At 46.0% G+C, this 72089-nt stretch overlaps 1 protein-coding gene across 1 annotated transcript; it reads right to left on the reverse strand.

Moving 5' to 3' along the window:
• Nucleotides 1–6604: 6604 nt before the first annotated feature.
• Nucleotides 6605–40930, reverse strand: LOC144772631 (gap junction beta-2 protein-like). Its single transcript, XM_078657073.1, has 2 exons — nt 40628–40930; nt 6605–9004 (listed from the first exon to the last, which is right to left on the reverse strand). Exon 2 carries the CDS (start codon nt 8974–8976, stop codon nt 8182–8184), a length of 795 nt encoding a protein of 264 aa, XP_078513199.1. The 5' UTR covers nt 8977–9004; nt 40628–40930; the 3' UTR covers nt 6605–8181.
• Nucleotides 40931–72089: the final 31159 nt, after the last annotated feature.

The raw sequence follows: 72089 nt of genomic DNA on the forward strand, positions 1-72089 counted from the left end.
GAGTCACTAAATTTATAACATCACTGGGCTAACAAGGTACGATTAATTAAAATGATTAATCTTACCTTGTTAGCCCAGTGATGGTGCAACCTGGGACTGTGGAGGTGATGGGCTGAGCATTGTGTGCACCGGAAGAAAGTGAGTCTTTACAGCGGTGTGTGTGTGTCTTGGTGCCACCTGAGACCGCAGGAAGGAGTGCCTGGTGAACGTGCACTCCGAGACGACGTGAAATGATATCATTGTTGTGTGTGTGTGGCTTCGTGCCAGAGGAGACCTGGAGGGTGCTGTGGTGAACGTGCACCTGGAGTAACGTAATCTCAGAGGTGGGGGTACATGTGCCCCGTGGCCACCTGAGACCTTCCTAACAGTCGCAGCCTGGACCGGTAGCCCCGGAAGAGCTGAGCTGCCAGTTCAAGCCGCTGAGGCCCATTGAGAGAGCTCTGCACGGAAGGCCCAGTTCACTGAAGGAGGAGAGTGGGGTTGCGTCCCAGGTAAAGTGGATCACTACATGGGCGGGGTGTGGGCTCGGAGGGACACTCTCTCGACCTCTCGGTCCATCTGGCGAGGAGAGACTTTTCTTCGGCTCAGATTGGGGCCCGTACTGACCAAAGGAGTGGCAGTACTGGGGCCAGAGTGAGAAGCTGTACTTTATGTCATCGTTGATGAGTGTGGGGGCAACTGTTATTGAACAGACTGATTGTCACAATACACATTGCCAATATTGCTGCTAATGAACTGCCGGACTGTCTTATGACACCTGACATTATTTCTGCATAACAAAGTACACGATTGTAGTGCTACGCATTGCATTATTTCTCCATTGCAAACTACAGGACTGTAGTGGCCCGCTTTGCAGTATTCCTTAATTGCAAAGTACGTTTGTAGCAGTGTGCATTGCATTATTTCTTCATTGCAAAGTACGTGATTGGGGTGTGACGCATTGCATTATTCTTTCATTGTGCAGTACATGATTGTAGTGGGACTCATTGCAATATTTCTCCCATTGCAAGGTACCAGGGTGTATCGTTACACATTGTATTATTTCTCCTTTGCCCAGCACAGGATTGTATCATTACGCAGTGCATTATTTTTTGTCCATTGCAACGTGTGTCATTCTCGCATTACGAAAGGCATAGCATTTTGAAAGCGGTGGATGGGATTTGAACCTACTAACCAGCTGAAAGCCAGCCGGAACGAATATTACCCTCGATTATATGTTGGCTTTTGTATCGTGTGCTCTGATCGAATATCTTTTTATATAACGTTTATACTCGTTTTATCAAACTTGCGTGGAGTCCATTTGTGGTGTCACCAGCGGGTTGCTGAGGGTGTGGTTGCACATACTGTACACTGGCGCCTTGGAGATAGGCCTGGCTGCTCGTGCCAAGCTACTAAGGGGGTGAGCAGGGCTATCTCAAACAGTGTCCTTACGTGGCCTAACATTGATTGAGGAGTCCCGGGTCTCGCATTTGGTGACAGTGGTGCGGGACTGGGACTCCGGCTTCAAACACAAATTATTGCTCATAAGACACTCTAAAGGAAGATTAGAAGATACTGCAACCTTTTTTAGGGCCAGCAACACCCTCTCAACCGAGATTTAGCACTGCCATGGGGTGGCTGTTAGTGATATTGTCTGTGTTGGTTACTTGGTAAGTTTGCCCAAGTAAGTATTGCTCAGGTGACCCCAGTTTTTCAGTCACCATGATGACACTGGCACCCATGTCCCTGTAAGCTATTGTATCCATACCATTTATGAGGGTCCTGGGAGCCTGTATGTCCTCATATTAAAAGTCCAGGAAGCCAAAATGGCAAGATCAATGCCACCCTCTGATATCAGGACAGCCTTATACTTTGCGGGCATAATCCTAGAGAAGCTGATAAACTGGGCGGAGTTGAACTCGATAATACCGCTGAACCAGACGGGTTTCTGTAAAATGACCAGCACATCCACAAACATCCTCACAATCTCGCTAATAATGGATGAAGCTAAAGCATCAAAACTACCTTCATACTTATGTTATATCGACTTTAGCGCTGCTTTCGATAACGTGGAAAGGGAGAGACTGTGGGGGAAATTGGCTCAATGGGGTTTACCACAGTCTACTCTAAACATGCTGAAACTTCTGCACACAAATACTTGGGTGCAGGTGAAATTAGGTGGACCCACATCTCCTCGAAAGTTCCAACAACAAAGGGACTGAAACAGGGGTGTGTGCTTGCACCAACCCTGTTTAATTTATATATGGCTGACCTTCCAAAGGCGCTAGAGGCCTTTAACTCACATTCGCCGAGGTTAAGAGGGAAAACATTGTCCAATCTTATGTACGCAGATGATTTAGTTCTGCTTAGTCATACCTACGTTGGTCTCCAGCACCTACTGACAGAAATGCAGAACTACGCCAAAGCAAACAACCTAAAAATAAACTTGAGCAAGACACGGACAATGACAATAAACAACAAAAAGAACCTCCATAGAAATTGGTTCCTTGGCGGCACAAAACTTGATCCAGCTCAGGAATACAAGTAGCTTGGAGTTATACTCGACAAGGAAGGGTCGTTTCGTCACCAGAAAGAGGAAGTGAGAAGAAAAGGTCTGCTGATTGCCCTAACAATGAAAAATCTTGCAAATATACTGATGGGGCCGACGGACTCCCCTTTTGAAAGTAGTCCAGGCTAAACTAATCCCCTCAATTGCTTATGGCAGTGAGGCAATGAGTGGAAGGGATGCTAAGGAGTTGGACATTACGCAGGTCAAAGCCTATATAATTATGTTCAGCCTTCCGTCCTACACGTCACCAGCTCAAATAAGGTTGGAGTTTGGCCACCTAAGGCAAGATCTAGCAAGGTATGGTGCTTATATCATCTGGTTGCACCGGGCCAGAAATACCCCCACAAATACGCTAAACAATCTGTTGTGGCGGGATATCCAGCATAGGGAGCATTTCCAAGCCAGAAGCTATTTTCAACTAGCCCTAGAGTCTACTGAACTCACAGAACTCTGGGATGCGCAGATTGGCTATCACAATTTCAAAAAATGGTCTGGAAAACCTTAAAACAAATCTCTCTGGTGGAGGACAAAGCAAGTTTCTCAAACAGATCACACTCCTGGATGACTGTCATCTCCTATAAATCACTGGCTCCACAACCATTGTTTAGCCAGGGTTACCAGAAGCCAATAAAAATGAATTTTTTGAGGCATGGGATGGGAATCTTTCCCTTTCCTCAGCATTTTCCACCATGGCTAAGGACACTAGCTCAAGAGCCGTGCAGGCTATGTAAAGCCGAACAAAGTGACATTTTACACCTGATTTGTTTATGCAAGGAACTGCAACATGATCTGCAACAGTTTCTCAAAGAACCCCTAAAACAGAAAGGCATCTGCACCGAGACAAGCGGTACTAGCCTGTTTAAACCCAGACAATATACAACTAAATTGCAGATTGGTAAAATTCCTCATGCTAGCTGATGAAAAAATGAATATTTGCAGTAACATTAGTGGGCTGCTCCTGTGTTACAATATTGAAAACAAACAGCACTATCCCTAAATATTAGATGTAAACACATTTAGAATTTGGACCAGTGTGCCTGTGCACTGTCAGTCACCTAGCCAAAGACGGCATGAAAGAGCTGTAACTGGATCATAAATTCAAAGCTGTTCAAAATACTGGCCCTCAAAATACGTTTGGCCCAGGGCCCCCAAAATCCTTAAGATGTCCATGGACACCATGACTTCCGTACACTTCTGTATCTGAGGACATTCTGCCAGGAGGGACTGCCACTTTGCTGAACGGCTTTGCTGTTTGGGCCTGCTGCCTCTTTCCTAGGAGTAAGAAGGACTGGATTTGCATCTCTACTTAAGTGACTCCAAGGGCTTGCTGGCTTGTTCCCTGTTTTTAAGTCTCAGGGACATCAAAGATTTCCTTCAACTTTGCTTCAGCTGCTGGACTCTGCCAACAGTGAGTCCTGCCCAGTCGAGGTGCCAATCCAGCCCTGGTCCTTGAAAGTGGGTTCTTAAGCTTTGTGTCAACAAAACCCACGCATTGTTGACTTTGCGCCAATCAGAACCGAAGTATTCCCTCAAACGTTATTGCAGAGCAGGTTTGAGGACAATCCTGCTTGGCTCAACGATGACACATCGCCTTAATTGTAAGGGGCCGGATGAAAATGTGGGACCAGACACCACACAGAAGGCATTTAGTAGTAGTAAAGTTAGGATTTTGTCTTAAGTTTGACTTAAGACAGACTTAAGACAGACTTAAGACAAACTTAGATCAGACTTAAGACAGACTTAGGACAGAATTAAGACAGACTTAATACAAAATCTTAACTTTACTACTACTAAATGCCTTCTGTGAATACCAAAAGTAGTAAGTTTAGGATTTTGTCTTAAGTTAGTTCTGTGAATAGAGCCCGTAGTGTTTATGTTTCATGCAACATCCATCAGAAAGTTTTTGTTGAACAAAACAGGAACTCACATATGAGAAATGGGAGAAGGGCACAGAGAATATTTGCAGTAACATTAGTGGGCTGCTCCTGTGTTACAATATTGAAAACAAACAGCACTATCCCTAAATATTAGATATAAACACTTTTAGAATTTGGACCAGTGTGCCTGTGCACTGTCAGTCACCAAGCCAAAGACGGCATGAAAGAGCTGTAACTGGATCATAAATTCAAAGCTGTTCAAAATACTGGCCCTCAAAATATGTTTGGCCCAAGCACTATATTGCAATTTAATTTAAAAAAAATCATATTCCAAGTGCTACTTATTGAATTTTTGTAGTTTAGGTCTTGTTTTACTCTTAACAACATTCTTCATCTTGCTAAACTGGTAAGGAATCTTTGTGTAGTGTTTTCGCTGGTTTCTGTAATCAAAGAGTTGTACAATACTTTGCACACTGCCTCTTAAGTTAAGCCTGACTTCTCTGTCCCAAGCTATCAGAGAGTGAGCACAGATTACTTTGTGCTGTTTATCTGTCTTACCCTGCCTATGACTGTGGCCCCTACTTGGATAGGATACATATTTTTGCTAACTAGAGACCCAATCTCTAACATATCTATTGAAAACTTTAAAAAATATATACTTAGGTATCATAAAACAAGAATAAATCACCAATTGTAACCACTGCTTCACAAGCAACCAACCCTTTCACAGAACATAATCTTCAGGCCAGGCATTCGTCCAGCTCCCCAAGGGCAATCTCCGACCAATTGCCCAGAGATCACCAATCCCCTGTGATCAATGATTCACCCAGCTGCACATGGTCTATGGTCAGGCCCTGCGCTCATCCCTTAGGAGCAGTCAACACTCCTTAAGTGCACAGCCTGCACACCCCTCCCCCTTATGTGCCCTTTTTATTAAGACTCAGACACCAAGTCCCCGGGTCCATTTTGTTCAAATGTGGTGGTCAGCCAATCAGAACGCTATAGTTGTTCTTTCTGGGGAACCGAGGTATCGAATTGGCTCATGGAAGAAAAAGCTGCTGTGGACTATTTTTTTAATGTTTGATACTGCAGGTGTCCCGCTGTACCAAACAGTCCAGGGTTAACACCTTCATACCCAACCCCAGCCACTTTTTAAATGCTAATTTCCCAAACATAGTTGAACAGATTTGCACCAAAGGACAAAAAGCACACTTTCTGTGTAAAGTTCTAACTTTGCACTAGACTTGGTGTCATTCCATTCAGCTATTTTTCTGTATTGGAGAGTAAAGTTTTCCTATGAGAATGAAAAATGGTGGAACTATTGGGGCTGCCCCTTTGTCGTATTCCCTGATTAACCTATCAGCGCAAAACTTTCCACAAAGGAACAAGAGGGAGTGACCTTTTTTGGGAATGTTTCATCTACATTTGTCATATGACAGCGAAGTTATTAAGGAAAGTCTTATCTAACTATACCTACACTGTCAAAGTAATACACATATGTCACGTGTCAACAACTTCCTATTTGCTGGATTGTGGGTGTCACTCATTGTTTATCACCACATTTTGATCCATGGGCTCATTGTCATACCAGACAAAAACTATGACGGCCCTGCTAATAATTTTGTGCAGGTGACGGTCTAGCTAACACATTGCTGTTTATGCCCTTCCCTCTGATCAATACTTCAAAAGAGTGGGGAGTGCATAACATCTGCGGGTCCAGAAGAACCATTCATCATATTAAGATGTTTTTGAAATAATGCACTTTTGTACAAATTGGAGTTTGCCCAGAGTAGTTATCAGTGACTGAGATGTATTCAAGTTTTCCACTCGTCACTTTTTTCCCCCTCAAATTTTAATTTCAACACTGCAAGTTTTCTGGCACAATAATTGACACGACTTCACTCCAATTATTTGATTGTATTCCAAAAATAAGTTCAATAACTGCTGTTACTCTCCAAAAACATATTGGACTCACACAGTTCTTTGATGTGATAGTGTCCCTGCTCTGCACTTTGGCGGTTTAACAGTCAATGAGGCCCTGCATCGTGTAAAACACCGTGCTTGCATTGCTATTGTGTATTCTTCTTCCAAGCCAGACAACAAAGAATCCATGTTTATAAATCTTTAATCAATAATGAATCAGCCTTAAAGACACAAAAGAGTTGACACAGAGAAGGCAAGCCTTAAAAAATGATGTTTATTTGAGCTCCTGCATAGGACACTTGAAAACAATTGTCTTAATTAGAATTCACAGCTTCCACCAAGCACCCAGCAACATTGCACGTGGCAGTGAAGATTCCCATACTAGCAGCCATTAGAACAAATCTCTTTTGTAAAGATGATCAAAGGATATCCGAAGAGTGGATTCTGCAGTTTTCAATTCTCTTTCAGTCTCTTGAAGTAGACTTGTGATCCTCATGAACTTTGCATTAATAGTTGTAGCTGTCATGGAGTTATGTTTGCATAGGCAGGTAAACCTATTTGTTTCTTGGGGTTCTTCAGCAAATTGTCCTTCGTGTCCACCAGAACCCACAAGTGAATTGTATTAAGTGTGTGGAGACTTGTAAAATCTGCAACGTCAAGTAAAAAAGAAATATAACACCATATGACCACTTCGATTTCGATAAGTAGGTGGGACAGGTCTGAAAATAAGAGTACATATCCATAAACCAGTGTCCACTACAACTAATTTACTGTACGGGTCAATCTCATACTGTTGTATTTCAACACTTTTCCAAAAAGTTCAGTATGCAGACCTACTTGCGGAAAGGTATCATTTGTACGTCAACAATAAAGTCCCCATAGCACCTCCATATTTAAGCTGTTGAAGCTCTGCTTTGATCAGTGTATCAATGACCTCAACAATGTCACATAAGAACAAGCTGGTTTGGCGCAAGATGTGACCTACCACCTTTCTTACGCTTCTACCTTGTTCCCACAGTACTACCTGTATAAATCCACGGATTTGCAGATGGACATTTGGAGGTGGGGAGACCTCCACAATGCAAGGTTATGAGGGCTGAGCAAAGAAGGGGGAAATGGCAGAAGATTGCATGTCAACATTCTCAAGTTTTAACTATGTTTTTTATTTTTCATAAAAAATAAGCATCTAAACAAAGTGTGTATAGAAACAAAACACTTCTCTTTGCAAAATTGTATAAAAGTAGCAAATCTGGCAGTATGTTCAAAGCAACATCCTATAACTTACCAAATAGACTTGCTATTGGTTATAATACTGATATTCTCTTTTTTTTCTTCTATAAAATTGCATTGTGCTCTATATCAAAGACTATTACATTAAACTGCATAGCATTTTAAATAATAAGACTTTACATAAAAAAAATACTTGCGGGCAGGCAATACACTATTATTGTAATTCCGATCAATACTCGTGTAACAGTCCCAAATTAGAAATTGTTCCTTTTTTTGCCCTCTGAATTAATAAGCAAAAATAAAATGAAAACAATCACTGCAGGCACGTCCCCTGATTTGTTCTGATCATTGAGGATGGAAGATAACTGAGAAAATGCTGTTATTTCGCTTGCGTTTTTCAATGTCTGTAGTTGAATAGATTGCGAATCAGTCATCTTAATCATGTTGTATTTTGCCAAACTAATCATTGGATTAAATAATTGGGCTGATATGTTTTAAAAATTTGAATAATCTTAGAACTCCGTGAGATGAGTTGTCATCCTTCTAGGTGTGGAGGGCAATGGGATGCCATTGTCAAAGTTTCATCTAGTAGAGCACTTAACTTTAGTTCAGTTTGGACACACTGGAGACTGTGTTCTGACAGCTGCCTGAATACAGCTCGTTCATCTCGTTCTGCTCCTTTTCTTTTGGTGTCACTGTCTTGCTCTTGTGGTACTTGGCCACCTTCCTCGATCGCCTGCAGATAGCCTGGACGATCAAGAGGCACAATTCGGCCACGTTGAGCACCATGCAAATGCCAGATACAACCACCATGAAAACGGTGAAGACCGTCTTCTCCGTGGGCCTGGAGATGAAGCAGTCCACCACATTGGGGCACGGCCACGCGTCGCACTTCACCAGACGTGGCATTTGGAACCCAGTGTACATGAAGTAGAACAAGTACATGAAAGCGGACTCGAAGAGAAGCCTGAAGAAGATGCTGGTGGTGTAGGTCCACCACAAACTGCCCACGATACGGATCTTTCTCAGTTTCAATTCTTCGATTTCACCGGGGTCAAGGGCGCCATTCTTTTTCTTCCTCAGTTGCCTCTTCTCTTCATGCCTCTTGTAGGCAACATGCATGGCCACTAGGAGGGCAGGAGTGGCCACTATAATGAGCTGCAGGCTCCACAGCCTGATGTGAGAGATTGGGAAATAGTGGTCGTAGCAGACATTCTTGCACCCCGGCTGCAGGGTGTTGCAAGTAAAATCCGATTGTTCGTCTCCCCAGACTGCTTCTGCGGCCACCACCAGGATCATGATGCGGAAAATGAACAGGACAGACAGCCAGATTTTGCCGATACTCGTGGAGTGGCGGTTCACTCCTCCAATCACCTCGTGCAGCGTCCCCCAATCCATCTTTTCTTTTTTGTCTTGCTTCTAAGATCTAACGAAATAAAATGAAAGCATTAGTTGACATAGCCATCCAACACAGACTGAACACAACACAACTCTCATATCAAGGGCTGCGTGACCTAGTAGCACAAGTTTTTTTTTAAAGCTATAGCGGCTAGTAAAATAGATTAAACGTTTCCTGCAACAGTTGAGGAGATGTTCTTGCAACTTAGTGTATAAGTTTCAACCCCACAGAATAAAATCAACTTTCATCCTTCTGAAGCAAATTATTCCAGTATAAGTGAGTACTACTGTATCTGGTCTACGGGAGACAGTTCTTTATTTATTGAGTTTTTGTGCAGCATGGACTAGACCACACCCAGAGTGACAGAGTCCCTATCAAAAAGATGGTAATGGTTACTTAGACAACATAAAATAACATGGTGCTAAAATGGTACAGTAGATGAAACTTGGAGAAGATGAATGCCACCCAATTTTGGAATTATACAATAGGTCAACTAATGAGAGAACGTTAAATGCTGTAGAAAATGATGATTTCATAAAATTGGAATGAGTAAAGTATGTGATGACACCAGTCAACACAATTTGGTGGTGTACAATAGGACATTGGGGACTCTAAGCATTTAATCTCAAGAGACAATTGTCTTTGACCCTGTAGCAATGTCCTAGCTGGTGGCACCTTCTACTATGTTTGAGGGTGCTCTATACATACCCAGAGGTCATGGCTGCTAGCCTTCTCGTGTAGACTGAGCCAAGCAGTCCCTTATGACTTTATTTGTTCATGAATATCATCCAGATTGATTTTATATAATAATCACATACACCCAAACAAATGTATATCAAGACGTATTGCAGTTACCTTCAGTGAACCTGTCATTAAGGTTAACATTAGATGATTGTAGACATCTTTTTTTGCATCAGTCATGAATGTGAAATGGTGAACATCTGCTAAACATACAGAAACAAGGACAGACCATGTCCTACCGCTTCACCTTCCAATGAGCCTCTCCATCCCCAGCGCGTACCTGAAGGGAATACACACAGGCCCAGATTTACCAACACTTTGCACCAGGTTTGCTTTACGTTTCTGAGGCAAACCTGATGCAAAGTTGTATACTGGGATTTACTAACCAATGCAAATCTGGATTTGCAGTGGATAGTTTCCTAAAGAAACACAAAGTTGCGATACGAGCAGCTTTGCGTTATTTTGCCTCAAGGGGGCATTCCATGGATGGTACATGGGCATTCCCGTGCAGCAACCTATGGTTTTCATGCAAATCCCTATCTAAAAACATTCTTAGGAAGTGATTTGTGCTTAACTCTTACAAGGAGAAATGTTTTCATTTCTTTTATTTTTTTCTACTTTGCGTGCCTGCTGCACTGTACAGCCCACATAGACGGCAGGAAAAGTGTTAAATGATAGTTTTTGTAGTGGAGGGATCCTCTTCCAGTACAAAAACTATTCCATACAGAAGAAACAGACCCGTGGACAAAAGCACAAGGGTGTGTGCATTCAGGCACAGCAGCCTAGAGGGCACCAGTGTAGAGAGTTGAAAACATTGCCATATGTTAGAAGATGTGGTCTGTTCTGCTCTGGTTAGTTGCTGAGCTGCATTGAGTGAAATTGTTATAAATCTTGCCCACAGTTTTCTGCAAGGTTTGAACACTGGACAATGTACCTTCAGAATGTATCATAGGCTCCAGACCTGACAGTGCAATTGGGGAGCAGGTCAAGGCCCAATAGAGGGAAACTGACCCAAACTGACAAGTCGGATTTTCAAATTTTGAAGATGTACTGGCAGCGGGGAACATCCATTACGACGAAACTTTAACAACGCGGTACTGTTACCACGCTACTTTTACAACGCAAGTCGTTACGACTACTTGCGCTGGGGGGCGCTCCAGGATAGTAAATAGTTTTATTTACTATCCAACTCCTTCCCTAGAGTCCACGGGGACTGGAGTTGGAATAGTAAATAAAACTATTTACTATCCAGCTCCCCTCAACGCAAGTCGTTGTAACGACTTTCGTTGTAAAACTAGCGTGGTAACGATACGCGTTGTCAAAGTACGCGTCGTACCGTCATACATCCACTGGCAGCGCACTGGTACTGACTAGCAAAAAACGAGCACTGCAACAGCGCTCCAGCAGGTAGAAGATCTACATAGACAAAGGTCTGCATTGACCATGCTCCACTGCTATGTGAATGTGGAACTGTGCGCTGCCCAAAATCTCAATGCTGGGACTAAGCCTAGTGCTGAGCTGAAGTCTTATTGGCTGTCCTGCTGCTGAAGCTTCCTGTGTGGAAGCCACAGGATGCCCGCGGACTCTTGAAAAGAGGACCGCCATGAAGGTCTCTGCTCAGAAACCGGTGGAGGGCAGCGCAAGGTCCATCTGCAAATGCTGGTGAGCTGCACTGTCTGCAAGCTCCCGTCCTGTGCCAACACTGACTGGGTTTGTTTTGCTTTGTGTGAAAAGACCTAAGAGAAAGATGAGTATAATAAGTGCAATACTGAGGAATTCCGTGCTTTATTTGAGCTGGTGGCTTCCAGTGCTCGTCACTTTATTGTCAACACTTGCACCTATGACAGTCTGCCACTTGGTGGTGCTGTTTATTTTATTTGGAGATGAGCACAACAGTTGATATATATTTCAATATACATTAAAAATTAGAAATACCCGCCATACAAGCCAATCTTTGGGCGCCTGGAATAGTCTTAATTGTCACACTTGTAGGACTGTGATAGTTTTTGTTTTTGTATCGTCATTGTCATTGCTGGCCAGGGCTATGGGTGGTGCGAGCTGAGGAGGCCTCCTAGCGAGGGCCCTGGCACTTAAGCACTGTTGAGCATAATGCTATAACTCATCTGTCAGAGTAAGGGTATGCGGGTAAAGAAGTGTCAGTCAACACCTAGAAGAATTCCAGCTCCACCTGCACTTACTGTGCCTCTTTAAGCGGGTATGTAGTAAACATGGCGGAAAATGTCGCTAGCACAGCCTTTGTGTCATCAACGACTTATGCAAGGAGTATGGAGAGCAGTCGGGTTTGAATTAAGAATAAATGACCCAGAAGACAGCAAGAAGAAACAAGGAAGGGAAGCGTGGTGGGGAAGAGTTTGGATAGGACTGATATGTGAAAGGGAGTGACTTGCTTCAAAACCTTTGGTAGGGGGAGTGAGTATATGATGAGGTGATGGTGGGCACAAGTCAGGGTGCACACGGGTACACGGCATCCACCCACTATTTCTGCTAAGAAGTTGGGCCCCACAGAAATATGCTGAACTTGCCCGGGTGTAAATTTCAGACAGCAGGACATTTTCAGCAGCACCTGCAAATATGCTGCTTTCCATTCCCAACAGCAACGAGGAGACAGCGAGAAAGGTTTTTTTAGTTTCACCTCCAGCTGGGCCAAAGATATCGTCCGAAGTTGAGGGGCCATCAGGCCTCTTTTTGATCAAATAGTCTAACTGGACGTGGTCAGAAACCTCACACTTAAATGCAAATGCAACGGAGGGGAAATAAAAGCACACAGCTTGTTATCACTTCAGAGGTACTAAAGAGAGGCATTCTTTTGACTTTGTTCAGTCCCTATATGTAACTGAATGGACTGTAAGAACTTCAGATGTGTTGGTCTGCACCCGTATTTACACAAATAACAATTTAAACAGCACTATTTTATTTCTTTTACTGTGCTACTCATCCCAATGCAGGTTGTGAGAGCGCATTACATAACATACACGACAATATATCAAGTAAGTGTGTAAATCAATGTACAAGATGTGTTACATAAGATAGTGAGTTTTACAAGTTGCAGGAGTCACATGCCCATATCTCACTGTGCTACATTAGAAGAATTGCAATTTTTGAGCTGCAAGTAACAAAAGGATCTCTGTGTTGAAAGAAGTCAACCACTTAGCTCGCTCTATAAAATAAAAATCTGTCATCTTCATGTTACATGATGTGTTATGCTGGAGACACATTCACCTTCTATACTACTTTGATTCAAATCTGGAACTACACAAAACACAGATCTCTTCAGCAAAAGCGTTAATCTCCAGAGTTATCTTACAATTAATACTACTCCATGAGATGTACCGGGCACACAAAGATCTCTGCAGCACGTGCCTTAACCCCATAAAATATTTAAAAATGCAGACTTTGCAACCAATTAAGCAGAATAGATCTACTACCATGCTTCTCCTTGTTGCCAATTTCTTTGTGGTAGGGTTTTAAAAAAGCATAAATGTATTAGTTGAGGCCCATTTTTTGTGGCACAACCCCGATGCAAAATCTCATTTATTAAATCTTATAGTGCGCTTAAATGTACTCATGATATATACGATAAACATGTGAGAAGTCTTAATATCTGGTCTCACTTCTTATAATGTCACTTCCAGTGGTGCCACGTGCGATGCCATGCATTGTGATGTCATGCACTGCGATGGCATGCGCCATGATATCACTTGCATACTGCCTAACTTAGTTAGTCCCCCCACTTCTCTTTTTTAGGACTTGTACCTTGGATGATGGGAAAGAGGGGAGAGGGACTGCAGTGCCTGGTGCTTAAATCTGTGTCTGGAGGGAACTTCTAGTCTCATGGAGGCACCAGAAAAGTGAAATAGGATTATGTGGAGAAGGAGTTTTGGATGTCAATATATACTGAAGAGATAGGCAGGAAGGTTAGATTGGCTACAGAAATATATCAACAATCTTGCTTATGTTCATGTTCAGTGGTGTCTGCAGAGTGCCACCCGGCCTCTACTATGTATAATGTATCCACTTTTCACTCCGAAGGCCGGGTGTGGTTTGAGGAGGTAAATAAATGGGGTGATGGTCGTTAGAGGCCATTGCCGACGAGAATAGTCTATCTGAGTGGTATTGTGCATGTATGTTACAGCGCACAGCGGCATGCATGTGTTCCTGTCAGTGGGCCCTGCACTACAGTGTCTGCGAACACCAGAAAACAGTGGCGGCCGGCATGACTCGTAGGTGGTGAGGCAGGCACGGGGGTTTGGAGGGGGCTCGCATGAGGGGAATAAAAAAAAAAAAAAGTACTTTCCGCTGGGTGCCGCGTCTCTGCTCCTGCTCTCCTGCCTCCAACTCCAGGAACCGGAAGTAGGCAGCCAGGTTCCCTCCGCTAAGCCAATCACAATGCTGCAATGCAGCCTGCATGGAGAAGGGGAAAATGCGCAGGAGTGGTTTGGGCAGCCCGAGAGGGCCGACCAAACTGTCATTGCGCACTCAGGAGTGGGCAAACCACTCCTCCCCTGCCCTGCTTGGAGAGCAGAGTAGCCCCGCCGTCCTGCCCACCCACAAAGCAGCAGGAAGCATAAAATGATAACGCAAAGTTATTATCATTTTATGTTTCTATTATGTACGCCACACACTGCTTAAAAGCAGTGGGGCGAAGCTCCTCCGCCATAGCGGAGGAGCCGCCCCAGCGCAGAAAACCTGGCGTGAGGGAATAATTCTGTAAATGAACATTGACCCGGCAGATACTGAGCTGCACTTTTACTTAATCGGGGATAATATGTAATTTATTGTAGCAATGGATGTTAGCTCAGCACTTCACAAGCAGCAGAGATACACTCGCCCTCAGGGCCCCAGGCAGTTTCTGCTCAGGTTTCACGCGCCTTTGGCAAACTTCCAGTTGAACTTTCACTTCATGTCGTAGAAGGGGTTCCTCAATCGGCTACTCCTGCTTCGTGGCACAATCCAAGGGAAACTCTTGGGGTCCCCTAAACGTGCTGGAGACTGTTCCATGGCATCACACGGGGGTCTTCCTGTGCTTGTGCATTGTGTGACTCATTCTTTGCTAAAGAACCAGCAGTTATTTGACCATAGCTTCATACAGAAGGCCCTGCAAGCTGAATTACTGACCACCATTATCTGCTCTGTGGATCTCTTGGTGCAGTCCAGGCTTCTGGGTTGTCGTTTGCCAAAGGCTATTTGTCTTGTCTATGCTCCTTTCACTTATGTAAACCTGTTTTTCAGAAAGTTGTACCTGATATTTTCAGCAATGCACGCAACACATCATTTGGTGGCGACTCTAAAACACATCTAATAGTGCATTCATGCCGTGAATAAGAGTTGAAAACGGGCACTTCTACAAAGAGCCACGTGACACCATTTCCCCAGAGGCACAGAGAGATGAAAGGCCAATTCACATTGTTTCTGCACCTAAGAAGAAAGAAATTTTGTGCCAAAATAGTACATTTAATTTATGTTTCGCAGCTCAGATGTACATGGAATATGAGGAACATATAGACCCGATGTATCAAAGACTGTAAAAAGTGGTTTCAGATTGTGCACTGACTTTTTGAGACAAGTTTTTAGGTCTTGGCTAGGCAGCGCATGCGCTGTCTCTTAGAGACATGCTGTATCTACTCTGTGTGTTTTACAAACGCCCATCATTTGTTATCTGTTCTTTTTCCTGCCACTCCAAAATCCTTGCTTTTCAGCTGTGGTTTGCCTGTATTTGTCCCTCCCTCATGTCTTTGGTTCCCTCCCATGGCGACTGGCCCCATAACATGAAGTCGTGCCCTTCAGTCTATTTACGTTTGTTTTGGCGGATTATTTCTCTTTTTTTGGGCTTGTTTTCTGAAGGTTTCTCAGGTCTCTGCATCCCCTCCCACAAAACTTCTTCCCCACTACTCCTCCCAGGTTGCCGCTTACTGCCACCACCATCCCCTCCTAGGTCATCGCTTGTCCGCACCCACCATCCCTCCTAGGTCAGCGCTTGTTTTTATTCTGCACAGCTCCAAATACTCACTGTCTCTCCTAGCGGCTGCAGCTGTATTTTAAATGCAAGTATTGAGTCAGATTTTTTCTGACAACCTGGAGAAAGTTACAATTGCAGTAGGATTTCAGTGTTTAAATTACAGTGCATGCTTTTTTTTAGCGCAATTAAAGTCCCTTCAAACATGGCGGCCTTCCGTATCCAATAGTAGTAGCTAGTTGTGTCCGCCTTCTTGCTCTGTGCCTGCAACTGGTCACATGTGAGGGCATTCACTACGACACCTCTGAGCTCGCAGACTGGCTTGAGATCAGAATGTTAATGTATGGTGGGACTCCCGCTCATCTCCAGCGCAGTGGTTAGCTGAATTTCCTAACATTACACATTGCCTGTGGGTCCTCTTCCCTGTTTTCTGGATTGTCAAGTTGTCGTTGAGGATACTTGTTAGGGTGAAGCAGGTCATTAATTACACCGTAAAGGTGAGGGAGGCAATACGGGAACGTTCGGGACCCAAGTAGCGGGATGAGGGAATTTGCTCAGCATTATACTACCTGTGCATTCCATGCTGCTCCCCACATAACAAGTTGACCTTCATCTATGTTAAAAAAAAAAAACATGGAAACACGTGTGCAGTATGCACTGTCAAGATAGCAAAGACTTGGGCTCAACCGCACCAAAAATTGACAAGCATTTGCAATAGGTCTCGCATTTGCGAGAGTTTGAGCTAATGGCGTTGTAAATGACAATGGCTTTTATTTATGTGTTATGAAAACCTGTAAGGAGTGCGTAAACATGCACTTTGTACTTAATAGACGTTGCTTCTCGTAAGCAAGGACTATAAGTACAAACTGGGTGTTTGCAGGTTTTCAAAACGCTTAAATAAAAGCCAGTCATTTCAAATGCCAATAGCTCAAACTCTCACAAATTGCCAGACCTATTACATTGGAAATGCTTGATAGTTTTGCAATGTGGCAAATGCACCACTAGGTCGCATTGCAAAATATTGAGGTAGAGAATGTTTTGAAATTACCTGCCCAATAAATATTAATTAGGCAGGTCGCTGTTTGTGGCCCCTTGGGGCTGGCAGCAAACACAGGGATGTTGGCCTGCAAGGAACGGCAATGTTTGTTCAGTGTTTGCATACCCAAACAGGATATTTTGTCAAAGCAGCCTCTGTTCACTAAAATAAACTGGTACTTCTTCAAAAAACACATCCCATTCGGGAAGTTATCAGGGGAGAAGGCAATGGTCCCTTGGACTGCTGCCTGATCTCCCCTGGTCACCCCACACAATACCCCAAAGGGAAGTTATCCAAAGAGAACAGCTTCCCCCTTCCGAATTAGTTATCACCTCCTTTGGGGAGTAGGAAACTATTCAATGGGTTACAACCGCAATGGTGGTCGCAAGCCATTGATACATACTATAGACATCGCAATTAGGAGGTATCGCCTCCATGCCTACGATGGTAAACCCATTTTGTACATCAGAAATGCTTTTGACTCACAAAATGGATTCAATGCCACCAAAAATAAATGTTGAGGTTGCAAACCCTGTGATTTTGTGAATTCCAGTGATGAGGACTTCAAAATTACTTGGCGCACGAAGCCCACAATTTGTACCCAGTGTGGCAGATTTTCTAATACCATAGGTTTAGCGTTACATGTGGGAAAGAGGAAGTGTGAAATCTATTGATCGCCTATGGCTCGAAAGTTTGTTCATATTCGCAGACATTTAGTGGGGTCATTTCCACACTGGACACGTGTGAGTTATTGTGCTTCCAGTGTGGAAATGTCAATCTGCATCCTAAGCCAGCATACATCTGGGTATTTACGGCCTCTCTACACATGCAGCAGCATGAGCTAGAATTGCAGTGAGGTCTTGCGATGGCTGTTTCACCTTGGCAGGGGCGTCTTAACAGCATTATAGGCCCCCAGCAAAGCAGTGCACTGGGGCCTGCCTACACAACCACTCACAGGAATAACAATATTTAACAGAAAAATTGTGTTAATTCTGGTCTGCATGGGTTCCCTATGCTCGTGGGGCCCCCGGACAACTGCCCAGCGTGCCCATGCTTAAGAGTGCTCCTTAGAGGTGGACATAAGTGAAAAGCACCAACAATACAGAGGTCAGAGTGAATAGCATAACCTATAGGCGACAAGTAAGAACCCGGATAGAGCTGGTGATTTACCCCGGTGTTATTTCAATACAAATTCCCAAGTCCTTAATAATAGGTATTGAAATTCTTGATTACAAATTCCTTACTATCTCAGTCTTGGTGACATGCGTATAACCCGTGAGTTAAGCAGTTTTCCTCTGGTGACATTTGCACTGTCCAAATAGATATTTGTTTGCACTGATCAAACAGAGCGTTAACAACATATGTACTGACTGAAAAGAAAGTTTTGCACTTCCAAAATGGGCCAGTCACTGGTGCACAGGATGCAACCTGTCATTTGTGGCAAAACTCCAGCCTTTTTCTGACCCCTCCCTTCGGCACTAATACGTTTTAATGTCAGCAGTTTGGCAGATTTCCGTTTGACGTCATGAATATTTAAAAAGAAAAACTTGCAGGGCGTTGGGAATTAATTATTGAGTTAGTCAATGCATAGTTTTGATTTGATGGCAGGATGCCAGGACTGGAAGCTTACAGGTAATTTACGACCAGCTAAATAATGATGCTAATGTAAAAAAAAAAAAAAAAAAGCCTGGACACAGTATGTGCGAACACTTTTTAGGTGTATGTTTGACTTTTTAAGCTGTAGAAGAATATTACACGTCACAAGCAAACATTACAACTAGTAATACTGTGGATAGGTTGATGGCTTTGGAGGAGCGAAATGGTAATGTTACACTTTGTAGCAACAATTCTAACCTCCTTATCATACGGTGATTAACAAATGGGGTTTGGAATTTTATTTATTTCGAAGAGGTGTCATCTAACATCATAAAGAATTGCATTCAGCCAGTCCTAAACTCAGAACATGGCGGTTCTTTCTCTCGTGCTGAAGGTGCAAGTGGACCAGGATGTGGAAGAGATTAAGGATGCTTGACTAAGTTTTATGAATGTGTCCTGTACTTTAATGCAAACACATACATTCTGAAACAACTATGAGTAAATACACCACTTTGTAAAGTATTCTTTTAATGAACACTAGAGGGCGCGCGCGATCTGTTTGGTTGAGAAGCTGAAACTCGTTTCCAGCGCAGCTCGTGTTAGGCTGTCTGACATGCGCGTGACATGTCCCCTTAACCACGTCCCATTCCATGTCACCCCTAACTCCCTGCGACATGCAGAAGGGGGAGGGGGGGCTACTCATCACAGTTATATACGATAGAAAATCAATCTGAAACGCTTGATCGAGCAGTTTAAACAATAGCACGGTTCTATAGCAGGTAGATGCACACTTGAATCAATGGGCTCTCATTGGTAACACAATACCTGAATTTGTTAATGAAAAAAACACAAAATCTGCAACCCACTGGGAAACTCAAGTAGAGACACAGAACAACGTGAAATGCTACACCCTTAGAAACAGAAGTACATTCTAACAGAAAGTCTATACACTGAAGAATCCTAGACACAAGCAACCGAGGGCCAGGCACAAGGGTAGCGGCCATCTTAGAGATCAAAGAAGGACAACACAGTCATACCTGAAAGCAGAGCAAGACTGAATATGTAAATGATGCAATCTGGGACTCACTGAGAGTGAACTATGCTTCCTCGTGCATTGTTCCAAACAGGAGGAAACAAGACAATGATCATAAGGAAAACTTTCATGCAAAGTGGCTAACTTCACTAAGCAGAAAATGAGCAGAAGAGCCACACCCTCCTAAGAAACGACCCAGGAGATGGCATAAAGCAGCAGAATACTCTTCAGCCTGCAGCAGCATGAGAGCTGCAAAGACTTGCATGCAGAACAGCACTGTAGCACCAATGAAGGCGCAAAACGCCAGCCCTACTTTTTAACCAATGAGGCATATCCATGCACCACCACTGGACTGAACTGAAAGGAATGGGTCTCAATGCAATGTCAGGAACACTAACGTCGAACTAGCCCCTCACAGCTTACTTTTAAGTGTCCATTGGTGATCATAACACATTGATACCGAAGCACACCCTAGGTCACAGTCCAACTAGTCACCTATCAGTCCCTTAAAGATTATTCCAAAGTGGAAGATTTTTTTTTTATTTAGTACATTTTTTTTATTGATAAAAAAAATATAATCAGACACGCGTTTCGCCTTTCAACAACTTTTTCAAGGCTTAATAGTATCCATTAAGAACTTGATGTCTGCAGGAAAACTTGATATACCTCTTTTTTGAGGAAGCCGAAAAATGCTGCTTCGTTGAACACTTATTTTAAGAGGCTAGAAATATCCCAGAGCCATAAAGGGACCGTTCCTACTTCTGAAAAGAGCAAGAATTATGTAGTAGCTGCGAAGTACAAAGTGATGCTGCGGTAGTAACCACTTTGATAATTGCCATAAAGCACTGTCTGGTCAGTCGATTAAATTAGAGTGAGTGTGTCAGGAGGGCATTGATAAGCCCTTAGCTGAAGTGTCTGTGTTCAACCCGGAGGTCGAATGAAGTCCCCATAGGGCCTGGAGGTCAAATGAAGCCCCACATAGTGCCTGGAAGTCGAATGAAGGATTGATCAACGTGACCACTTGGACTGTGACCTGGTGTGTGCCTCAGTACCAATGAGTTATAATTCGGTATTGTGAACTAGTGATACACAATGTTATACACCCTATTGGTAGCAGGGTGTATTGATACCATGAAAGCACCGTATTTATTTGTCAGAATTACCTTTCAGTGTATGTTTTGGCACTTTAACTCCAACTGTATTGTCAAGGATGTGAGATTTTATAAACCACTGCTTCCAGGAGGTTTGACATTGAATTTTTTTGTGATCATGTCCCAACTTGAGCAGAGTCACAATTGAACATTGATGAGGTGTGCTGTGCAGCCGATAGCGCCGTCAAACCTTATTTCCTAGCATGCAGTTATTTCCTGCTTCTACAGTCATTCTTATGGTCAAGGTTATTATTTGGAGGCTTCTTATATCAATCAATCAATCAATCAATCATGCCATTTGTATAGCGCACTACTCACCCGGGAGGGTCTCAAGGCACTTGGGGGGAGGGGGATGCTACTGCTCGAACAGCCAGGTCTTGAGTTGTTTCCTGAAGGCGAGATGGTCCTGGGTCAGCCGAAGGTGGATGGGGAGGGAGTTCCAAGTCTTGGCAGCCAGGTAAGAGAAGGATCTTCCTCCGGCGGTGGCTCTTCGGATGCGTGGTACGGCTGCGAGGGCGAGGCTGGTGGACCGTAGCTGGCGGGTGGGCGTGTAGAAGGTCCGGCGGTCATTGAGGTACTTGGGGCCCAGGTCGTGGAGAGACTTGTGTGCGTGGGTGAGGAGCCGGAACATGATCCTCTTGTCGACGGGGAGCCAGTGCAGGTTCCTCAGGTGGCTGGAGATGTGGCTGCGTCGGGGGACATCCAGGATGAGTCGGGCGGAGGCGTTCTGGATGGGCTGGAGTCTTTTCTGTAGCTTGGCTGTGGTTCCGGCGTAGAGGGCGTTTCCGTAGTCCAGTCGGCTGGTGACGAGTGCCTGGGTGACAGTCTTCCTGGTCTCGGTCGGGATTCAGCGGAAGATCTTGCGAAGCATACGCAGGGTGTTGAAGCACGATGAGGAGACGGCGTTGACTTGTCTGGTCATCGAGAGGGAGGGGTCCAGGATGAAGCCCAGGTTGCGTGCGTGGTCGGTTAGCTTGGGTGCGGTGCCCAGGGCTGGGGGCCACCAGGAGTCGTCCCAGGCGGAGGGCGAAGATCCCAGGATGAGGACTTCCGTCTTGTCCGAGTTCAGTTTCAGGCGGCTGTCCTTCATCCACTCGGCGACGTCTTTCATCCCTTCGTGTAGGCAGGTTCTGGTGGTGTCGGGGTCTCTGGTGAGGGAGAGGATCAGCTGGGTGTCGTCGGCGTAAGAGATGATGTTGAGGTTGTGCTGGCGTGCGATGGCTACGAGAGGTTTCATGTAGATGTTGAAGAGGGTGGGGCTGAGTGAAGATCCTTGCGGGACGCCACAGATGACTTCGGTGGCCTCGGAGCGAAACGGGGGGAGGCGGATTCTTTGTGTTCTTCCGGCGAGGAACGAGATGATCCACTCCAGTGCCTTCTCTTGGATACCGATGTTGCTGAGGCGCTGGACTAGGGTGCGGTGGCAGACCGTGTCGAACGCAGCGGAGAGGTCCAGGAGGATGAGGGCCACTGTTTCCCCCTTGTCGAGCAGGGTCCGGATGTCGTCGGTGGCTACGATGAGGGCGGTCTCGGTGCTGTGGTTGGCTCTGAAGCCGGACTGCGAGGGGTCGAGGGATCCGTTCGTCTCGAGGAAGGCGGTCAGCTGTCTGTTGACGATCTTCTCGATGACTTTAGCAGGAAAAGGGAGGAGCGAGATGGGGCGGAAGTTCGAGATCGGTGGGGTCCGCTGTAGGTTTCTTCAGGAGGGCGCTGATCTCGGCGTGCTTCCAGGTGGCGGTGTTGAAGGAGGCGTTGATGATGTTCCGGAGTTGGGGTGCGATGGTGGAGTCGGCCTTGTTGAAGACGTGGTGTGGGCAGGGGTCGGTCGGTGATCCGGAGTGGATGGTGTTCATCGTGCGGGCTGTGTCTTCGGTGGTCACCGTGGTCCAGGCGCGAAGGGTGGCGGTGGGGGGCATTGGTTCGACGGTTGGGTGCGTGGGTGGGGCGCCGAAGCTGTTGTGGATGTCGGCGATCTTGCGGTGGAAGAACGAGGCGAGGGAGTCGCAGAGGTCTTGTGACGGAGTGATGTCGTTGGTGCCGGTGCTGGGGTTGGAGAACTCCTTGACGATAGTGAAGAGCTCTTTGCTGTCGTGGGCGTTGTTGTCCAGTCATTCCTTCAGGGATTTCTTCTTGGTGGTACGGATAAGCTGGTGGTGCTTGCGGGTAGCGTGTTTGAGGGCGGTCATGTTGTCGGTGGTCTGGTCGAGGAGCCAGGCTTTCTCGAGGGTGCGGCAGGTCTTCTTGGAGTCCTTGAGGTCGTCGGTGAACCAGGATGCCTTCTTGCTTCTGGGTCTGCTGGGAGGGTTCTTTAGTGGCGCGAGATCATCGGCGCAGGCGGTCAGCCACTGTGTGAAGTTGCGGGCTGCTTCGTTGGGGTCCGTTGTGTTGGCGGGTGGGCTCTGGCTGAGGGAGGTGGTGAGCTGGTCTGCGGTGATCTTGCTCCAATTCCTGTGAGGTACCTGTTGCGGGTGGTGGTGGGTCGTGGATCTTTTGAAGCATAAGTGGACGCAGCTGTGGTCGGTCCAGTGGAGTCCGGTGGCGTGGCTGAAGGTGATGTACTTGCTGGAAGAGAAGACGGGATCAAGCGTGTGGCCGGCGTAGTGGGTGGGGGTGTTGACTAGTTGCTTGAGTCCGAGGTTGGCGAGGTTTTCCAGCAGGGCGGTGGTGTTGCGGTCCTTGTTGTTCTCCAGGTGGAAGTTGAGGTTCCCGAGGAGGATGTAGTCAGTGGAGGGGAGGGCGTGCGGGCTGATGAAGTCTGTGATGTCTTCGCTGAATTGTGTGCGTGGTCCCGGGGGTCTGTAGACGAGGGTGCCTCTTCTTAGGGTCGGTGTGAATCTGGAAGTGAAGATGTTCGGCTGCGGCGAAGGAGTCGTTGGCGTCTGTTGTGATGCGGATGGTGTTCCTGTGGATGATGGCGATGCCACCTCCGGTCTGGTTGATGCGGTCCCTCCTGATGATCTTGTACCCGTCCGGGATGGCGATGGCAATGTCGGGTGCAGAGGAGGCGTTCATCCAGGTTTCCGTGAGGAAGGCGACGTCCGGTGATGTAGCGTCGAGGAGGTTCCAGAGTTCCACGGCGTGTCTGTGGACGGAGCGGGTGTTGATCAGGATGCACTTGAGGTGGTTGCTGCTGGTGTTTGTCTTGGCGGGTGCGGGGCAGGTTCGGAGGCAGGTGAACTTGCAGGTGCAGCAGGTGAAGGGTCCGTGGGTGCGTCTCGGGGTGGCTCGGCAGCAGGCGTGGGTCCGGCCGGCATTGAGTGCGTTGAGAGTGGCGGCGTCGTAGGTCAGTCAGGTCGTCTTGCCTCGGCGGGGAGGGCCAGGGGTCCTGGCGCTGGGTGCGGGCCAGGCGCGGACGGGCACAGACGGGCTTACCTTTGGCGCACCTTCGGCGCTCAATCGGCGCTCCCGCTGCGCGGTCGCTCTGGGGGCGTCATAAGTAAGGAGCCGGGAGGGAGGAGCAGCTGAGTGGCGGGAGCGGGGCGGCGAATGGAATCACAGGGGGGCGGGGCCGCAGGGAGGCAGCGGCGGGAAAAAGGATGTGGAATTCTACAATAGTTACTTTACACTATTACTTAGTTTGCAGCTATGTGTTCATTTTATTTATAAAACAACAACAAAGTTTAAGGAAAAACATGAACTGGATTTAGGATTTTAGAAATTCTCTCTACTGACTGGGCCATATAAAGGTGATAGATGGAAATGCCTGACTCAGCCTAACACATACCCTGGGCACACATCAAGTCGTTTTTAACTTTCCTATGCCATTATGTCATTACAGACAAGGGCCATACGTATGCACATTTTTCTTGGCCCTGTCCAAAAAGAGGCAATCTAATCTGAGTCACAGAAGTCCAAATATCCAATCCTAACTTTCATTTAAAAAGGTATGCATCATGGAAGTTGTACTCCAGATCCACATAGATGGAACTGAAAGAACAGATAACAGTGGAGTGGAAAAAAAAAAAGGCCACATCGGAGGCCTTGGTAGCACTTAGTGATTTCATTATACTAAATGAGCACCTGCGATAAATTAAACATTGGTATTCTATTGAACATGAAACTCTTTGTGTAAAATGAACAAACCAGTGATACATTAAGATCAAATGTGTCTTATGATGGCACAGTGTGATACAGAACATCTCTTGCCACTACAGTCAAAAGATACACTTGAACATACTGGGTACCCCTCAATCACTTTATGATGAATTTGAACATCTGAGAAATGTAGGATTTATCTGCAAACTAAACTCATATTTCTGTATTCTTCGTTGAACAGTTGATAGTGTTCTATACAAACTGCATTGCTACAGCAGCAGCATCCTGGTAAAGTGAACTCTTCACAGCAGTGCCCTGACAACCAGATGCCACCCCAATAAAGTCCTAGAGTCGCCCACCAGCAGTGCCCTGCCAGTCAGACACTCTTCTCAAGTTTTTTTGCTAGTGAGAGCGACAACCTAGCAGTTTCATGTCAGTTCCAGTTACCTCCTACAAGTGCACTGTAAGTGTTAAGACCCTCCTAGCTGTGCATAGACAGTGCAAGATACTGACCAGCAGGGCTTTACCCTGTACGTTTCATCCCAGCAATGCCTAAGCAGCATATGAGAAAATCTGTAAATTGTTCCTAATTGGGGGTGGCTCACAGGAACAAGGAAATTCTATGGCAGATACAGCAAGCCAGAAAGACCTGTTCTCCGCCAGACATTCAGCTGACTGACAAGGTCTTGCCAATCGACTGGAGCAGACCAACCAAGGAAGAAATACAGCAAGCCACTAAACATCTGAGAAATGGGAAGGCAGCAAGATCTGACAACATTCCTGCAAAGGCACTGTAGGCAGATATTGAATCATCCGTAGACATGCTCCACCCCATGTTTGGAAGGATCTGGGAAGAGGAAAATGGGCCATCAGACTGGAAGGAGGGATATCGTATCAGGGTACCCAAGAAAGGTGACCGAGTAACTGTGCCAACTACAAGGGGATACATCTTCTATCAACTCCAGGCAAGTGTTCAACAGAGTCATCCTAATCAGACTGAAGGTACAGGTCAACGCTCAGTTGAGAGACCAGCAAGCTTGTTTCCACAGAGATAAATCCTGCACACACCAGATTGCAACAATGCACATCGTCATTGAGAAGTCAATGGAATTGAACTCCCCTCTCTATGTCAACTTCATCAACTATCAGAAGGCATTTGACAATGTGGACAGAGAGACTCATTGGAAAATCCTCCACCTCTATGGTGTACCAGATAAACTCCTAAGAATCATCAGGAACTCTTACGAGGGAATGACCTGCAAGATAGTCCATGGAGGACAACTCATGGAAGCCTTCCAAGTAAAGACCAGAGTCCGCCAGGGTTGTTTGTTCTCTTCCTGCTGGTCGTACACTGGATCATGAAGACTTTCACAGCAAGGAGAAAAAAATGGGATCCAGCCGACACCTTGGATGCACTCGACGACCTGGACTTTGAAGATGACCTGGCCCTACTCTCCTTTTCCTATGGTTTTGACTTTCTAAGTAGGAATTGTTATTTTGTTGCACAAGATGCACATTGGGATGGTGCCAGCCTGATTCTATACACCCCCTTGGGAGATGTTGACCAGCAAGCTCGCAGTGCCATAATAAGCACTCCTAATCCTACTAAGGTAAACAAATGGTTTGGGCAACCTTAGAACATGACAACCCTGATTTTCCTAGTAATCCTGTTAACTGATCTAGAACCTTTTTACTCAGTCACTCATGCTCGCTCAGAGAGACACACAAGAAGTACACAAAGTGGTGTTTTCAATATTTATTGAACCATTGTGATTCTTGTATAAGAGATGTGCCCTGCAATAATCAATAGCCAGAAGCAGATAAAAGTGATTAGCAATATCAGAAAAAGGATGAGAAGAAATTATTCCATCATGGTGCTAAAACAGTGTATATATGCTGGCATATAAGTGCAGGGTATACTGTACTCCTACTATGCATCCCTAACCTATTTGCCTATGGTGGGTGTTTTTCCAAGAATCCCCTTTTATTATGATCTAGCCCCCCATTAACCTGAAGGCAATATATGTAGGTTCTCGTTTTGCTCACAAGTTGGGCATCCCTCCTCGCAGAGGGTAAACAGGAATCAGCTGGGCTAAGCCTCCGACACAGCGATGAGCAGGCAATGATAGCAAAGTGCTCCTCCGATTTGTTCACAGGCATGCATATGTATTTATAATGTCATCATCCATGCTTCCTTGTCAAGGCTTCGGGAAAGCTTAAATTTGTTTAATGTCTTGTGATAGTCGAGTCACCTCATGGACGAACAACATTTTCACAATGTGTATTTAGGCCTTGTACGAAATGTTCAAGGTGTCATGAGAGTGTACTTACAAAGTGGATTATTAAGCAAAATAGTTTCAGAGAAACTAATCCTGCACTGTCACACAAGCACATGTGTGTCAAAAGTCATTGTGTAGAAAAGAAGGCAACTTAGGAAACCTCTCCATGTCATATGGCAGGGTTTCTTCCCAGGCCTAACGCAGCCACGTGGCACTCCAATACCCATCTGCAGAGGCAAGAGAATGCCCACAACATGTGGCAGTTACAGCAGCACAACTTGGCCTCAACATCCACAGGGGAAAAACCAAGATCCTGAAGGCTAACATGGCCAGCACAACTGAAGTCACTGTTGCAGGCGATGCACTTGAAGAGGTTGAAGCCTTCACCTACCTGGGCAGTGTCATAGACAAGCAGGGTGGCACAGACACCAATGTTGAGGAAGGAATCGGCAAAGCAAGGGCTGCCTTCATTCAGCTAAAGAAGATCTGGTGCTCCAAAGACCTAACACTGCAAACCCAGATCATGCTTTTTAACACCAATGTAAACGGGATCCTTCTGTATGGAGCAGAAACTTGGAGGACATCAGTGACTACCACCAACAAAGTCCAGACCACCATTAACATTTGTCTGAGGAAAATACTCCAAATCCGCTGGCAAACACCATCAGCAACAATTACCTATGGCAACAGACTTTCCAACACCCTGCTCATGAAGAAATCATGAAAAGACGCTGGGGCTGGATAGGGCACACCCTCTGCAAGTCTGCATCAAACACCACAAGGCAAGCCGTGACTTGGAACACTCAAGGGAAAAGGAAAAGAGGAGGGCAATAAAACACCTGGCAAAAAGGATGACTGCAAAGAGATGGGTTACACCTGGAGTCAGGTTGAAAGGAAAGCCCAGGACAGAGATGGCTGGAGAGTACTTGTTGATGGCTTATTCCCCCAGGAGGGGTAGTAGGTACATGTAATTAAGTCAGTAGGGGTAGCTGTTTCTTCTCTGAGAACTGAGAGGGTATTCCAAAAATGATAGACCATCTCTGAAAACTGTCTACCATATTTCTGCTGATGATGCTAGCAATAGAAGTAAATGGGTTCTTTCCAGCTGAGTGGAGGCACATGAATGTTATGAATGGCGTTCCTAAACTCCACTCACTGTTTTACTGTCAGTGAGTGTGGGTGGTAATGTGACAGGGATCCAGGATTGGACTTTAAGGTTGCCCCATTTTGAGCAATCTGGAGATGATAAATCTGATGTAATAGTTTAACTGGGTAAAATAACATACCCTAGACTGGGAGGGAGCTTACAAGCGTGGTAGTCAGTACAATTGTCCCGGTCTAATCTGGGATGGGTGATAATCTGTAAAGGTCTAAACTTCTGGTGGGAATTGATGACTCAATGCTATAGACCAGCAGGTTTATTTACAATGAATTGCCATAGGGCAGCGCTGCAAGTCATTTTGCTGCTCTACCCTACGCCAATTCAAAAGGACAGAAATGCACTGTATTTACAAGATACAGTGCATTCCTGTCCTGTCCTGTCCTTTCAGCCAGCGCTTGCGCAAAAATTGCAGCCATGCGCCGATGCAGGTAGCCTTCCACCATGGTGCAAGGGTGTCTGTGTTATTGGCATGATTGTTTTTGTGCAGGAAGGGGCACCTTCCTGCTCAAAAACAATCGGAAGAGGCATTTTTCTCATTCTATGTGTGCTGCAGAATGCAGCACACGGGGAAAGAGGAAAAACGAGCAGAAATGTAAACATTTCTCCTCGAGATGCCTACTATGGTGAGGCATATCTTTTTGGCAGTGCCTCAGATTCATGGTATGTTGTAAATCTGGGGCAGCGTATGCCTCCCTCTCACAATGTAAGGTAGAGGAGTGACTTGCTCTGCGTGATCAACACCTTATCTACAAAGCCATGAAAAACCATGCAGGGTGACTTTGCATGGCCTTGTAGATATGGTCCTGCACTTTGCACCACAGTAGCGTCAAAAAAAGTGATGCTCCAGTGGCATAAGGGGCTTGTAAATATGGCCCCAGATTTTTAACCACTCAGCTGTCTCAGCCAAAAACTGGTAGGGAAGAGTTTGTCACTGTCTTCCATTGGAGTTTGATTTCAGAATCTGGCAAGTAATCCGTGCCATTATAAATGTACTTATGTGCTCATTAATAAAAAGGTTTTGTACACCTAAGTTGCAATGAAGTGTGCTAAAATTGAAATGGGAATGTATGCTTTGAAAATTCAGCCATTCCTCAATCGGGGCAGATATTCCGCAATGGAAAGGTTGGAGGAAAAATATGGGAGAAGTTGCTGATGGGGTAGGGGTGCGGAGTGGCTGCTGTGAGATGATGTACACCCACACAATACCAGCTTTGGGAGTATTCACAAACCTTCCAACTATTTTTTCACACCCATTTTACTTGTAAGCCTATAATACTACAAAAGGACGAATGTCCAAAATTCGTGTGGGAAATAACCAATGGTCCACATATTTGACAGGATTTAAGGGAAGGCATTTCACCACCATAAAAATGAATACCCTGTGGAGGAAAATATTTATGGCTCAATTGTACCTGCCCTCCGCCTCAGCCTTGCATCAGTGGTGGAGAATCCTGCAGTGCGAGCCTCCTCCAGCAGTGCCCTCCACTTCAGCCTTGTATGAGCGGTGGAGAATCCTGCAGTGCGAGCCTCCTCCAGAAGTGCCCTCCACGTCAGCCTTGTATGAGCGGTGGAGAATCCTGCAGTGCGAGCCTCCTCCAGCAGTGCCCTCCACTTCAGCCTTGTAAGAGCTGTAGAGAATCCTGCAGTGCGAACCTCCTCCAGCAGTGCCCTCCACTTCAGCCTTGTATGAGCTGTGGAGAATCCTGCAGTGCGAGCCTCCTCCAGCAGTGCCCTCCACTTCAGCCTTGTATGAGCTGTAGAGAATCCTGCAGTGTGAGCCTCCTCCAGAAGTGCCCTCCGTCTCAGCCTTGCATCAGCTGTGGAGAATCCTGCAGTGTGAGCCTCCTCCAGAAGTGCCCTCCGCCTCAGCCTTGCATCAGCTGTGGAGAATCCTGCAGTGTGAGCTTCCTCCAGCAGTGCCCTCCCTCAAGTTCAGCCTTGTATGAGCGGTGGAGAATCCTGCAGTGCGAGCCTCCTCCAGAAGTGCCCTCCACTTCAGCCTTGTATGAGCTGTAGAGAATCCTGCAGTGTGAGCCTCCTCCAGAAGTGCCCTCCACGTCAGCCTTGTATGAGCGGTGGAGAATCCTGCAGTGCGAGCCTCCTCCAGCAGTGCCCTCCACTTCAGCCTTGTATGAGCTGTAGAGAATCCTGCAGTGTGAGCCTCCTCCAGAAGTGCCCTCCACGTCAGCCTTGTATGAGCGGTGGAGAATCCTGCAGTGCGAGCCTCCTCCAGAAGTGCCCTCCGCCTCAGCCTTGCATCAGCGGTGGAGAATCCTGCAGTGTGAGCTTCCTCCAGCAGTGCCCTCCGCCTCAGCCTTGCATCAGCGGTGGAGAATCCTGCAGTGTGAGCCTCCTCCAGCAGTGCCCTCCACTTCAGCCTTGTATCAGCTGTGGAGAATCCTGCAGTGTGAGCTTCCTCCAGCAGTGCCCTCCACTTCAGCCTTGTATGAGCGGTGGAGAATCCTGCAGTGCGAGCCTCCTCCAGCAGTGCCCTCCACTTCAGCCTTGTATGAGCTGTAGAGAATCCTGCAGTGTGAGCCTCCTCCAGAAGTGCCCTCCACGTCAGCCTTGTATGAGCGGTGGAGAATCCTGCAGTGCGAGCCTTCTCCAGCAGTGCCCTCCACTTCAGCCTTGTATGAGCTGTAGAGAATCCTGCAGTGTGAGCCTCCTCCAGAAGTGCCCTCCACGTCAGCCTTGTATGAGCGGTGGAGAATCCTGCAGTGCGAGCCTCCTCCAGCAGTGCCCTCCACTTCAGCCTTGTATGAGCTGTAGAGAATCCTGCAGTGTGAGCCTCCTCCAGAAGTGCCCTCCACGTCAGCCTTGTATGAGCGGTGGAGAATCCTGCAGTGCGAGCCTGCTCCAGAAGTGCCCTCCGCCTCAGCCTTGCATCAGCGGTGGAGAATCCTGCAGTGTGAGCTTCCTCCAGCAGTGCCCTCCACTTCAGCCTTGTATCAGCTGTGGAGAATCCTGCAGTGTGAGCTTCCTCCAGCAGTGCCCTCCCTCCAGTTCAGCCCTGTGTGAGCTGTGGAGAATCCTGCAGTGCCAGCTTCCTCAAGTAGTGCCTTGACTCAGTTATAAAGGCCAGATCAGGGTGACTCAATAGAATAGAACTTTAGCAATGCAAGTTTCCTCCACTAGTGCCCCATCGCTGCAGTGAGACTGCAGTGTGAGATTCCTCAAGTAAGGCACTGCATCAGTTATGAAGACCTCAGCAGAGTGAGTTTCCTCCAGCAGTGCCCTATTACTACAATATGAGTTTGCCAACACCAGTTTTCGGCTGTGGTGTTCCTTCACTGCAGCAGTACTCTGGCAGTGTGAGCTTCCTTCAGTCAGGCCTTGTCCTAGCTATAAAGACTATAGCAAGGCTAGCTCTCCAGCAATGCACTCGCAGTCTAGGAGGACTTCGGCAATGCTAGCTTCTCCAGCAATGCTCTCTCAGTCTAGGAGGACTTCAGCAATGCTAGCTCTCCAGCAATGCACTCTCAGTGTAAGAGGACTTCAGCAATGCTAGCTCTCCAGCAATGCACTCTCAGTCTAGGAGGACTTCGGCACTGCTAGCTTCTCCAGCAATGCTCTCTCAGTCTAGGAGGACTTCGGCAATGCTAGCTTCTCCAGCAAAGCACTCTCAGTCTAGGAGGACTTCGGGAATGCTAGCTCTCCAGCAATGCTTTCGCAGTCTAGGAGGACTTCGGCACTGCTAGCTTCTCCAGCAATGCACTCTCAGTCTTAGAGGACTTCGGCACTGCTAGCTCTCCAGCAATGCACTCTAAGTCTAGGAGGACTTCGGCACTGCTAGCTTCTCCAGCAATGCACTCTCAGTCTAGGAGGACTTCGGCAATGCTAGCTTCTCCAGCAATGCACTCTCAGTCTAGGAGGACTTCGGCAATGCTAGCTTCTCCAGCAATGCACTCTAAGTCTAGGAGGACTTCGGCAATGCTAGCTTCTCCAGCAATGCACTCTCAGTCTAAGAGGACTTCGGCTCTGCTAGCTCTCCAGCAATGCACTCTCAGTCTAGGAGGACTTCGGCACTGCTAGCTTCTCCAGCAATGCACTCTCAGTCTAGGAACTTCAGCACGGCTAGCTCTCCAGCAATGCACTCTAAGTCTAGGAGGACTTCGGCACTGCTAGCTTCTCCAGCAATGCACTCTCAGTCTAGGAGGACTTCGGCAATGCTAGCTTCTCCAGCAATGCACTCTCAGTCTAGGAGGACTTCGGCAATGCTAGCTCTCCAGCAATGCACTCTCAGTCTAGGAGGACTTCGGCAATGCTAGCTTCTCCAGCAATGCACTCTAAGTCTAGGAGGACTTCGGCACTGCTAGCTTCTCCAGCAATGCTCTCTCAGTCTAGGAGGACTTCGGCACTGCTAGCTCTCCAGCAATGCACTCTCAGTCTAGGAGGACTTCGGCAATGCTAGCTCTCCAGCAATGCACTCTCAGTCTAGGACAACTTCGGCAATGCTAGCTGCTCCAGCAATGCACTCTCAGTCTAGGAGGACTTTGGGAATGCTAGATCTCCAGAAAGGCACTCTCAGTCTAGGAGTGCTTCGGCAATGCTAGCTTCTCCAGCAATGCACTCTCAGTCTAGGAGGACTTCGGGAATGCTATATCTCCAGAAATGCACTCTCAGTCTAGGAGTACTTCGGCAATGCTAGCTTCTCCAGCAATGCACTCTCAGTCTAGGAAGACTTCGGGAATGCTACCTCTCCAGCAATGCACTCTCAGTCTAGGAGGACTTCAGCAATGCTAGCTTCTCCAGCAATGCACTCTTAGTCTAGGAGGACATCGGGAATGCTAGATCTCCAGCAATGCACTCTCAGTCTAGGAGGACTTTGGCAATGCTAGCTTCTCCAGCAATGCACTCTCAGTTTAGGAGGACTTCGGGAATGCTAGCTCTCCAGCAATGTACTCTCAGTCTAGGAGGACTTCAGCAATGCTAGCTTCTCCAGCAATGCACTCTCAGTCTAGGAGGACTTCAGGAATGCTAGCTTCTCCAGCAATGCACTCTCAGTCTAGGAGGACTTCAGGAATGCTAGCTCTCCAGCAATGCACTCTCAGTCTAGGAGGACTTCAGGAATGCTAGCTCTCCAGCAATGCACTCTCAGTCTAGGAGGACTTCGGCAATGCTAGCTTCTCCAGCAATGCACTCTTAGTCTAGGAGGACTTCGGGAATGCTAGATCTCCAGCAATGCACTCTCAGTCTAGGAGGACTTCGGCAATGCTAGCTTCTCCAGCAATGCATTCTCAGTCTAGGAAGACTTCGGGAATGCTAGCTCTCCAGCAATGCACTCTCAGTCTAGGAGGACTTTGGCAATGCTAGCTTCTCCAGCAATGCACTCTTAGTCGAGGAGGACTTTGGCACTGCTAGCTTCTCCAGCAATGCACTATCAATCTAGGAGGACTTCAGCAATGCTAGCTTCTCCAGCAGTGCACTCTCAGTCTAGGAGGACTTCAGGAATGCTAGCTTCTCCAGCAATGCAATCTCAGTAGGACTCTAGCAAAGCGAGCCTCTGCAGATATCACTGTAATGGTACTCTGGCAGTGTGAGCGTCCCTCAGTAAGGCTTTGTCTTCACTGCGAAGACTCCAGCCAGAAGTGCGAGCCTCCTACAGCAGTGCCCAATTACTACAAGAAGAGTTTAGAAATGCAGGTTTCGGGCTGCAGTGCGTCACTGCGGGAGTACTCTGGCAGTGCGAGCTTCCTTCAGTTAGGCCTTTTCTTAGCTATGAGTACTCCAGGACTGTTAGCTTCTTCCAGCAATACGCGGTCAGTACAGGAGGACTCTAGCACTGCAAGCTTGCTGCAGAAGTGATCCATCACTGCAGTGGGACTCAGGCGGTGTAAGCTCATTCAAGCAGTGCCTAGCCTCAGCCCGGAAGACCCCAGCAGTGTGAGGTTCTTCAGAATGGTTGGTGGCCATGGCTTCTTCTCCACAGTGCCCTGTCTGAGTCATAAGGCTCCAGCAGTGCAAGCTTGCTCCACCAATGGCCTGCCATTGCTGGACAACAGACCTGCTAATGTGTCCGCCCACCCAGCAGTGCACTGTTGCTGCTATGGGACACCTGTACTGTGATCTTCCTTCAGTAGGACCCTATCGCAATGTGTGCGCCCTATCACGTGTGTGGCAAACTTGTCTTTCTTGAAGATTCACATTCTAATGAAGGCAAAAGTGACTCTTTCCACCAAAACTATGTGTAGAAACAAATAATAAAACAATTAGAGAACCTTTTGCACAAAGAAGTGCTCTAAAACACAATAGAAAACGAAACTATATATGAATGTGCCCCTAGCCTTAATGTGTCTCCAACAACCAGCTTTGTTTTGTATATCTCCTTCACAGAACCTGCAACACCATTTTCTTTTTGCAGTGATTTACCCAAACTGACATAAAGGATTCAGACGCCCCCACTAAAGCAATGCTTGCAATCTTTATGTGGGGAGCTACTTATGTTTTGACTCTTGTGTGCATCTGGCTGTGGGGAGAGGGGGTGAAGAGACCCAACACAGCCTTAGGAGTCCTGGGAAAAATGAGCTTTGATCTTATCATGGTGAAGGGAGCTTAGGAAGAAAGATGGAAGGGGGGAGTAAGCAGAGATGGCAGATGGACATCTATTATAAAGTCCAGGGGATAGGTTATGTTCCGCTTCAGGATACGTTTACTAAGGGTTAAACAATCCACTAAACTCTATGAATTAGCAAAATTATTGTATAAAGGTGCATTACAATACAAATTTGCACAATTTCCAAATCACTTATTCAAATTGTCTTGTGGATCAACTGCCAGCATCACAAAGAGTCATTAACTTATCCGTAGTATCTGCATGCACATAACTTCTTCTGAAGTCAACATTGATGTCACAGGCTTAATTCTTAAATTTGAAGTTTTGGACAACTAATAAAATATATCTACATCTTCAGCACAATTTATTCGCATGAGGAATTCCAACCCAAGCTTCTATGACCTCCCGTGCCAAAATGAATCCCACGTGTCAATGCACGTGGGTACACCCTTCCTTCGGGAAACAGGGATTAGTCACATATCGTGGGATAAAATGGTTTTTGAAGTATGTGAATGAAAGGTACAGAGGCCTAAAATCTGCAATGACTGCCTACTGTCTCGGTGCCGTTTTTAAATCAAATGTAAATCACTGTTTTGACAAATTCAGTACCAGGTGATATCAGACAAACTAGTTTTAGACAACCCTTCATTACCAACCCTGCTGTGCCCTGCCCAAAACAATGTGTTACTGAACCTGGCCTGGCTCAGAGTATATGCACTATGAGTTACAGAAATAAGATTAAGATAGCACCCACAATGCAATAGATTGTCCTTGATTGGCAGGCTCAATCTTAATTTCAAGCCAAAGGGAGTCTGCAACAACTGATGACCTCCGACCAAGGGAAGCCATCCACTGTGGGACTTCAGTTTCACCACATAAGTAATTGAAAGCAAAGCAAACAAGACAGGCATAAAGTACCAATGGAACCTGCGTTTGCTTTTGAGCAGGTCTGGAAGGTGTCACGGAAAAACCACCATATTGGGTGAGGACCACACAGTGTTGTTGCAGGGCATGTTAAGCTCTTAGAAGCCTGATGTACATATCTGGTGTAATCAGCATAGAGGAGGGTAGGAAACTGATTATTTCTCAATCTAGGCAAAGTGATTGTGACTTTAGCCGGCTATCTAGGACAATCCTACGCCTTCAGCTTGAATAAGAGCGTGTCAGGGCACTTCTCTGTTTTAATCGTCTGCTGGTGGCCATTTTCACAGAAACACCCACATTTTCAGGTAAACCCTGAGTCAGGTTTTGGAAAACAAGAACTGGACCAGACCGACCGTAACAGGTGACAACCGGCAGATCTGGCTCTTAATCTCCCAGTGTTCGCAGAAAATCCAATAAAAGCACAACACAAATGGAGAATTGTCTTCATCAGCAGGGCAGGTGAAAAGAGCACGCAAAATGAGAAACAGATGGAACCCACCCTGAGTGGACTCACTGTTTTCTCAAATACGGCTGGTTCTGGATTGGTTGGCTTCATTTAAGCACTGGAGACAGTGCCTGCTGCTTTTGGGGAGTTCTCCTGTTTGTTTTAGGCTGCTTCACTGTGGGTGTTCCCATTCCTCATGTACTTACTTATGAAAAGTTTCATAAACCGTGGGCTGAACCCCAGAGAAAAATAACACAATGCTGCACAGAGAATTTAGAACAGAGGAACCATCATAACAGAGAGGTGCCATTCTTCTCGCAGGGGCTGGGAGGACTTGCAGCATGAATGTGGTATCATTCTGTAAGATATACATAGACAGAATATCTTGTGAAAGTCAAACAAAGTTTATTGGTATGTCTTACAGGGCTCTTTTGTACAGGACACTGCTTACTGCAGCTCCCAGGCCCAGACATTCTGCAGGAGAATGAAGACATCTCAGAGGCACCCCTGCACAGCTCATGTTGATAGTGAGCTGAGTGTGCTAAGGGTATCCCACCAGTACAGTCAAGGCATCTAGCCAGGCCACATGAGGCTTTCCATTCTGCCACTTTACACCACCCAAATGTGCATTCCTATAGGAGTGAGGGCTTTCGCCACTTGAGTTCCATACTGGTGGAAGATTCCTTCGCCGCATTTGCATCCTCTAGCACTTGCATCTTCCTGGGTCACAAAGGGATATAGGAAGGTGAAGGATGTTTTGAGCCATTCTTATTAGCTGCTAGGCGCCAATCCGAATGACAAAATAAAGGGGGCAATTATGCTTGATCTAAAGGCGGCCAATCAGATTGGTTAAAACAACAATTTGCTTCAGCTTTTCTGATTGGCTTCCTTTCAATACGTTGAATTTGCCCCGGAATTTAAGCCAATCTAGTTGTCGGTTGGGCAGTCCATCAGAATGCTTGTGACCTTACTAGACTACTTTGATCAGCAGGAAGGTGCGGGTTGGGAGTGTAGGGTACTGGGAATCATGCCCGTCAGTGGAATTTTAACTCCATTTTCCTTTACACTGATGTGCATGACAGAAATGACACAACCCTCCAGGAAACAGATCTACAAACAAACAAGTGGGAACTCTGCTCGCACCTATTTATTGGTGCACAACGTGCTAATAAAACCTTTCGTTTTTTGTGTAGCCCGGGGTTTTTCAACCCTTGCATGAATTCCTTGAATTATATTGTGATCTTCAACACACTGATCCAAACACAATAAAGGTTTTGGGAGTGTCTTTTCTGTTGGATCTAAACGAGTAAGATGTTTAAATGACCTGTGCTGTCTGCTGGAATAGAAAACGCCTGCTGCAACCAGTGGTATTAGCTAATCCCCAATAAAGGGATATTGTTGCTATCAAGATATTGTTGGTATTGTTGGTATCAAGCACGGAATGCAATCCCTTTTAAGCTATGCTCCGATGGGCATCGGTCCCTAAGGAGCCACCGTGGATTCTGCCAGCATCTAGATGGTCCAAGGCGCTGCATTTCACCATTCAGGCTCAGAACCGTGCACCCTCCCACTGGACAGGCATGGCAGCATCACAAAAAGCAGGGGACCCAGGGACCCAAATTCCATTTCTGAAGCTACTGTTTACTGCTGCTCACAGCCTGCTGCCAGTACTCCTGTATCGCCCAGTGCTTCATTTGTAAAACAATAAGTGCTGGGGCCCAAAGCTGTTATCAGAACCCTCCAAACAGCACTGTCAGAATGTCTGATTGTAGAGGGGAACAGCCTTTACAACGCGGGTATTACCACGCGCTACCATTACAACGCTGCTATTACAACGCAAGTCTTTACAACGACTTGCGCAGGAGGGCGCTGTTGACTAGGGAATAGTTTAATTTTCTATTCCAACACCTTCCCTACTGTAACGTGGGCTGGAGTTGGAATAGAACATTTAACTATTCCACTATCCAGCGCTTACAGCGCAAGTCGTTGTAACAACTTGCGTTGTAAAAACAGCGTTGTAATGGCACACGTGGTAAAAGCCCGCGTTGTAATGCCATACAACCGATTGTAGAATACCCAGCAGTCGAAGTGCATTTAGAAAGCATCTTAGCTGTGATCCTGAGTGCAGATGGGGCAGGGGTAATGGGAGTGAGGTGGGGGACAAAGGTGCCGCTAACAAAACAACATATTTTTAAATATTTTGTTGGTCTTTCACTGTCAGGTAACTGCATATAAAATAACACACACCTTAAATGAAAAATAAATACAATTAAACTAATAAGGGGGAGGTATGTTATGTTATGAAACCTCTACTGGTTAATGTAATGACTGCAGATGTCTATGCGCGTAACAAGAGAGCCACAAAATAGAATCTCGTTGGTGCAGTGGTGAAGAGTGACGTGTATTTTCACTGCTACAAGGGCCCAGTGTGTGATTGAAAGCACAGTGAATATGTAAGTCAGGATTTTAAACTTATAATGCCTCTCAAATAGAATAAATATTCACCAGGGAAGCTTTAACTGACTCCATCAATTGAAGCCAATACCGGCTTCCTAGCAGCTTTTACATTTACAGATTAACCAGCTGCACACATGTACATTTATTTGAGGCACCGGGCACCCTGGCAAGAAGCTTGCTTCTTGTTTAGCTGACTGGCCATCCCGCAGCTACTTTTTTTTGCAGTTTTATATAGCCCGCACTCAGCCCAAGATCATGGGAGCGCTTTACTTAAGGTCATATTTATGTCCTATTTAATGTTTTTACAGTATGGGAGACTCCCTAAAATTAAAAAAAAGTATGGGCATGTTGTGCCCCATTGATCCTGCCTACTGCTACTTCTGGGAAGATCAAAGCTGCCTAGCCTTGATTCCACCTCACGCCTCTTTCATCCACCGCTAGGCACTCCCTGCCTCTTTATCTCGCGCTGGCAGGTTCTTTTTCATACCTGCATTCCTCCTTTGTCAGTTTTTTCCCATCTTTCTCTTCCCCCTTCTTTCCCCCATTTGTGTTTTTCTCCCTCTCGCTTTGGGTCAAAGTCTGTTGAGGAAAAATAAGTGCCAGTCGCCAAAAATGAGTGCTGGTGGGCCCCACCTGCAGCCACCGGCTCAAATTAAGCACTGCTCATAATACTGCCTGTTTCAGTTCTGCACTGCCCTACCTTGGCTGCCCACTCTCCTCTGCTATTCTTTGCTTCATAATCTGTTGCTGAATGGGAACTCCTTGCCAGCCCTACTTAGTTGCCCACCTCATGCTCTACCCCGCTAGTGGGTAGACCCGGGCTACCCACTGCCCAGAATCAGGCGTCCACACTTCATGACACACTTCTGGCTACCCACATGCTGCTGCACGCTCCCTACTGCCCAGTCTCGCTCTACACTTCCCTCGCCCTCCTGTCCACTCTCTCTTCTCTGCACTGCCCACTGCCTGCTGCCCTGTCCTTGCCGTTCAGCCCCTGCAGCCCACTCCTCAGTGCCAGCTCTCTGCGGCACACCCTGCCCTCCACGCTCGACTCCTGCCCAGTTTCTGCCTGCTACCGACAGATTTTGGGATCAGAGGGTGCCCCGGGCCGGGCACGGGCTGGCCCATGTGATCTCAGAGGTGGTTGAGCCCTAATTTCACAATCCTCCTCTTTTAGTCATGAGGCGTGTCAGTATAATCCTGATTATTAGCCTCTTGTAGTTGAGTTTATTGTACCCATTCACGCAATCTGTTCTCCACAGCGAATAGGCGATCCGAATCACCCACAATGCCCATCGAACCTCATAAGTGTTCCATGGATCACTTTCACCCTTACGAAAGTCACTGAGGCAAAGCGAAACTGTGGGAAAAGTCTCTTAAATCACATTGCTCCGTCCCACACGCGCGAGGCTGCCACAGACTCCCGGAACCTGTTGCGCGGCCCTACAACCAGCTTAACCTGCCGGGGAAACGCCAGAGAGTAAATTAAGCGCCCGAGTCCATATCTTACATCTGTCAATGACCTGGCAGGAAAAAAAGCAGCACGGGTTGCAAAAATCGTTTCCACTGGGAGCAAGTGCATCACGAAATAGATTAAGTGTACGGTGTCCCTGAAAGAAACGAGTCACTGGCTGCAATAAAGGTGAGGTGTGAACATGCGCCACTGTGCACTTGAGTATCAATCACAGGCGAAGCAGAGCGAAGATGAACCCGCATTATACATCACATGGCCTGACACTCGCACAAAGAATGTGCGGCCAGCCTTGTGTTTACTTGGCTTTTCATATACAATGTTCACAGATGGACTCTGCCCGCTGATCTGCCTTAGGGTAGCTGAGTGCCACGCTCCACATGCAACAGGCACAAGAGTGCACACACTGCGTCCATTCATATAAACGAGTGACGCTTTCATCCGGCTCCTCCGCGGGGTGTCCGAAAAATGTGGTCCGTTGGGTTTTCTGCATTCCATACCCACCAAACCTTGTTGGCAATCAGCTCGCGCCCGCGCATCAATGAAAGTGTTTTTATTGTTGTCCCTGACAGGTTATTCGCGGAATTCTGTTGGTCCAAATGATTCATGACACTATGCAGTTTTCTGCCAATAAAGCAGTGCAATATCAGGGTACATACTTGAAAACCAGCAACATTACATTTGAAAACCGGCAAAAACACATACTTTTTGTACGTGTGAATATGGGGACCCCTGGTGGTGAGGTCGGGGTCGCGCAGCCCTCCCTCCGCTCTCCACGCATTGCTCTTACCTGAGACGGCGTCGTAGGCTGCTTGCTCTCAGAGGCTTTGCTGCTGCTGGGGGGTCCCTGCCGCAGCAGTGACGGGCATCACTCAGGTGTCTGCTGAGAGGGGCTGCTGCAGGTGCCCGGCCCAGGCTCGGACTCCGCTCTGGTGCCGGCCCCAGCCTCTCCTCTGGCGCCTCAGCCGCTATCCCGTGTTCCTGCAAGGGGGTGTGTGCGCTTCCCCCACCCACCTGCACTTTGACGTCCTGTGCTGCGCTGATCAGTCACCACGGCCTCTCTACTCTGAGGTCACCTCACTAACCGCGTAGTAAACTCGGGCACCTGTTTTAAAGTGGAGGAGGTGACGAGGAGGAGGAGGGAGCGGGAGGAGGAAGGCCGACGCAGCCTCAGGACAACCCCATCCGAGGTGTTACATCAAGAGAAGAGAGTGAGCGAAGAGATTGGTTTATCTCTCACACATAAAAGGGTCCCGTGGAGCATTTACTTTTAAACTATCAGATGTTTGAGAGTCAATACACACCGTGCCTGGTGTGTGCAGGCTGGAACAATGAACTCTCAATCCTCCAATAACAAAGTCACAAGAAAAGCAAACAGCCTGGGGTTTATGGCTGTCAATCATTGCCAGCGGGGAATCACACTGTCCACCCATCGGAAGGGGCAGCGCACCCCGGGCACGTGGCGCGCTCCACTTCTGAGAATGCAGCGTTTCATGAACGCCTCAAAGTGTAAGCCTCGGTTCACTGCAAGTGCTGTACATGCACAGTGCAAGTTTATGCAGAAGAACTCCAGACAACGCTTCACGAGGAGGGTTCACAAACCAAACAGACAATTATGTTGAAACAAAGAGGAGCTGGAATCTAGTGAGAACGTGGAGAACATGTGTGTGCGGTGTAGAAAGGGAATACTCAACATGTGTGTGCGGTGTAGAAAGTGAATACTCAACATGTGTGTGCGGTGTAGAAAGGGAATACTCAACATGTGTGTGCGGTGTAGAAAGTGAATACTCAACATGTGTGTGCGGTGTAGAAAGTGAATACTCATGGCAGAAACAAGCACTAGCTTAAGAGGCAGAAAGGTGCACGTGAAAAACTGAGTGAAAAGGGACAATCTCGTTAAGATGGAATCGAAAATACTTGGATAGATGTTTTGACATAAGAAATGGACATATCTTTCGGAAGTTTAACAGCCAATTGCGAAGGATGTCTGTTACCGGTAAATACTGAAAACCAAAAGTAGGGTAATAAAAAAAATCTAATAGGCAGTGAAAGTCCACGTCCAGTTTTTTTTAATGAACACTTCACTCACGGATACACGTTTTTTTGAAAGCAACCACAATATTGGCAGGTAAGGCTGCTGAGATAAATACATAGAGATAATGTAATTTACCTAAGAACACACAGTTTGCCTCTGTGGAGAATGCAGGTCTCCTGGCTGCACAGTTGGCTGTTTAACTACTAAGGAGGTCACATTTCCTTAGAAGTAGGAGGGCAGAGGAAAAGGATCACAAAAGGAACAGGTGAAGAGGATTGTGAGGCCAGGAAGTCAAGCATTTTGGAAGGATAAAAGTAGAACATAGGGCATTGAGGAGTGATGTGTGACTCATCAGCAGGAAATTGGGAAAGGACACAATGGGCCCAATTCAACAAAGATAATCTTACTTAGACATGGAGATTTACTGCAAGTAAATTATCTCTTACACTTTGGAGTAACTTGACTTTTAGCAAATCACCATTTACAAGAGTAAAGTTACTCCAAAGTGTAGGCTTACATGTCCCCACACCTGAAATCAGAGAGTGAGTCTAATTTATGAGTGTAAATTACTACTTGTAACTTTGCACATGTAGGCAGACATGTGCATCACAGGGACCAAGATCTCTTCATTGTAAATTATAGGGCAACGTTAATTTTTTTTTAGAAAACGTAAAAAAGAATATTAACAATATATTAAGTTGAATATTAACAATATTTTATGTTAAATATTAATGTACATTTTTAAAAATATTTATTTGAAATGTAGATAAAATTAAAAAAAGCTACAGCATTAACTTACTTTCAGCATTATTTCGAATGTTTTAATGGAACTAGAATTGTTTTTCTTAAGATTTAAATAAAAAAACACCTAAATTATGAAAATTATATTTAATTATTAAGTTGTAAAGATTTGTTATCCACATATTTTAATTTAAATGAATGTTATTATTAATAAAATCATGTTGCATTAATTTTTAAATTGAAAAATGTAATTAAACTATTTTATAATAAAGTAATAGTTGAGTTTTATTTGTAAATACATTAAAAAAATTTAATAGAATGTATTTATATTTTTTAATAATTAAAATAGGATCATTTAATTTACAGTGCATCGGCGGAGTACTGTTGCCAAGGGCTGTAATGGTGGACCAGAAAATACCAACAGCCTTACCTCCGCAATTTCGGACTGTTTTTTCCAAAGTGTGCTTTAACCCCTTCGGCGCTGATGACGAGCTCAGCTCGTTATCAGTTGCGCCGCTCGCACGCTGATGACGAGCTGAGCTCGTCATGTAACGCGGCTTTTTGAAAAAAGCCGCGTAGCGCAAAAATCGCCGCAGCGCGCATGCAGTTAATTTGTCCTGCTTCTGCATGGATAGATACACCTCACATTCCCATGTGCAGCCTCTAATGCTCAGGTACTGCTATTATCAACCCACATTATCCTGCATCAACCAATGCTAGAATTTAACCTCACCATACTCATATGACCGGTATGGCCACCACATGCCAGGGCTAACAGCATCATGCAAGGATTCCAGCCTGGGATAGGCTCAAGCTGAGAATGGCCTTAAAAACGATTCACGATCATATCATGTATCTCATAAGTCATAACCTAATAATCAATGGGGAAGAGACCATACATATCAGCCATTATGTCAGAAAATCCAAATTATGCCGTTTTCATTCAGAAAATTGCTGGAGACCGCCAATTCTGCAGTAATTGTGTTGTGGGCTCTTGTCTGTTTTAATTTTTCTAACCTACACCGGGCCTTATCCTGCTACTATTTTTTTTCTTTTCACCTGTGTGTTTATAATCTTGATGGAACACCAACCACCCATATAGACCGTGTGTTTATTTCCTAAATTAAAGTGATGTAAATCTTCTATGTTTACCACTGCCAGACATTGGAAGCTCATCCAGTTCAGTTTTTTTGTCTCTGTGCAGTCTGGTACTTGTAGCCCTGCATTTATAGTCAGAAAACCAAAGCTACAAGTATCATAGTCAATATTGACTCAGCCTGAGTCAATATTTGACGTTAAATAATGTTTTTTTCAAATTAGTCAAAATTGTCTTTTGTGTGCATATGCTTAAATAGGTGGTGGCGTATGTGAGAACTTATATACATTACATGTATATGGTGCAATTAATGTTGAATAGCCCATCGACATATCGTATGTTCCATGTGGTCATTATGTGATTGTTTCATGGTGTGCAAATTTGTCTTTGTAATTTGTAGTAAATGTAAGTGTAAAGTTTATGTGTGATTCTCTAAAAATAAGAGCAAATCTTTTTGTATTTTCAAAAAAAGAAGAAATAAGTAAAGAAAAGGTGAATAAATAACCCAAATCACAAAAAGTATATAGTGTGATTTTTCTAATCAAAGAATAGGACTTTTGGTAAATCTTTTTCCAAACTAACGCAGCACGGCGCAGCAAAATTACTTGCTGCACCGTGCTACGTTACTTTGCTGTAAATCTGCCCCTGATATGTATACAAGAGACTGGCTGACCTCAGCCAAGTCCTTGTCAGCCCTCTGACGAGCCTCTTGAGTTTACATGTTGAAATAGAAGCATCCTTCAAATCAGGCAAAGCTACGTCTACCTACGGAGACAAGCCTTCCAACCCATCATACATGGGCTTGGGACCGTGAGCTCAGAAGGTTGTGTTCTTATCTTCACGATTGCGTTATAGCTCATTACTTCGGAGCTGTTTTCCAGCGCCCCCGGTTGTTTTATGGACATGGACGTAATCCTCTGACGCAAAAAATAAAATCACTAAATGTGAATTATCGCGCGCCAGAGTTTGTGCACCGCACCTGTTGTCTGATGGACAGCTTTGGCTCAGTCTCTCGCTCACTCGCGCGCCAGGAGTGAGGGGCCCGCGTGGCACTCTGATCGAAGCGCTATGTTCGGGTGAGCACCGAAGACACAGGCCTGTTTGGCTGCTGCGGTGCATTGAGCGTGCTGCTTGGTGTGCCTCCCCGCCCAAGAAAAGCACGCGCGCAGCGCACTATATCAGTGCGACGTCCTGACACCCCGTGGGGAAAGCAGCTTCTCGCGCCCACAAGAACAGCACAGCAGCGTTCTGCCAGGAGGCCTCCCCGCGGACCTCTGCACCGCAAGAGCAGGTGCTGCTGAGAGGACGGCCAGGGACCCTTTCTCTGGGGTCTCGGTGCCAATGCACCCGCTGCACCACTGACAGCTACGACCCTTACGCAAGCACATTCTTTCCAAAACAGAACAGAACAGTAATTTAATAGCTGTGAGAAATGGATGTAAAAAATACAGCGCTTAGAAAGTCTTATTTTATTGAACAGTAGAGGGCGCACGATCTGTTCGCCAGAGAAGCAGCACATACTTTCCAATACAGTTCCAGGGGTCTTCAGGCTGTGGGGCGCCCCCCCCCCCCCCCCCCCCCCCCCCGGGCTGTATGTGGCCGTGTTCCCAGAGACGCAAAAGCCTCAGTAAGAACTTGTACATGTAAATGGCCTGGAAGCACGGATTTGAGCGTGTTTTTTTTACCGTGTTTCCAGGCTGTATTAATTTACAAGCAGCAGCTGAAGTACATGGCAGGGTCAAAGCCATGATTAAAAAGAACAAAATATTCGGTAAGTATTTTGTTCTAATTTTTTAACCTGCAGGTAACTGCAGATAAAATAACACACACCTTAAATGAAAAATAATTTCAAGTTATAACTTAAACCTCAATTGGTTAATGCAATCACTGCAGATATCTGTGTGTGAGGTCAAAGAGTTACCGATTGGAATCCTGGAGGGTGCGGTGGGAACACAGCTTTGGCAAAGCCTATGGGTCTCATCTTTGGGACCTATTGGCTTTGAAAATTGCTTTTGGTGGGACCGTCCTGCATCGAGAGACATACTGGGCAGTGTGGGGCGGGGGAGAAGAAACAGGGACAGGAGGGAGAAGAAACAAGGACGGGAGGGAGGGAGAAGAAACAGGGACGGGAAGGTGGGAGGGAGGGAGAAGAAACAAGGACGGGAGGGAGGGAGAAGAAACAGGGACGGGAAGGTGGGAGGGAGGGAGAAGAAACAAGGACGGGAGGGAGGGAGAAGAAATAAGGACGAGAAGGTGGGAGGGAGGGAGAAGAAACAAGGACGGGAGGGAGGGAGAAGAAACAAGGACGGGAGGGAGGGAGAAGAAACAAGGACGGGAAGGTGGGTGGGTGCGAGTGAGAAGAAACAGGGATGGGAAGGTGGGAAGGAGGGAGAAGAAACAAGGATGGGAGAGAGAAGAAAAAGGGATGAGAGGGTTGGCGGTTCGGAGGGAGAAGAAACAGGGATGGGTGGGCTGGTGGGAGGGGGAAGAAACAAGGACAGGAGGGAGAAGAAACAAAGACGGGAGGGAGGAAGAAGAAACAAGGACGGGAAGGAGAAGAAACAAAGACGGGAGGGAGGAAGAAGAAACAAGGACGGGAAGGAGAAGAAACAGGGATGAGAGGGCTGGTGGTTGGGAGGGAGAAGAAACAGGGATGGGTAGGCTGGTGCAAGGGGGAAGAAACAAGGGTGGGAGGGGGAAGAAACAAGGATGGGAGGGGGAAGAAACAAGGACGGGAGGGAGGAAGAAGAAACAAGGACAGGAAGGAGAAGAAACAGGGATGGGTGGGCTGGTGGGAGGGGGAAGAAACAAGGACAGGAGGGAGAAGAAACAAAGACGGGAGGGAGGAAGAAGAAACAAGGACGGGAAGGAGAAGAAACAGGGATGAGAGGGCTGGTGGTTGGGAGGGAGAAGAAACAGGGATGGGTAGGCTGGTGCAAGGGGGAAGAAACAAGGGTGGGAGGGGGAAGAAACAAGGATGGGAGGGGGAAGAAACAAGGACGGGAGGGAGGAAGAAGAAACAAGGACAGGAAGGAGAAGAAACAGGGATGGGTGGGCTGGTGGGAGGGGGAAGAAACAAGGACAGGAGGGTTGGCAGTGGCACCAGAGGGAGAAGAACCACGGGAGGGCGGTTGGGAGGGGGAGTAGAAACAGGGATGGGCGAGCGGATGGAAGGGGGAAAAGCAAGGGTGGCAGGAGGGTGGGTGTGGACGAAGCAATAGGGACAGGAGGATGGGCGGGAGGGGGAGAAGAAACAGGGATGGGAGGGCAGAATGAGAGACTGGTCAAACAAGCAATGATGGGGTGGAATGACCAGCATGGGGAAGCACTAATAATAGAAAGATGGAAAGACGGGGAAAAGGGAGGGTGTATATGCAAGCAAGGACAGCAGGAAGGGTGGGCGTCAGGGGCAACAACACAGAAAAGTGGTGGGTGGAAGGGGAAGGAAGCAAACGGGTAAAAAAGTATCTCCATCACACCTAATGTATTCAGTCGCAGTGAAGTCAGTGGCTGTAGTGGGCGGGCCCACTCCCCGAAATGGTATGTGATGCAGTAGGCAGAATTAAAATATGAGAAAGAGGACTAGGTGAAAGCCTTTATACTCTAGGATAAGGATCTCACACATATACGTTTAGTAAAATCAAAATGGTGCAGCTAACGCCAGATGATAAAGCTGATAGTGAGAATTCATATTCTCGGCGCAACAAAGCAGCAAGACTTTTTCGCAAACACAGTTAGTGGCAAGCCTCTCATTAGCAGCAGCACCTAAGGTGCAAGTCTATCAGGAGTCCCAGTGTGCGATTTCATTTTCGACCGTGCCCCGAATCAGGATACACATGGCACCATTTTACAATCTTTGAAAGTTAAAAAAACAACAAAATTAACAAATACTTCACGCGATTACCGAAATGCACTACCTCAAAGAACTGCGAGGGTTGGAAATGGTGAAGTCCGATCGCCGCTGTCATACCATAACTCGACAAGCGAAAACGATTAAAATACATATAAAATAGTGTTCTGCTATTTGCATTTTGCTGTATGTGCAGTGATTAGTAGGATTGAAAGAATCTACTTTAAGTTTCCGCTGCAATTCCTCGCAAAGCTTTTATCATTGGTGGTACCTTGATTGTGTATTGCTGCACACCAATTGCTTAACCAAACAACAGTTTAAAAATAAGATTTGGACTAACTGAAAGGATATGCACCTCTCCACAGCAGCAGACCTCCCTGTGACCCTGGAAGACACTGAACACTACACATAAGGAGAAAGAGGGGTTGGCACTGGATGCACCCAGATATGCTGGGGTGGTCCCAAGGGCATTCCCAGATGTAGGAATATGGGCCTGCCTCCAAGCACAATATTGTGACAGATGGACAACTGTGGAAGAGGAATCATGGATCAGCAGCTGTCCCGAAAACATGTCTGTGCAACAGAACTATGTGCCCGAAACTCAGAGGTGCATTTGAAGAGTGCTACAGCAGATACGCTAAGTGACCCCTGGCATGAGTGGGCAATGCTGTGTGTACACATATACAGTAGAAGAAAAAGCGTATAATCCTAGCCTGGCCAAGCAAAAGTAGACATGCGCTGCACTAGACATACATGCATCACCAGGCATGAGAATAAAAACACAGCACTTTTGTAAGCAACCGGTCTCTACGCAATGAGCGGAAACGCAAATAAATATCTAAAAGTACGCAGTGCTGGAACCATGCATGCATCACTATTATTGCACACAGAAAGCTATATATATATATTGAATTCACTGAAAAACCATAGGTTTCAGGCACGTTATAGTTAGAAATGAGCATTTAAAAAACCTTAGAAATCCACTTAAAAAACATAAGTTTCAGGGGTGTTACAGTGAGCTGGACATTTCACTCGTACAAAACCATGGAAATTCCTCCGTTATAGTTAGTTCAGCTAACTATAACTCGAGCCCCCGCAATGCACTGCTGATGATGTCACATATTACATCATTCATGACATGGTCAATGACATCACTGATGACATCACTGATGACATCTCAAATGACATCACTGATGACATCATCCATGTGACAATCTGATGCACCTCATCACACACTAGTATAACCTTTGATCACTCACTGTAAAATACAGAGTACCATATTTTACACTATTGACACACCAATACCAGTACTACATACCCACTCACTGATTCCTAGGTCTACACACACATCTACTCATTCACCCACAGAGTCACTCATACATGCAGTCACTGATCAAAATAACACAATGCACTCATACACCTATATAGACATTGACACTCCAGCACTCATCCTAGTTGGTTATGCAGTTATCCTACTCACTCATGCAAAGAATCAATCACACTTACATTTACTCACCTACACAGTTATACACACACCACCTCATTTATTCATACAGGTAGTAACTCATCCTTAGTATGGTTTAAAATCACTATTACAAGTATACACTCATCCATACGGTCACTCTCACAATCACTGACTCTTACGTATGGTTATTTATGTACACTAACTCTCACATACTCTGCCTTTTATTTTTGTACTTCGTTAGAGATGTACCACTGAGACATATATTCGCTCACCAACACACCCATAAACACACTCACTCACCCAAACAACTGTTTCCACATGCACTTTTAAACTCATACACCTTGTCATTCAACCACTCACACATCTATGCACAGAGTTACACACCCCTCACCCAACCACACACACACTCAGTCTCCCATACAAATACTCAGCCAACTAATCAATAACTAATATAGACACTCATGTAGTTAGTGACCAACTGATGCAGCAGGTTACACAACAACAGAGACACTGATACAGACATTCACACAGTTTAGTTACTAACCCATGTATTTAGTGAGACACTTTTAATTACTCACTTAAACAGTCAGTCACACAGCTACTAAATCCTCCATCCAGACACTTATATATCCACTCATTCTTCAATACAGATTGGTATATTTATAAGACATATTTAAATTGCAAGCAAAACCACATTCACTGGATGATGTCATCAGTGATGTCATTTGAGATGTCATCAGTGATGTCATCAGTGATGTCACTGACCATGTCATGAATGATTTAATATGTGACATCATCAGCAGTGCATTGCGGGGGCGCGAGTTATAGTTAGCTGAACTAACTATAACGGATGAATTTCTATGGTTTTGTACCAGTGAAATGTCGAGCTAACTATAACACCCCTGAAACCTATGGTTTTGTCAGTGAATTTCTAAGGTTTTTTAAATGCTAATTTCTAACTATAAAGTGCCTGAAACCTATGGGTTTTTCAGTGAATTTCAAAGGATTTCTAAATGCTAATTTGTAACTATACCGTGCCTGAAACCTATGTTTTTTTCAGTGAAATTCAAAGGTTTTTTAAATGCTAATTTGAAACTATAACGTCCCTGAAACCTACATATTTCGACAGTGTATTTCATAAATGTTTAATCTTTTGTTCCATCCACCTACACTGCAGACAGCAGGGCTCACAATTCACATCGTGTCGCAATAGCAGATGACGCAGTGCAATAGGCAAGAGATATTGCTCCCAGTGCGCCCCCCCCTGGACCACGCATCATCGCTGACTGCGCACATGCTCAATGCTTCTTATGCCCCTACCTCACTGCAACACAACTCATGCACCCTTACTGATACAATGTTTTGTCTATAATTCCACATCTGCTGTCCTACTGTAGTATGTTTTATGGGCCTATTTTTGCGTGCATGTTAAGTTAGCATGGCCTATTAGAAGTTTAAACGCCATTTTACCTTTTGCTGCTTTTTGCACACAACACTGCTTAGTTGTTTTTGCAAAATTAGCTTTCACGAAAGTCTATACATGAGAAAAGTTTTGTTTTTCGACATCTCTAGGCATACATCGTGCTCCCAGTCTGTACAGGGAGTTCTGACCCATCAAGGTTATCATTACATGTGAGCCTGTTTATCGGCGTGTCCATGTAACACATTCTAGACACAACATTTTAGCAGCTGCAGCCCGAGTAGGATTCTGGCGCCTTTATCATAGCACGTTTGCCATAATTTTACACACTTGGAAGATTCCAGGGATGCAGAAAGACTTGCTGATCCAGATGTAATTTACACTTATGAGCGGACAGGTAATGGGGTCCCCGAAACCAAGCTCAAGAGACCTTCTATAGCTTATAATACATAGTTCCTATAAAGGGAGGGTGTTTAAACCAGGTGCTATGGTACCTGTTTGCACTATCATTGTAATAGGATTCCTCCTTTTGTATTTTATGGAATTGTAACCACGCTGACCATATTATTTTTAACCATATGTCTGCTTATGTTGACTAAAATACTGCGTTTGAGATCACATCATTAAAATAAATATTTTAACCTTACAGTGTCTCTTTTTTACTCCTGTCGTGAACTGGTATGAGAGTATACCAAAAGAGTGTTATCACTTCTCACCATTCCTGAGATGGTCCTAAGTCGCATGTTCTAGGTTGTCTAATCATTGGTTACTTTGCTATAGGACGAAGAGCTAATGTGACACCGATGCTAGCTGGTTGGAGTTTTCTAGGTACTGAGGCGAGTTTCTGGTACACCACAATTCACTAATGTCCTAGGTCTCTGTGCACAGTTTTGTTTATGAGCAGAAATCCTTGCAACATGGCGCCGCAAACGAGTGTGGTCTTATTATGGGACACTTGAGTAGTGCATATATCAGGCTACAACACCCTCACTATTGTTTCCGGTTGACAGTAGTGATGGATAAAACCTACCTATAGTTACATAGGTTTCTTCAAGCTTCATACATTTAAAACGGTTTTTTGTTTGAATTACTACCCAGTTGTGCCTTTTTGAATTGCAATGTACTTCTCTATTACTGTTTCGATATGGCTGCGGTTGATATTCCAGCACACAGTCGTATGACTGTACGGAATCACTTGCAGGAATACCTCGTATTTTTAGAGGGACAGGCGGTGGTCTTTTGTCGTCTCAGCTGACACGGCGTACCCGTTTGAGTTGTATTACTCATGGGTTACGTTTCCCGCGGTAGATGCTGGTACTGGTGTTTTTCACACTTACACCCCTGCTGATGCTCCCGCTGCGTACGCTCCCTATCGGACAGTGGAAATTCAGATTTCTGCTTGGCAGCATGCCGTTTGGTTTAATGGCGCCCTCCCACATATTATAACGGCGGTCAGACAAGGGCCGTTGTCAATCCCAGGCGCTACTTGGCCTGTTTTGGTTGCTTACACTCCGCATCCTCAGGCGGGTGTGTTAACAGCTCAGCAACTGAGACCTCTGTATGCCTCTGCAGTGTCAGTTATTAGGGGCCTGGTTCATTACATTTTCCGCAACCTCCCGGGTGGGGTTCCGGGTGGTGCGGCGCATCCAGATGGCGGGGGTGGACTGAAGCTTAGTCCCGTCATGGTTAATGTGGTCATGGGCAAGTGTCCCCAGGATAAGGAAGAGATGCCTTTTTGGCTTGCCGAGAAATTCGACCAACTGGAAGCAGTATTCCTAAATACCAGTCCTATGGAGAAACACAGGATGCTCACAGTTAGTTTGCAGAAAGACTTAGTGCCAGACGTAAATTAATGTACAACTTGGGGTGTAATTTTTTGCGGCATTATATACTAGGTGATTTGGCACGCCGTCAATGACTGTTCTATTTACAACAAGGGGTGGTGATGGACAGAGTCTCTGAATTAAGCAGAATACTCACACCCAGTCAAGAGATCAGGGCTAGATCCAACACCGTTTTTTAGCTCATTGCACCATCCCAGTTTCAGAACCTGGCTGTATGCAAATTAGTCTGTCCCTGGCCCAGTGCATCATGGGAACAGGGCAGACCAGACTACAAAAGCCAATTCTTACACTGGGAAGGAAACAAGCTTCCTTCCCAGTGTAAGAACGGTGTTGGATCTAGCCCTGATCTCTTGACTGGGTGAGAGTATTCTGCTTAATTCAGAGACTCTGTCCCTCACCACCCCTTGTTGTAAATAATTGTGTCCACCTTAAGCGTGGAAGGGTTTACTCAGACATGAGTCCCTTGCTCATTGCACCATCAGGATTCAAGCAAGCCGGGCCGAAGACGGCTGTAATGCCAGAAACCGGTCCCCGGAAGCTTGGTTCCTTCCCAGTGTAAGAATTGGCTTTTGTAGTTTGGTTTGCCCTGTTCCCATCATGCACTGGGACAGGAACAGACTAATTTGCATACAGCCAGGTTCTGAAACTGGGATGGTGCAATGAGCTAAAAAACGGTGTTGGATCTAGCCCTGATCTCTTGACTGGGTGAGAGTATTCTGCTTAATTCAGAGACTCTGTCCCTCACCACCCCTTGTTGTAAATAATTGTGTCCACCCCAAGCGTGGAAGGGTATACTCAGACATGAGTCCCTTGCTCATTGCACCATCAGGATTCAAGCAAGCCGGGCCGAAGACGGCTGTAATGCCAGAAACCGGTCCCCGGAAGCTTGGTTCCTTCCCAGTGTAAGAATTGGCTTTTGTAGTTTGGTTTGCCCTGTTCCCATCATGCACTGGGACAGGAACAGACTAATTTGCATACAGCCAGGTTCTGAAACTGGGATGGTGCAATGAGCTAAAAAACGGTGTTGGATCTAGCCCTGATCTCTTGACTGGGTGAGAGTATTCTGCTTAATTCAGAGACTCTGTCCCTCACCACCCCTTGTTGTAAATAATTGTGTCCACCCTAAGCGTGGAAGGGTATACTCAGACATGAGTCCCTTGCTCATTGCACCATCAGGATTCAAGCAAGCCGGGCCGAAGACGGCTGTAATGCCAGAAACCGGTCCCCGGAAGCTTGGTTCCTTCCCAGTGTAAGAATTGGCTTTTGTAGTTTGGTTTGCCCTGTTCCCATCATGCACTGGGACAGGAACAGACTAATTTGCATACAGCCAGGTTCTGAAACTGGGATGGTGCAATGAGCTAAAAAACGGTGTTGGATCTAGCCCTGATCTCTTGACTGGGTGAGAGTATTCTGCTTAATTCAGAGACTCTGTCCCTCACCACCCCTTGTTGTAAATAGTCAATGACTGTTCTGCCCCCTGTGTTCAAGCGTGTTCAAGATGAACACGGACCAGAGGCGGCTGTGGAGTTGGGAATGCGACTCGTGGGAGTGTGGGATATGGTATGCGATCTCGTCCTTGCTAATGTCAATGGGAATGCAATAAGTTTCCAGGTCTCTAATGCTCTGCGCGATGTCGCCGATGCCGACAAACCCCGTCATTTACCAAAAATTATTATGGAGGCTTATAAGACCGTTGGGTGTAATAGTTTGGGTGTTAAGCCTTTCGCTAAGAAAGAAAAACAGCCGCAAACTCAACAAGCGTCATCTGATAAAGATGACCGTCCTCAAGATCCGAAACAAAATTGGAATAAGAACAAAAAATAGGGGAAACAGCACAGAAACAGGGGTCCCATCCTGCTTCACCTACACCTGCCCCTGCTGAGCGTACATATGATTTGCGCGACCGCAGTACTATTAGGTCGCCTGATAGGTTTCAGGTTCCTGAACAACGTTCTCCTCGCTTTTTGCAGGAAACATCGGTAACAGCCACCGGTGGAGGAGGCGGAGGCAGAGGTCGAGGTGCCCAACAGAGCCGTGAGCAGCCTCGTAAGGCTGATGGAAAAGGCAAGCAGGACGAGACGCCGCGTCCAAGGCCCCAGTTTCAAAAGAAGAAAGTTGCTGTGGTAACAGCGAGATATGCCACATATAGTGAGAACGCAGCTTCAGAATCTGACATGATTACAAAAAGGGGGTGGTGATGGACAGAGTATCTGAGTTAATCAGAACACTCCTACCCAGTCAACAGATCAGGGCTTGATCCATCACCGTTTTTTAGCTCACTGCACCATCCCAGTTCAGAACCTGGCTATATGCAAATTAGCAAGCCCTGATCTTTTGACTGGGTAGGAGTGTTCTGCTTAATTCAGATACTCTGTCCATCACCACCCCCTTTTGAATCGTTTTGGACACCACAAGTGTGGAAGGGTATGCTCAGATGTGAGTCCCTTGCTCACTGCACCATCAGGATTCAAGCAAGCCGGGCCGAAGACGGCTGTAATGCCAGAAACCGGTCCCCGGAAGCTTGTTTCCTTTCCAGTAAAGAATTGGCTTGGTAGTTTGGTCTGCCCTGTTCCCATGATGCACTGGGCCAGGGTCAGACTAATTTGCATGTAGCCAGGTTCTGAACTGGGATGGTGCAGTGAGCTAAAAAACGGTGATGGATCAAGCCCTGATCTTTTGACTGGGTAGGAGTGTTCTGCTTAATTCAGATACTCTGTCCATCACCACCCGCTTTTGAATCGTTTTGGACACCACAAGTGTGGAAGGGTATGCTCAGATGTGAGTCCCTTGCTCACTGCACCATCAGGATTCAAGCAAGCCGGGCCGAAGACGGCTGTAATGCCAGAAACCGGTCCCCGGAAGCTTGTTTCCTTTCCAGTAAAGAATTGGCTTGGTAGTTTGGTCTGCCCTGTTCCCATGATGCACTGGGCCAGGGTCAGGCTAATTTGCATGTAGCCAGGTTCTGAACTGGGATGGTGCAGTGAGCTAAAAAACGGTGATGGATCAAGCCCTGATCTTTTGACTGGGTAGGAGTGTTCTGCTTAATTCAGATACTCTGTCCATCACCACCCCCTTTTGAATCGTTTTGGACACCACAAGTGTGGAAGGGTATGCTCAGATGTGAGTCCCTTGCTCACTGCACCATCAGGATTCAAGCAAGCCGGGCCGAAGACGGCTGTAATGCCAGAAACCGGTCCCCGGAAGCTTGTTTCCTTTCCAGTAAAGAATTGGCTTGGTAGTTTGGTCTGCCCTGTTCCCATGATGCACTGGGCCAGGGTCAGACTAATTTGCATGTAGCCAGGTTCTGAACTGGGATGGTGCAGTGAGCTAAAAAACGGTGATGGATCAAGCCCTGATCTTTTGACTGGGTAGGAGTGTTCTGCTTAATTCAGATACTCTGTCCATCACCACCCCCTTTTGAATCGTTTTGGACACCACAAGTGTGGAAGGGTATGCTCAGATGTGAGTCCCTTGCTCACGGCACCATCAGGATTCAAGCAAGCCGGGCCGAAGACGGCTGTAATGCCAGAAACCGGTCCCCGGAAGCTTGTTTCCTTTCCAGTAAAGAATTGGCTTGGTAGTTTGGTCTGCCCTGTTCCCATGATGCACTGGGCCAGGGTCAGACTAATTTGCATGTAGCCAGGTTCTGAACTGGGATGGTGCAGTGAGCTAAAAACGGTGATGGATCAAGCCCTGATCTTTTGACTGGGTAGGAGTGTTCTGCTTAATTCAGATACTCTGTCCATCACCACCCCCTTTTGAATCGTTTTGGACACCACAAGCGTGGAAGGGTATGCTCAGATGTGAGTCCCTTGCTCACTGCACCATCAGGATTCAAGCAAGCCGGGCCGAAGACGGCTGTAATGCCAGAAACCGGTCCCCGGAAGCTTGTTTCCTTTCCAGTAAAGAATTGGCTTGGTAGTTTGGTCTGCCCTGTTCCCATGATGCACTGGGCCAGGGTCAGACTAATTTGCATGTAGCCAGGTTCTGAACTGGGATGGTGCAGTGAGCTAAAAAACGGTGATGGATCAAGCCCTGATCTTTTGACTGGGTAGGAGTGTTCTGCTTAATTCAGATACTCTGTCCATCACCACCCCCTTTTGAATCGTTCAGAATCTGACATGGGCACTGATGCTGCTGGACAGTGTGGCGGAGATTACCATCATTCGAGAGGCGCTGCGTCCACTACTGAGGGTGACAGCGACTGACACCTTCGTTGTAGTAGAGACAGCTGACACTAGAGTGGCTCCCCCTGACAGGCTTTATGAAATTGTCCTTGTAATAGAAGGTGACATAGAACGTACAATAAAAGTTTTTTTTGGGGAAAATCTAACAACTACCTATGATATTTTGTTGGCGGAGGTCGATTGGCCCCCACCCTTTGTCTTAGCTGTTGCTCAAGGGGAGGAGGTGATCCTCCCCGCTTTCGCGCACACAGTGCCGAAGGAACAGGCTCAGAAGTTTGCAGAAGATTGGGCTAAGGCACTTGCGCCAGCATTGTACCGTACTCACTGTGGTTGGGATACATTTTCCCTTCGACATGAGATTCCTTTGCGGTCGATGCCACAGCCTCAACCCCAATATCCCATGCGACGTGAAACTAAGGCCTCGGTTGCGGAGATCCTTGAACAATTGGAATATCAAGGTGTAATTGAAACTTCTACGTCTCCGATGAATAACCCACTTTTTATTACGTGTGCGGTGCAGAATACTCACAGTTCTGTTCTTTTGGATAGTCTCTTGCGTTAAAGGTTTAAGACCACACTTGCATTATCCAATGTTTTTTTTGCCCGCAATCTGTCCACGCTTAGTAGTCAATGGACGGCTTTTACAAGTGGTGGCAAACAACGCCAATTCTTTCGTTTGGCTATGGACTACAAGAATAGCCCTGGCGTCTTTGCCGCCCGCATAGTCTCTCTCCTGGAGAGGCTCAATGCAGATGCATGTTCGTATGTGGATGACATTTATCTCACAGACAACAAATTATGGCCGCATCTGTGCCGTGTTGACCGCATCATTTGCCGTTTTGCGGACTTTGGCTATAAATTTAACTTTGCGAAATCACACATTGCAGAGTACACAGTGTTGGTTCTGGGCTACGAGCTCAACAATGAGGGTCGGGGTTTAGCTCCTCATATCCTGGATAAATGCGCACTTTTGCGAGCTCCCACAACACTGAAAAAGCTACAATCTTTACTGGGCTTTTGAAATTTTGGACGTACATACATTCCGGAATATGCCCAGCATATCAAACCGCTTTATGCGTTGATACAACCTACTTTTTCCAAATCGTGCTGGCTGCCAGAACATTCAGCCATCTTGCAATCTTTGCAGGATGACTTCCTTGAATCTAAATTCTTGTTGACTCGTGATAACCACACCACCTGGTGATAAGAATCGTGCCAGGGGCAGTGGGTTTCAAGTTCAAGTTCAATCTTTATTATGTTTTGGAACTCCATAGAGGTCCACATAAAAGAAACACACAATACAAAACTCCATTCATTGCAGAAAAACAATTTACAACAATTACCGCGATACAAAATAATTCATAGATACATACATCATAGGCGATCCTTCAATAAATATCTAAAAAGCATTAAAAAAAATTAAAAATATTAAAACAGAATCTCTCATTTGGGGGGTTATATAAGGCAAACATAAAAGAATTAGCATTTAAAATACCCATTTGCAAGCATATTTGCCTTAACCATTTACGACGAAATGGACGCAGCACTGGACATATAAAAAGTACATGCATTCGGTCTTGAGTGGACAGGTGACAAAAGTCGCAGATTGCAAGGACTCCGTACCATTTAAACAAAAGATTATTTAGAGGTAGCAAGTCCTGCCTCAGGAGTAACCAGAATCTCCGGGCGCCGTGGGGTAAATTCCAAGTGACATAAGGTTGCACAAATTTTCTTGCAAATGAGTCAGTAAGGGGATTAACACCTTTCTTAACAAGGATTGAGGCGCTGTCCATTTTATAGCTAAGGTCCCAGGAGGCATCTTTCAAGACAGACTTTAACTGGGTTGCGGATAAGGAAAAGAGGGTACTCTCCCCCAACTGCAGAAGCGATACAGCCTTTCTAAAGTTATTAACAATTAGGGAATGTTCTCTTAAACTTCCCAATAATTCTGCCTTTAAGAGGAATCTCATAGTCCCCTCTTCTCCTCTGGCTATGCTTGCGACCCAACGTACTACAGCTGCCAGGCCCTGCACCCAACTGCTGCACAGGCCAAACTCAAGTCTGCAAGCGGCCACTGAGCAGGCGGAATTAATGGAGGTTACGCTTCTTAACAATTTTCCTTCAACCACATTTAAAAAATCCCAATGCTTTAGGTCGACCAGTTCCAATCCATACAAGAGGGTAGAGGGAATTTTTGTCCTTAAGACCTCCAATAAATAAGAAAAATGCCTTCTTCCCATTGCCGAGTACAATGCACTTAAGCTTCTCCCTTGGGATAAGGCTTTCCGGGCATTGTTGTCGATATGGGATTTATCACTTAGAGTGTCTGAGATTAATTTTCCTAAGAAAACATAACTCTTTACCACCTCAAGTTTGTCACCTCCCACAGACCAGACAAAGCTCTCGAACTTATGTTTTTTCCGGCCTGAAATACACATAATTTTACTCTTTGATGCATTGATTTTTAGATAATGGGTTTCTGCATACAAATGTAGAGCATGGAGGCGTTTGGCAAGACCTTTAGGCATAAGATCCATTATTAAAATATCATCCGCATATAACAGACATGAAATGTGCTTTCCGCCCAAGACTGGGGCTATACCGTCACAAGAGGAAAGTGAGGCGGGTAGATCTGCAATATATAATGAGAAAAGCAGTGGGGCAAGGAGGCAACCTTGCTTATGGCCATTAATTGAAGGAATGATCTTAGATAATCCCCTATCTCCTCCTTGCAGAACTTGACACCATGTATCTGTATGTAGCGCCTGGATCATATCTAGCAATTGAGGGGGCATACCCAAAGCGGATAGCTTTCTCCACAGCAGAGGGCGATCAACCTTATCGAATGCTGTGGAGAAGTCTACAAAGGCCACATACACTCTTCCGCCACGTACCCTTATGTATTTATCAGTAATAATCTGAAGGGCGGAGAGATTATCCAGGGTTCCATGCCCCTTGTGAAAGCCTGCTTGTTCTAGTGGCAAAATTTGATTTAGAACCACCCTATCATTAATTAAGGACAATAAGCATTTAGAGAAAACCTTCCCAATAGTGTCTAAGAGGGCTATTTGTCGATAATTATTGGGAAGGTTTCTATCACACTTTTTAAACATGGGCACCAAAATGCTCCCCTTCCAAGAAGATGGGATAGTTTTTTTAATGTAGCAGATCCTGAATAGAAGGAATAGAATTTTACTCCAGGATACTGGATCTTGTTTCAGGACTGATATCGGGAGTTCATCCGGTCCCATAGCTCCTGATGGACGCATATCCTTAATAGCCAGTTCTATGGATGATTCAGAAGGGGACTCAATTGAGGAATTAATATCTTCACCAATTCCCCTAAGTTCCACTCGCAGGTCATTCTTGGCATACAAATTTGAAATGTAGTCTACCCAGGTTTGTTCCGAGATAGGAATCGGAAGGGGCAGTGGGTTTCAGGTACCTCACCTTTAATGAGGGTAACACAGTCCCTATCGCTTACAAGTCACACTTGTACACTTCGGCTGAGTTATGGTTGTTGTGCGCGCTGCTCGCTGATACCGCGCTGCTTTGACTTAATAAGGCACGCTTGTGGACAAGTTGAAACTGAATTTGTGTGTGCTTTTTAAAAACTGTGTGTTTTTTAAAACTTGCTATTTCACTCACCCTCATCGAATCGCGATCCCTAAGCTCTACCTAACACTCCCCCTGCTCCCTTCCCTCAGGCCTCAGCCAATTGGCCTTGACGGGGCGGAGCCTGGAGGCGAGACGGTAGTTGAAAAGGCTGTTCCCCGCAGTAAGCCGGCAATTGTTGATTGTTGTGCGCGCTGCTCACTGATACTGCGCTACTTTGACTTAATAAGGCGCGCTTGTGGACAAATTGAAACTGAATTTGTGTGTGCTTTTTAAAAATTGTGTGTTTTTTAAAACTTGATATTTCACTCACCCTCATTGAATCGCGATCCCTAAGCTCTACCTAACACTCCCCCTGCTCCCTTCCCTCAGGCCTCAGCCAATCGGCCTTGACGGGGCAGAGCCTGGAGGCGGGACGTTAGTTGAAAAGGCTGTTCCCCGCAGTAAGCCGGCAATTGATGATTGTTGTGCGCGCTGCTCGCTGATACCGCGCTGCTTTGACTTAATAAGGCGCGCTTGTTGACAAATTGAAACTGAATTTGTGTGTGCTTTTTAAAAACTGCGTGTTTTTAAAAACTTGCTATTTCACTTACCCTCCTCGAATCACGATCCCTTAGCTCTACCTAACACTCCCCCTGCTCCCTTCCCTCAGGCCTCAGCCAATCGGCCTTGACGGGTCGGAGCCTGGAGGCGGGACGTTAGTTGAAAAGGCTGTACCCCGCAGTAAGCCGGCAATTGTTGATTGTTGTACGCGCTGCTTGCTGATACCGCGCTGCTTTGACTTAATAAGGCGCGCTTGTGGACAAATTGAAACTGAATTTGTGTGTGCTTTTTAAAAACTGTGTGTTTTTTAAAACGTGCTATTTCACTCACCCTCCTCGAATCGCGATCCCTAAGCTCTACCTAACACTCCCCCTGCTCCCTTCCCTCAGGCCTCAGCCAATCGGCCTTGACGGGGCAGAGCCTGGAGGCGGGACGTTAGTTGAAAAGGCTGTTCCCCGCAGTAAGCCGGCAATTGTTGATTGTTGTGCGCGCTGCTCGCTGATACCGCGCTGCTTTGACTTAATAAGGCGCACTTGTGGACAAATTGAAACTGAATTTGTGTGTGCTTTTTAAAAACTGTGTGTTTTTTAAAACTTGCTATTTCACTCACCCTCCTCGAATCGCGATCCCTAAGCTCTACCTAGCACTCCCCCTGCTCCCTTCCCTCAGGCCTTAGCCAATCGGCCTTGACGGGGCGGTGCCTGGAGGCGGGACGTTCAGGCCAAATGCAGATCTTCCCACGGGAGCGCAGCGGACACGCCAAATGCACGCCCGTCTGCGCCCTTCCGCGCCAGGCCGGGCCCAGGGGCCACGAGCTCTGTGCAATCTCTCTCCTATTCCTCCAAAGCTCTTAGAGAGTTGCAATCTCCATCTATATTTCTCCCTCCTGTCGTACACGAGATTATCTCGCCCTTAGCCATCTCACGCACCACCCTGAGCTCTCCTGCCATCAGAGAGCACGCAGCCACCCCCTCTGTCAACACTCCGCCCCATGCGTCAAGCAATGATACGTCTCTCCGGGTCCTGTACCTTAACACGCGTTCCATGGTGAAACACCAGCTAGATATATTTATCTTGCTGACCACTGAAAAACCTGACATACTACTACTCACCGAAACGTTTCTTACCGCAGACTCCTACCCGGACATTCTGGCCGCTCTCCCCCCTGATTACTATATTCTCAATGTAAACCGTCCATCTAGCCGAATTGGGGGTGAGGTTGCAGCTATCATACAAAAGAGGCTCAAATCCATTGCCACTGCCTCCCTAGCCCTACCAGAGGTGGAAAACCTAGTTATCAATCTTGAAACTGATGCCGGCGCCCTTGCGCTCATACTCATTTACCGCCCTCCCCCCCCACCCTATGCCCTTGTTTCCCATCTCTCTGGCCGAACAAATGGCTAGCCTGATGACCTGCCACACCAGAGTCGCACTCTTTGGAGATTTCAATTACTGGTTTGAGGACGACCGTGCGGGACCCCACGCCACTGAATTATTTGAACTATTAACCAGTCTCAACCTGGCCCAACAAATTACTATTCCCACTCACTCTAAAGGTCACATCCTCGATCACATCTGGACACACAATCTAACACTGTCCAGCCCAATCATCTCCCCCTGCATCTGGTCGGATCACAACCAGATTGATGTTACCTTCACAATCAGAGGCAGGGTAAAACCCCTCACACAGGCAGGCGGGCTTTCCCACAAATGGAGTTCCTACGACTCCCAAGGTTTCTTATATTCCCTGGCCGCCACTTGGCCCACCACTGATGCCAACTCCAATGTCGATCTGATGGAGAGGGATAGTGTTAGTTGGCTTCAGACAGCCAGTAACAGGTTCGCTCCCCTTACCAAATACGTGCGGGCCAGGCATGGCAACACGCACAGATGGTTCTCGAGCGACCTCAAGGCACTCAAACTTAAGCTACGCCAACTCGAACGCAACTGGAGACGCGCTTACTCCGACTCCGACAGACGGCTTTTTGTTGCAGCCCCCAAAGAATATAAAAGCACGATTGTCCTGGCCAAGACCCCACATATCCCAGAAAGAATCCTCTCTTCCCATAGCAAATCCAAGGACATTTTTTAAATTCTGAACGACCTCTCTTCGGATGACAGAATTCTTCCAGCTCAGGCCCCCACACAAGAGACATGCAACGCGTTGAACACCTTCTTTATTGAGAAAATTGTGGATATCAAGAATACCATCTCTCCCTCCACTCCAGTCAGTCTGCCGGACCCTGCCTTATCCAACCCCCTATCTTTCACTCACTTCCCTGCCATCAGCCCTGGCATCCTTGTAGAACTCACAACCAGTATTAAATCAGGGTCCTCCAACGACTGTTGCCCTCCTTCTGTTCTCAGGGACGTTTTTCTTTCCCTACCACACAGTATCCTCCCCTTCCTGAACGCTTCCCTCAGCACAGGCACGGTCCCCAGCCCCCTTAAAGAGGCCATATTGGTCCCTCTGCTGAAGAAACCTGGTGCGGACCCTACCGTCCTCTCCAACTATCGCCCCATCTCGCTTCTGCCCTATCTAGCTAAGCTTCTTGAGGCTCACGTAACTATGTGTCTTTCAAAATTTATCGAGAGCTCCAGTTTCCTAGAACCCAAACAAGCAGGCTTTAGGCCGGCGCATTCCACCGAGACAGTCATTCTGGCAGTGCTAGATGCACTAAGGGGTAATGCCGATAAGGGGGCCCCTCAGGCACTAGTGCTCCTGGATCTGTCAGCCGCGTTCGACACGGTGGATCACAACATCCTTCTCCACCGTGTCGGGCAGGCTGGCATCCAGGGTCCTGCCTTCGAGTGGATCAAGTCATTTCTCTCAGGCAGAGTGCAAACGGTCTGCCTAGGCCCATTCACTGCGTCCAGAGCGCCTGTCACACGCGGAGTCCCACAGGGATCTTCACTCTCGCCCTTATTATTCAACCCGTATCTCCGGCCACTGATTCACTTGCTAAATAAGTGGAAGATCACGGTCTTCAACTATGCCGATGACCTGCAGATCATCTTCCCTCTAGGTTCTCCCAATGCGGCCACTGAATTCCAAACAGTGATGCTCCACATACAGCAGTGGATGAATCACAATCAACTCAAACTTAATCCCGGGAAAACCGAACTCATCCTGCCAGGAAACAGCGTAGCACTCTGGGGCCCCCAGTTCTGACCAACTGAGTTAGGCCCCTCCCCCACACCCTCAGGCTCGGTTAAAAGCCTAGGGGTGGTCATTGACTCCAATCTTTCCCTCAAAACTCATGTAGGGGCAGTGATCTCATCCAGCATGTTCCAGCTACGAAAAATCCGTAAGATCTCCCACCTGCTCTCGCATGCCGCATTGGTGCAAGTAGTGATCTCCCTGGTTCTATCCAGGCTTGACTTCTCCAACTCCCTCTACCTAGGTCTACCTAAGTCACTGCTTATCCGCCTTCAAATCGTATAAAATCAGGCAGCAAGATTAATCCATAAAACCCAGAAATGGCAATCGGCAAGGCCTTTGCTGCATCAACTGCACTGGCCACCAATTGAACAAAGGGCTGCTTTTAAGACAGGCTGTCTGATATTCAAAGCTCTTCATTGCAATAGCCAGGATTTCCTAAAGACCCTTATCACTAAGCATCGCCCAGCTCGCAATCTCCGCTCGGCCTATATACACTTACTGCTCATTCCCACCATCAAACTTAAAAAGTTAGGAGGCCGCAGGTTTGCTCACTTGGCACCAAAGCTGTGGAATTCCCTCTCCCTGGCGATCAAGACCAGCAGCACTCTATTGAGTTTCAGAAAGACCTTAAAGACCTGGTTGTTTTCCAAGTCCGGTTAGCCCGTCTCGCCGCTCCAACCTCTCACAATCTCAGCGCCAGGAAACTTATGGTGTCAGTGCGCTTTACAAATTCAGGTTAACATAACATAACATACACTTCGGCTGAGTTATGGTTTTCTACTGTGAAAAAAGTTTTGACAGCAGTGCAAATGGCGATTCTTAAGGAACATGCACTGTCACAGGGGAAACGCATTTTGGTTGTTACTCCGTATCCTGCCTTGAAGGCAGTGACGAAAGCCAGTGTACCAAATTCCAAAGCTTTGCACCCTCGGTGGATACAATGGGCGGCATCCTTGACATCCCCTGATGTCCCGTTCATTTTTGATTCCTCTTTGCAGACTCAGGAGTTCTTGCAGCCTGGATTTGTTCATCCTGCTCCTCTGACTATGCGCCCACTCGAGGATTTCCGTTGTATCATTTACACTGACGGAAGCGCGCAAGCGGCTACGGGTTCAAAGCACGCATATTCTTCGGCCTGCCAATTGTGGTTGGTACTATGGTGGATGGTGAATTCAAGTCCGATGTCGTGCACACACAGACATTAGGTGACTGTACCGCCCAATTGGCAGAGCTCCGTGCTCTGTTGCTTGCATTGGAGTACGCCGATCCCAGTGTGACTACTCTTGCTGTGAGTGACTCTTACTACTGTGTTCATTCTTACAATGACAATCTACCGTTTTGAACTCAGAATGATTATCGTGACTCCAAGGGTCGCACAATAAAACATAAAATGATCTGGGTTTGATTGGCTGAGCTTAAAGAACGACTCCCACTCGTTTTTGTAATTCATACTCTTGGTCATCAGCGCGTTGGGGTTCACGCTGTTGGCAACTGTCTTGCGGATGAGGCTGCGAAGACAGCAGTTGCATCATATGCAGTGGCAGCGGTTACACGTTCCAAAAGTAAGATTAATGATGACATCTTGGCAGCAATTGCCGCAACAGAGAAGGGAGGTAATTACCCTAAGGGTCTCCCTTCTAAATGCACTTGTCATTTAAGTCCTGATAAAGTTCCTTATGTGAGAATTAACTACGTTGGAGACAGGTTGCTTCCCAACGTGGACCGCAGACAGGCTTTGATTAGAGCAGCCCACTCTGGGATGGCTTCGGTGCATGCTGGCGTGTCGGCTACTATGTCTCTTCTTCAGCAACGATATTGGTGGCAGGGTTTGTACAAACAAACACGTGATTTTGTCCTTCAATGTGGCATTTGTCAGCAAATTAAACCTTCCTCTGCTGCACGCCCGCCCCAAACTCAGTTGTACATATCTAATAAACCACTTGCGTGTGTTTATTTGGATCACTGCGGTCCTTTCTCCTCTGATACTGCGTATAAGTACATCTTAGTATCAGTGGACTCTTGCACGCGCTTTTTCTGGGTGTGGCCTCAAAGGAGCGCTGATTCCAGAACTGTCATAAGGGATTTGCATGTCTTTGTGGGAATTTTTGCGTGTGGTACTTTCCATTTGGATCAGGGTTCAGCGTTCGCCTCTAAGGTGTACAAGGATGCCATGGCTTCATTGGGGGTCCAGGTCAAATTTTCGTCTCCATACCGGCCTGAGGGTAATAGTGTTGTGGAGCGGATGAACCGTGACTAAAAGCAATCCTTGACAGCACACGTTTTAGGTGCTGGCACGGACTGGCTATCCCACCTTAATAGCATTCCGCATGCACTAAATAATCTCCCTAGAAGGTCTCTGGGTGGGCAGACCCCATACGAAATGCTCTTTGGCATCAAGATGTTTGTTCCAGACCTTGATGGTCTAGACATGGCGGCGGGAGCCGCATCCTTTGATGTAGATGAACAGTCTAATGTTTTGCAGAACCTACAAAAGGCCAGAGACAGTCTTGCAAAGGAACACTTGACCTCCACATCTGAAGCTGTGTTGCAGATTCCGGTAGTGGGCTGGCTACCCCAAGTTGGAGAACTGGTCCGAGAGAAGATCGACAACAAGAAAGAATTTGGTCCTTCCTATCTAGCCCCAGTTGCCATGCTTGGCGTGCAGGGTACAAGAACAGTCATTTTACCTCCTCTTCCTGGGAGAAAGGGGAACAGGTACATTTCAATTGACAATGTCAAACCACACAGGGTGGCCTATTCTATATAGTATGACGCCTGCAGTTTTGTGTTCTGCAATGGTGTTTTGGCCCCGGATCCTGCCATCGGGCCTGATGTTGCCATTGAAATGAGTCCACTTACGAATCCTTTACTGAATCAACCTGCTGGTGATCCTCTTAATGACACTGAATATACTTACACTACCGACTTGTCTATGCCTGATTTGGAGACCCGTGTAGCTAATCAATCCCGTTTTTCATTTGACACTGGCTCTTCCACATCTAGGTCCCCTTCAAAAGTTTCTATTTTTGCTACCTGGTTCAAAAAACATTTTTTGATTCCTCCTTGGACTTACATTTGGCTGGTTTTGATTGCAATTTTTCTGTTCATGTCCATAGGATTTGTGGTGTATTTATTCCGTTTTATCAATGGACACTACATTCAAGAAAGAACTTCAATTTGAGTGATTGATGGAACTTTCGCTCCCCACTCCTCTTCGCACATCATGAAGAGGGACCAGCCATTTGTGAATATAACTGCTTGGCCCGTTTTAGATGGGATTGTATGGGATACTGTAAAGTTCCAGATACATGGTCTCACAGAGGTTATTAATGTTCCCAATGTACTCTGTGTCTCTATGGGGGATGTGGTTAAACAAAATATTCGCTCTGATGATTGGGACGTAAAAGCTGTAGAGGCTTTATTTTCTGATTTGAAATACTATGCTGCTTTTGATGCTGAAAATGTATATTTGGAATCTGCGAATTATGGTGATTTGTACTGTTACCAGCATTTTGGCAATCACTCTCTGCATAAGACAAATTCATTTAGAGATGTGGTCAACTACACACAGTGGGAGCATTATCCCGCACCTGTGGAAGGCAGCTCGAAAAAACTTTTGCAAAAGTTTTTCTATTTTACTGATTTTGATCAAACAAACACTAATGCATTTTATTTTAAGATGCCTGAGAAGTCCTCCTCCAAGGTTAGAGTTACCCACACTAAATTACTGTATTTGAAGTCATTTATTGACCAGTTGGCTGTTGGGGGCTATGAACTGTGAAAAGATATTATTGATCTTAAATCTGTTTGGGGTTCTAAAAGTTGGCAAGTGCAAGGCACTGAGGCTTTGCATTGTGCATGTCTCATCCCAAACCATATGTTGTTTCTGAATGCCACTATTTCACAGACCACCTGCTTTGGATTGGCTACTTCTAAAAAATTAAATGCTCCTTCATTTCCTGACTTGGGTGAATCTCCCCATTGGAATAATTATACCAGTACTCCCCTTATTTATTTACAAGCCCTGTTAAGAAATTCCTCTTTTAATGTTTCCAGCATTAATCCTGAAGGCTGGTTGTTATGGCAAAAAAAGTGCAGATTCCTGCCAGCACCGTTTTCTGAGTCTGACCCCATGCTATACAGAGGTTAGAGTTGATCCCCGCTTTCAGACTCAACATTCAGTCACCACCTATTCTGTAGGCAAATTGTGCCAGGGTAGGCTCAGACATTCATCCTTGGCGTCTGTTAAGCTACATTTATCCAAACTCACTGACACTGTCGACTTAAATGATTTTGTTAAAGGTCCTGCAGCAGGCAGATCTAAAAGGTGGATATATGCTGCTTACAATGAGGTTTGGAAACTGTCGCAAATTGAAGCTGCTTCCAGGCGTAGAGCTATTGATCAGGCCAATTTAGAAAAAGTGCTTACCATTGTAGATAATAGCATTAACACCCTTTCTTCCCGAATTTACACTCTGGATAATATTGTGTCATCTGTGGTTGATATTGTGCAAGAAGAGGTTGCCATACTGTATCATGGGCAAAATCAATTGCGTTCTGTTATGCAGTTTGCATGGACTTAGCAAACGTTAAAAAATGGCCGAGTTCTATGGGATTACATGAACACGAGTTTATTATTTCTGCCTTCCAATTTGACTCTTAAACAGCAGTTTATGTCAATGAAGGATGCCACGTTTTCACTGTTGTATATTAAAAAGTTAGAACCTTTGCACTTTTCAGTAGCAGAATGCAATTCGGCAGTTTGGCTTATCAATGGGTTGATAACTCTAACTTTTCCCCTTTTCAAATTTGAGGCCTGCATGAAACACTATGCCATAGGCAGGTTCGAGCCCCTGGGTGGAGCTTATCTTCATGAAGTCTGGAATTTCCCGTTCACATACGGGTGTTTGAGAGATGGAAAGGAAGTTTATTTAAATGGCGAAGATTGCACCACGACACTAGATCATTCATTAACATGTAGAAATCTTCAATTGCACGGTTCTTGTAATGTGCTTGCACCAAACTTAGCCTGTGTTCTGAAAGGTACTCTAGTCCTGGCCATTACATCGACTTTCACATAGCTTGCAAATGGTAGTTATTTATTATTAAATAATGAAGAGTGTTGTGGGATGCATGCTGGAATTGCTTATATTATTACGGTATCCAAGCGTGTAATTTGCTGCCAGAAAGTGTTATTCCGTCCTCCACATGGGAGGCTCGGTGTTTCCATCTGGCCTTCTATTTCGACCTTGAAAGCAGAGTTCAACAAGATGAGTCGAATAAGAGCTCTTTTGTCCCAGAAAGAATTCCCCCTTACATCTGCGCGTGAGACATTCCTCCTTCACGTTGCAAATACCCGTACCGAGGTAAATGCCTTATTAAACACAGACCTGCCCCTGCATTTCGGTGCTTTGATTCACACAATCTTAAATGCCTCGTCGACTACTGGCCTGGCTAATTTTTTTCAAGTGGTATGCTCTGGCGTTGTGACCTCATTTCAGACTATATTCAGTTTGATCCCTGCATTTTTTTATTCAATTTTTTGAGTGTCTTTGGCGGTTTTCCCTTGCTCCTGGCTTTAGGCGCGGGCATATTTCTGTTATTTTGTTTGCTACAAAATGGATGCACAGTTTGTGCCCCACGACGATCTGTCCCGGCTGCTCCACCTTCGTTACCGGATGCTGGAATGCTATGGATTTCCTGCCTTTGGCAACTCTAAGTGTGGCTTATGGTTTAACTTTCCGGTTCTCTTTATTCACTTGCGTGCAGCCTGTGTTCCATTGCCTGGATTGTGGATTTGAATGGGCCCTGGATTTGTGTCTCTGCAACACGGTATCTCCTGACCTGGATTTTAATCTACTAATGAGTCCCTTAGTTGCTCATGAAATAGATTTTTCTAGTACCGGGATTATGGCCTGCGCAGCGGCACATGGGGTTCTAGGCAATTGGGACATTTGGACTGCGGCCAATGACTTTCTGGTGCACAGTTATCTTGAAGTAAGCCAGAGTTGTCCTCTGATGGTACTAGAGGCTCCGGCAATCGAGGAACATGTATGTTCTTTCCCTTTACTTAATTGGATGGCTGAAATGTTCATAGATGATAACAGCGACTTGCTATTGGAGGCAGTTGCGACATATGGTGCTTATACATTGTTGGACTGAAGTACAGATTTTTTTCTGCTTCATGGACACGTTCAGAACTCGTGAATATTTTTCTTTTTAATGTCAAATTTTTCCTTCCATGTTTGAGGTCTTTTTTCACACCATGTCCACCTGTGAATGTTTTCACTGACTTGGTTATTTGGATTCAAATTTCCATTCCCTATTCGCAAGTTTGGCAACATCTCTGAACTTGGTTCTGTCTCATTCGAACTTGAACTCTGTGTTCTATGAAGTTTGCCCAGATTACTGTGTGCTCCCCGAACAAGGGAGGGTGTAGTATGATTTATGGGCCTCTTTTTGCGTGCATGTTAAACTAGCATGGCTTATTAGAAGTTTAAATGCCATTTTACCTTTTGCTACTTTTTGCACACAACACTGCTTAATTGTTTTTGCAAAGTTAGCTTTCACGAAGGTCTATACATAAGTAAAGGTTTATTTTTCGACATCTCTAGACATACATCATGTCCCCAGTCTATACAGTGAGTGCTGAGCCATCAAGGTTATCATAACATATGAGCCTGTTTATCGGCGTGTCTGTGTAACACATTCTAGATACAACATTTTAGCAGCTGCAGCCCGAGTAGGATTCTGGCGCCTTTATCATAGCACACTTGCCATCATTTCACACACTTGGAAGATTCCAGGGATGCAGAGAGACTTGCCGATCCAGATGTAATTTACACTTACTGAGCGGACAGGTAATGGGGTCCCCCAAAACAAGCTCAAGAGACCTTCTATAGCTTATAATACATAGTTCCTATATAGGGAGGGTGTTTAAATTAGGCGCTATAGTACCAGTTTGCACTATCATTGTAATATGATTCCTCCTTTTGTATTTTATGGAATTGTAACCATGCTGACCATATTATTTGTAATCATATGTCTGCTTATGTTGAGTAAACTACTGCGTTTGAGATCACGTCGTTAAAATAAATATTTTAACCTTACCGTGTCTCTTTTTTACTCCTGTTGTGGACTGGTATGAGAGTATAGCAAAAGAGTGTTCTCACTTACCACCATTCCTGAGATGGTCCTAAGTCACATGTTCTAGGTTGTCTAACCATTGGTTACTTTGCTATAGGAAGAAGAGCTAATGTGACACTGATGCTAGCTGTTTGGGGGTTTCTAGGTACTGAGGTGAGTTTCTGGTACACCACAATTCACTAATGTCCTAGGTCTCTGTGCACAGTTGTGTGTATGAGCAGAAATCCTTGCAACACTACCTTAGTGTATCACAAGTCATGAACCCTTTACTATAGAATCCTTTCTGTATGATTTCAAGCCTGGTACCCGTAGCTTAGTGCAACACAAATCGTTGACCCTTTATGATGGAATCTCTGTGTCTGATCCAGTGATTACTGTTGTACTTGTTGCCACCACCAACCATTCACGGAGGGTTTTTCTTACAATCACCCAACACGCATTCCCCACAGTCGTCACTGGACATGTGACCGTGTTAATAAAAAGGAGTCAAGCGCACTTGCCCGTACTCAGTTCCACTATCTATCTGTGTCCGTGTGTTCATTATGTATGCAACATGCTGCCCCTAGGTCCTACCACATTACATACTGCTCTGGACAGTGTATGCAACCATCTTACCTTTGACAGTGATGGAAAACTTTAGTTATGTAACTTTGTCTCGGTCATTTTACAAGTACGTATGTAGAGACTGCATCATTACACTACTGCAAGGAGAGTGTATACTGAATTTATAAGTGGGTGAGGATCAAAGTGATTATATAAGTACATAGGTTGGTGCAGCCTGACTCCGACAACGACCTTGTCTCTAATTGGCAGTCCTCCATGTGCCAAAAACTGAAACTTCAACTTTCCATGGCCCTGTATTGCTACAGCTGCAACACTCCACTGAATGTGCAATAAACATTCATATCTATACAAATGTCTCATGTTAGCCATCTTTCTTGTGCGGAACTATGGATGAATATAGGGTCAGTAATCCCCGTACCTCCCATATTGGCCATGTTGTGGGACATGGCTCAAAGAGTGACACTTTGGCTTTTGCAGCACGGGTGACGGTAGAACTCCAACACGGACACCCGCATCCAGTGTTGTCAGATTTATTCAGCTTTCTATAGCCCAAAGCCAACTAAAAAGTAGCCCAAACTAGCTC

This window comes from Lissotriton helveticus, chromosome 8, assembly GCF_964261635.1.
Source record: "Lissotriton helveticus chromosome 8, aLisHel1.1, whole genome shotgun sequence".
Lineage (NCBI taxonomy): Eukaryota > Metazoa > Chordata > Amphibia > Caudata > Salamandridae > Lissotriton > Lissotriton helveticus.

Bases quoted from the DNA above. Each gene is read 5' to 3' on its own strand.
- LOC144772631 (XM_078657073.1), bottom strand. From the start codon at position 8,976: ATGGATTGGGGGACGCTGCACGAGGTGATTGGAGGAGTGAACCGCCAC.